The 72,089-nt window shown below is 36.6% G+C and overlaps 2 protein-coding genes across 2 annotated transcripts; one reads left to right on the top strand and one right to left on the bottom strand.

Moving 5' to 3' along the window:
• Positions 1–24,881: 24,881 nt before the first annotated feature.
• On the bottom strand, positions 24,882–49,997 carry LOC130052198 (uncharacterized). Its single transcript, XM_056156517.1, has 10 exons — positions 49,731–49,997; positions 48,545–48,868; positions 47,961–48,092; positions 32,509–32,527; positions 28,879–28,937; positions 27,934–27,961; positions 27,042–27,106; positions 26,862–26,880; positions 26,674–26,750; positions 24,882–25,544 (listed from the first exon to the last, which is right to left on the bottom strand). Exons 2-10 carry the CDS (start codon positions 48,597–48,599, stop codon positions 25,459–25,461), a joined length of 540 nt encoding a protein of 179 aa, XP_056012492.1. The 5' UTR covers positions 48,600–48,868; positions 49,731–49,997; the 3' UTR covers positions 24,882–25,458.
• A 1,239-nt stretch (positions 49,998–51,236) lies between these two features.
• LOC125656697 (uncharacterized) lies at positions 51,237–58,234 on the top strand. Its single transcript, XM_056153345.1, has 6 exons — positions 51,237–51,270; positions 55,452–55,638; positions 55,891–56,182; positions 56,273–56,768; positions 57,319–57,615; positions 58,053–58,234. The coding sequence occupies exons 1-6, from the start codon at positions 51,237–51,239 to the stop codon at positions 58,232–58,234; spliced, it is 1,488 nt and encodes a 495-aa protein (XP_056009320.1).
• The last annotated feature ends 13,855 nt before the right edge of the window (positions 58,235–72,089 follow it).

Below are 72,089 nucleotides of genomic sequence, written 5' to 3'. Positions count from 1 at the left end.
AACAGTAAGAAATTTGATATAAAAAACTGTAAGGGGCGACATCAAAAGATTGATTTCGGATAAAAATCTAAATTCAAATAGTTAGGGGGAGTAGGGGGGGTGTTAAAACTTCTGTAAGTTTCTCTCATCCGACATCGATTACACATTAGTCGAAAAAGGAGAAAGACAAGTGACTGTTAAAACTACATGACGATATTACATTTTAATGAACATTTGATAGTTTTAATCTACACTTTCATTTGTGAATAAACAGAAGATGGGATATACAGAGTTATTTATACTCGTTTGTTCTTACTTGTTAATCGATTATAGTTTAAACACTCATCATATCTAGTTTAGGGGGTCGTTGTGGGGGCGAAGGGGAGGGGGCGTAAAAACTATGTGAATTTAGTTTTTTTGCCAGACATTGAACTTTCGATCTCGCCCTTAGGAAGCAGATAAAACAGCGAATGCAACATGGAAAAAAAATATTTAATAAGAAGTCGTATTAAAAGCAAAACTGATGATATCTAGCGGTGGTCAAAGTAACATATCTTTAGAAATTATTTTTGAAAGTACAGAAGGGTATTTTTGATCAAAAGTTAATCATAGAAATGATTTTAATTACCCCCCCCCCTCATTCAGTACACAAAATCAACTCAAAACTTTCATTCAACATTATAACTCACTAAGAAGACCATTTCTCAAAACCTGCTTTTGGATATCGAGTTAATTATTAAGACCAAACTAACTCAAGATCCAGGGCGATATAAACACCTACTTTTGAGGGATACCAGATAAGCTTTGCCACCCAGCGAGGCCTATGCTAGCCCTGCCTTTCAGGGATACCAAGTTACTTAATAGGGCTCAACTAGCCCAGGTAACCGGGCGATCTAAACACCTACTTTTGAGGGATACCAGATAAGCTTTACCACCCAGCGAGCCTTATGCTAGACCTGCCTTTCAGGTATACCGAGTTAATTATCAAGGATCAACTAGCCCGGGTAACCGGGCGATCTAAACACCTACTCTTGAGGGATACCAGATAAGCTTTACCACCCAGTGAGCCCTATGCTAGACCTGCCTTTCAGGGTTACCAAGTTGATTTATAGGGCTCAACTAGCCCGGATTCCTGGGCGATCTAAACACCTACTTTTCAGGGATACCAGATAAGCTTTACCACCCAGCAAGCCCTATGCTAGACCTGCCTTTCAGGGATACCGAGTTAATTATCAAGACTCACCTAGCCCGGGTAACCGGGCCCTAAAGTCATCTAAACACCTACTTTTGAGGGATACCAGATAAGCTTTACCACCTTTGGAGCCCTATGCTAGACTTGCCTTTCAGGGATACCGAGTTAATTATCAAGGTTCAACTAGCCCGGGTTCCCGGTCTCTAAAATCAACTACTTTTGAGGGATACCAGATAAGCTTTACCACCCAGCGAGCCCTATGCTAGACCTGCCTTTCAGGTATACCGAGTTAATTATCAAGGATCAACTAGCCCGGGTAACCGGGCGATCTAAACACCTACTTTTGAGGGATACCAGATAAGCTTTACCACCCAGCGAGCCCTATGCTAGACTTGCCTTTCAGGGTTACCAAGTTGATTTATAGGGCTCAACTAGCCCAGGTTCCCGGGCGATCTAAACACCTACTTTTGAGGGATACCAGATAAGCTTTACCACCCAGCAAGCCCTATGCTAGACCTGCCTTTCAGGGATACCGAGTTAATTATCAAGGCTCAACTAGCCCGGGTTCCCGGTCTCTAAAATCACCTACTTTTGAGGGATACCAGATAAGCTTTACCACCCAGCGAGCCCTATGCTAGACCTTCCTTTCAGGTATCCCGAGTTAATTATCAAGGATCAACTAGCCCGGGTAACCGGGCGATCTATACACCTACTCTTGAGGGATACCAGATAAGCTTTACCACCCAGCGAGCCCTATGCTAGACCTGCCTTTCAGGGTTACCAAGTTGATTTATAGGGCTCAACTAGCCCGGGTTCCCGGGCGATCTAAACACCTACTTTTCAGGGATACCAGATAAGCTTTGCCACTCAGCGAACCCTATATCTGACCTGCTTTTCAGGGATACCGAGTTAAGTATCAAGGCTCAACTAGCCCAAGCTCCCGGGCGCGTAAGTCACCTACTTTTGAGGGATACCAGATAAGCTTTACCACCCAGCAAGCCCTATGCTAGACCTGCCTTTCAGGGATACCGAGTTAATTATCAAGGCTCAACTAGCCCGGGTTCCCGGTCTCTAAAGTCACCTACTTTTGAGGGATACCAGATAAGCTTTACCACCCAGCGAGCCCTATACTAGACCTGCTTTTCAGGGATACCGAGTTAATTATCAAGGATCAACTAACCCGGGTAACCGGGCGATCTAAACACCTACTTTTGAGGGATACCAGATAAGCTTTACCACCCAGCAAGCCCTATGCTAGACCTGCCTTTCAGGGTTACCAAGTTGATTTATAGGGCTTAACTACCCCGGATTCCCGGGCGATCTAAACATTTACTTTTGAGGGATACCAGATAAGCTTTGCCACTCAGCGAGCCCTATATCTGACCTGCCTTTCAGGGATACCGAGTTAATTATCGAAGCTTAACTAGCCCAAGCTCCCGGGCGCTTAAGTCACCTACTTTTGAGGGATACCAGATAAGCTTTGCCGCCCAACGAGCCTTATATCAGACCTGCCTTTCAGGGATACCGAGTTAATTATCAAGGCTCAACTAGCCCGGGTTCTTGGGCCCTAGAGTCACCTACTTTTGAGGGATACCAAATAAGCTTTACCACCCAGCGAGCCCTATCCCAGACTTGCCTTTCAGGGATACCAAGTTGATTTATAGGGCTCAACTAGCCCGGGTTCCCGGGTGATCTAAACACCTACTTTTGAGGGATACCAGACAAACTTTACCACCCAGAGAGCCCTATGCTAGACCTGCCGTTCAGGGATACCGAGTTAATTATCAAGGATCAACTAGCCCGGGTAACCGGGCAATCTAAACACCTACTCTTGAGGGATACCAGATAAGCTTTACCACCTAGCGAACCCTATGCTAGACCTGCCTTTCAGGTATACCAAGTTAATTATCAAGGATCAACTAGCCCGGGTAACTGGGCGATCTAGACACCTACTTTTAGGGATACCAGAAAAGCTTTACCACCCAGCGAGCCCTATGCTAGACCTGCCTTTCAAGGATACCAAGTTGATTTATAGGGCTCAACTAGCCCGGGTTCCCGGGCGATCTAAACACCTACTTTTGAGGGATACCAGACAAGCTTTGCTACCCAGCGAGCCCTATGCTAGACCTGCCTTTCAGGGATACTGAATTAATTATCAAGGCTCAACTAGCCCGGGTTCCCGGGCCCTAAAATCACCCACTTTTGAGGGATACCAGATAAGCTTTACCACCCAGCGAGCCCTATGCTAGACTTGCCTTTCAGGGATACCGAGTTAATTATCAAGGATCAACTAGCCCGGGTAGCTGGACGATCTAGACACCTACTTTTGAGGGATTCCAGATAAGCTTTACCACCCAGCGAGCCCTATGCTAGACCTGCCTTTCAGGGATACCGAGTTAATTATCAAGGCTCAACTAGCCCGGGTTCCCGGTCCCTAAAGTCACCTACTTTTGAGGGATACCAGATAAGCTTTACCACCCAGTGAGCCCTATGCCAGACCTGCCTTTCAGGGATACCGAGTTAATTATCAAGGCTCAACTAACCCGGTTAACCGGGCGATCTAAACACCTACTTTTGAGGGATACCAGATAAGCTTTACCACCCAGCAAGCCCTATGCTAGACCTGCCTTTCAGGGATACCGAGTTAATTATCAAGGCTCAGCTAGCCCGGGTAACCGGGCCTTAAAGTCAACTTAACACCTACTTTTGAGGGATACCAGATAAGCTTTACCACCCAGGAAGCCCTATGCTAGACCTGCCTTTCAGGAATACCGAGTTAATTATCAAGGCTCAACTAGCCCGGGTAACCAGTCTCTAAAATCACCTACTTTTGAGGGATACCAGATAAGCTTTACAACCCAGCGAGCCCTATGCTAGACCTGCCTTTCAGGGATTCCGAGTTAATTATCAAGGATCAACTAGCCCGGGTAACCGGGCGATCTAAACACCTACTTTTGAGGGATACCAGATAAGCTTTACCACCCAGCGAGCCCTATGCTAGACCTGCCTTTCAGGGTTACCGAGTTGATTTATAGGGCTCAACTAGCGCGGGTTCCCGGGCGATCTAAACACCTACTTTTCAGGGATACCAGATAAGCTTTGCCACTCAGCGAACCCTATATCTGACCTGCCTTTCAGGGATACCGAGTTAATTATCAAGGCTCAACTAGCCCAAGCTCCTGGGCGCTTAAGTAAGCTACTTTTAAGGGATACCAGATAAGCTTTGCCGCCCAACGAGCCTTATATCAGACCTGCCTTACAGGGATACCGAGTTAATTATCAAGGCTCAACTAACACGGGTTTCCGGGCCCTAAAGTCACCTACTTTTGAGGGATACCAGATAAGCTTTACCACCCAGCGAGCCCTATGCCAGACCTGCCTTTCAGGGATACCGAGTTAATTATCAAGGCTCAACTAGCCCGGGTAACCGGGCGATCTAAACACCTACTTTTGAGGGATACCAGATAAGCTTTACCACCCAGCAAGCCCTATGCTAGACCTGCCTTTCAGGGATACCGAGTTAATTATCAAGGCTCAACTAGCCCGGGTTCCTGGGCCCTAAAATCACCTACTTTTGAGGGATACCAGATAAGCTTTACCACCCAGCGAGCCCTATGCTAGACTTGCCTTTCAGGGATACCGAGTTAATTATCAAGGCTCAACTAACCCGGGTAACCGGGCCCTAAAGTCACCTACTTTTGAGGGATACCAGATAAGCTTTACCACCCAGCGAGCCCTATGCCAGACCTGCCTTTCAGGGATATCAAGCTAATTATCAAGGATCAACTAGCCCGGGTAACTGGGCGATCTAAACACCTACTTTTGAGGGATACCAGATAAGCTTTACCACCCAGGAAGTCCTATGCTAGACCTGCCTTTCAGGGATACCGAGTTACTTAATAGGGCTCAACTAGCCCAGGTTCCGGGGCGATCTAAACACCTACTTTTGAAGGATACCAGATAAACTTTACCACCCAGCGAGCCCTATGCTAGACCTGCCTTTCAGGGATACCGAGTTCATTAATAGGGCTCAACTAGCTCGGGTAACCGGGCGATCGAAACACCTACTTTTGAGGGATACCAGATAAGCTTTACCCTAACCCTAACCCTAACCCTAAACTCTAAACCCTAACCCTAACCCTAACTCGTAATTATGTTCTAACCCTAAACCCTAACCCTAACCCTAAACCCAAAACCCTAACCCCTATACCCTTTACCCTAAACCCTAACCCTAACCCTAAACACTAACCCTGACGAGATGAACTTCCAAATGAACTCGTAATTATGTTATAACCCTAACCCTAACCCTAACCCTTAACCCTAACCCTAACGCTAACCCTAAACCCTAACCGTAACCCTAACCCTGATCGCCTCCAAGGTATTCAATTCCAAGACACACCCGTCAACATCAAAGGAATAGTGCAGCCATACATCTCTCTCTGCTTCATCGACAGTTACACTTCGTCCAAATATTATTTCATTCCTCGTAAGAAAAACCTGGGGATTCTCATATAAAGGCCTGTACATCTTGGCTAGATTATTGTTTTCTAATACTGTATCTGCAAAGGACTGCTCATCATCGTCGGTCTCCATCTGCAACAAAAAAGGATAATATAGCTAACAATTAGTTCTATAACTCTAAATACCTAACCCTAGCCCTTAACCCTAACCCTAAACCTAACCCTTAGGTATACCCTAAGTATATCCTTAGGTATACCCTGTGGTATACCCTGGAGTATACCAAACTAGATATACCTTGGGTATACCTTGGGTATACCCTGTGGTATACCAAACTAGGTATACCTTGGGTACACCCTGTGGTATACCCTGGAGTATACCAAACTAGGTATACCTTGCGTATACCCTGGGCATACCCTGTGGTATACCCTGGAGTATACCAAGTTAGGTATACCACAGGGTATACCACCTTAGGTATACCCTGGGGTATACCCTGACCCTTGTTACACCTTGGGTATACCATGGGGTACACCCTGGGTATACCTTAGGTATACTCCATTTCTACTTTTCTTATTATCATGCGAACATATATTTGTCTTCCGAATGCATATATAATATTATACAACAAAAAACGCATTCTTTTCCTTGTCATTGTTCACTATCATATTCCAACCCATAATATTATTGTTCAATGTTATAACGATTAGCTATCGTGTTAAGTATTATTAAATGTCACATATAAATTTACATACTAGTCATATTCACTCACTTTGGCTAAGTACATCCAATTAATGTAGGCCTATATTGTTATCATAAATCATAAACATCTGACAATATATACTTACCATTAAATCGCTCTCCTACAATCCTAATTCATTTTTTAGTTTTTTTGTTCCATATAGCATCTCTATGCAAGACGTCAGAGTCCATCAAACAGTTATCAAGTCAAGAATAAACAAGCTTAGAAAGTCACATGACAAAAAGTGGGCGGAGTCCCGCAATCCCGCACCCGCAACACGTCAAAGTGCCCTGACCCTAACCCTAACCCTAACCCTAAACCCTAGCCCTAACCCTAACCCTAAACCCTAACCCTAACCCTGAACTACTATTCTATACTTGTTTTTAAAAGAGAGGTTAAAAAATAGTACTGAAATGCAAAAACATTCGTTAAATAATGAAAAATGTAATAGAACAAAAAGGTTAAAAAAATTATACTTGTATGCATTATGTAGCAACATATAGCGGTCACCCATCCAACTACTAACCACGCTCGATGTTGCTTAACTTGTTTGATCAAGGGATACATTTAGTATACGATTGTGCGATTGCACAATGTTAGATCGAAGACGCCGAAGGGTAAGGACGTGTATTTTACAGAGAGCTTATTTGTTTATTTTAATATGCTTGTATTAAAACGACAAGAAAAAACGAAAATCATTAAATAGTAGAATATCTTTTGCTTAGTTGTATAGTTAAACACGGTCAAGGCTATCAGTATTTCATTCTTACGGTAGGCATGTTTTAGAGAGGATAAAAGCAAGATGTATCTATGCTTGTTTTAGGATGTCAATATCTTATATTTGGTATCTTTGTTTTAAGATATTATTTCTTATTTCTATTAGGTATTTCGCTTCAACAGCTTTTTGCAAAAATAACAGAAGAGCAGAGAAGCAAAAGAGGTAGGTATCATTAAATAGTACTATTTTGTTACATAAATACTTAGTATCAAACCCTTGATTTGTAAGTGTTATCACATGTAACATATTTCATAAGTAATGCTTACTTTTAATATTTAAAAATTGAGCGAACGATTGAAAATTGCGTATTACAGTTCATTTAGGCTTTGAGTATTCGACCTCTAAATAGGATGAAAGCTGCGATTCATACTTTTATCAAGGGATATAAATATGTTCCCTATAGAAAATTTGTAGGATGATAGTATAGCATTTGTAAATGTGCAGCCCAATAGTCATTTTGTCTCCACTCGCATGCATGCGCTTTCACATGCATTTAGTTTTTGATATAAAATATTCCAAATCAGTTTACACAAGGGATCGCTATGAAACCTTAATAGGATGATAGTATATCATTTGAAGATGTGCAGAATGATAGTAATTTTGTCAGCATGCGCATGCACGTGCATTGCATTTTTGGTACAGTGACTTCGTAATCAATCTAACTTTTTTGTTTTTCGTCGAAATGGCTTGATATTTATATTGTAAGTACATAATGGAACCCTTCATGTAACCACTTCGCCTGCAGTATCAGGACTTAAAAATTTTTCACTCTCACCAAGAGTAGCCAATTCGCCCTGAAAGTAGCAAGACTAGCCCTGAAAGTAACAACCCTAGCCCTAAAAGTAACAAGCCTAACCCTTAAAGTAATACGTTTGTATTGGATGTTCTTCCATCAAAAGCCCTCTAAAGCTTATCCTCAACCCTCAGACGCTGATCCTACACGCTTAAAAACTAATCCTCAACACTCAGAAATTTATCCTCAGCCTTCAAATGCTTATCCTCAACCCTCATACACTTATCCTCAACGCTTAAAAATTAATCCTCAACCCTCATAATTTTATCCTCAACCTTCACTATCTTATCTTTAACTCTCATGCACTTATCCTAATCGTTTAAAAAATAATCCTCAGCCCTCAGAAGTTTTATCCCCAGCCCTAAAAAAATATCTTCAACCCTTAGACAATTATCCGCATCGCTTACAAATTAATCCTCAGCCCTCAGAATTTTATCCTCAGCCCTCAAAAGCTTATCCTCAACTTTTTGACACTTATCCTCGTCGCTTACAAATTAATCCTCAGCCCTCAAAATTTTATCCCCAGCCCTCGAAAGCTTATCCTCAACCCTTAGACACTTATCCTCATCACTTAAAAATTAATCCTCAGCCCTCATAATTTTATCCTCAACACTCACTTCCTTATCCTTAACCCTCATACACTTATTCTCATCCCTTAAAAATTAATACTCAGCCCTCAGAATTTTATCATCAACCCTCACTTGCTTATCATCAACCCTCAGATACTTATCCTCATCACTTAAAAATTAATCCTCAACTCTTTTACATTTATCCTCAGCCTTCAATTGCTTATCCTCAACCCTCAAACACTTATCTTCAGCGCTTGAAAATTAATCCTCAACCCTCAGAAATTTATCATCAACCCTCACTTCCTTATCCTTAACCTTCATACACTTATTCTCATCCCTTAAAAATTAATCCCCAGCCCTCAGAATGTTATCCTCAACCCTCAAAAGCTTATCCTGAACCCTCAGACACTGATCCTAAAAGATTAAAAAGTAATCCTCAACTCTTATACATTTATCCTCAGCCTTCAATTGCTTATCCTCATCCCTCAAAGACTTATCCTCAACGCTTAAAAATTAATCCTCAACCCTCAGAAATTTATCCTCAACACTCACTTGCTTATCTTAAATCCTCATACACTTTCTCATCCTTTAAAAATTAATCCTCAGCCCTCACAATTTTATCCTCAGCCCTCAAAAGCTTATCCTCAAACCTTGGACACTTATCCTAAACGCTTAAAAACTAATCCTCAACCCTCAGAAATTTATCCTCAGCATTGCAATTGCTTATCCTCAACTCTCATACACTTATCCTCAACGTTTACAAATTAATCTTCAACCCTCAGAAATTTATCCTCAACCGTCATTCTCTTATCCTTAACCCTCATGCACTTATCCACATCGCTTAAAAATTAACCCTCAACCATCAGAATTTTATCCTCAGCTCTCAATTGGTTTTCCTTCACACACTTATCCTCAACGCTTAAAAATTAATCCTTACCCTTATCCTTAACCCTCATTGGGGCTGGGGTATATTAGCGCGGAAGCATCACATTTCAATCAGTTAGAGTTTAGCTGTAGAGGAGCTAGGGTAGAAGTAGGTTTCCTTTATAGTGGTCCTGTACACATTTCTTATTAAATATTATAGTTGGTGCTTAATTTTTCTTTCAGATTTGCATCAAATTTGTTTAACTATCTAAAGTAATGGGTAAGTAATTGATTTTCTTGAATGTCATTCGCCTCACCGTATTTATCTAAATTATCAAAGATAACGTTAAACTTCCACTTCTTGTATTGAAAGAGATAAATTCTTTTTAACTCTTTTTCTGAAATGGTTTATGGATGAAAAATTTCTTGGCATTGAAAATACACTACTCATCAAGAAAAAATAGAGTTTTATTGATAACTAGGATAAACAATTCACAGAAAGTAGTTTTAACAAAAATCAAACTCGTTTCATTGATTTCACTGATTGCTTTCTTTAGAGGAAGATAATGAATCAGTTATCGTGCAAGTCTTGGATCGCAGGGTAAATGTTGGAACAACATTTCCCCTATCACCAACGATGTCCTGTAAACCATAGCGCGACCAAAACAAACTTTGTGACAAAATAGGCGATGAAATGGTAAAGGAAGCATGAATGCTCACATCAGCTGCGTACACATTAAAAGCATTTATTTCTATTGGACTTGAATGATCTCTATCACCAAATTTGAATGCAATGATACATATATTAAAATTGTCAATTCTGTGCATCTTTTGAAGACTTTTGTCGAGGGTGTTCAAAATAAATTCTCGGTCATCTGGTAAAACATTCAATTCTCTTATATCGGATATTACGTTTTTCTTCATTGTACTTCTGGACAGACTTTTTTCATCCAAATTCATTATAGTATTTGAAAGTTGCTTTCTGAAATCTTCATAATAAGCATACTGCAACTTCTGAAATTCACGTCTGTTGTACTTAGGATAATGCAAATTTCCTTCTCTTGGTAAGAGAGTCAAGTGAAAATCAAAGACATCCCCTTCTAAACATTTAAAACCTTTTGTCCATTTCAAATACTGCATACCGTCAGAATTGTACAACTGTAACGGTAAATGTTTTCTCAATATTGGGTATACATCAATTAAATTTCTCTCTCCTCTCGGTAATATACTGATATACGAAAACGGAGCAGTAATATCTGGAAAATTGTTGAGAATTCCTACTATACCATCAATGTCCCCAGTGAAACGCAGCCACAGATCTTGGGCGATATTGCCTATTCTATAGTATCTTATACACAGGGTTGAATCGCTTTTCAAGAAAGATTCAGCTTCAAAATTATTACTTTCAAACTCGGCAACAAGGCATTGCGTATTTTCTTCTCCAGTTGTTATCAAAACTTCTGTTTCACACATGTTAACTACAGAAAACTGAAAAAGAATAATTTGTACAAGTAAAAATTATAACCAGATAAGTTCCGGTTTATCAAATTCAAATATTTCAATTAGTAATCACGTGGTCAGTTACATTTCAAAGTCTCACAAGAATTAAGATAAAAACAATACCTGATTATTTTTTGCCTATTCATATATCCGAAGAAACAAAATGGACGAATTCAACGCCAGAGCTTTATATTTATACTAATAGTTAACTCCGCCCACATACAACACGTGATTTTCACTTGACAGTGACGAGATGAACCTCCAAATGAACTCGTAATTATGTTCTAACCCTAAACCCTAACCCTAACCCTAAACCCTAACCCCTATACCCTAAACCCTAACCCTAACCCTAAACCCTAAACCCTAACTCTAACCCTGACGAGATGAACCTCCAAATGAACGCGTAATTATGTTATAACCCTAACCCTAACCCTAACCCTGGCGTATTTTCTTCTCCAGTTGTTATCAAAACTTCTGTTTCACACATGTTAACTACAGAAAACGGAAAAAGAATAATTTGTACAAGTAAAAATAATAACCAGATAAGTTCCGGTTTATCAAATTCAAATATTTCAATTAGTAATCACGTGGTCAGTTACATTTCAAAGTCTCACAGGAATTAAGATAAAACAATACCTGATCATTTTTTGCCTATTCATATATCCGCAGAAACAAAATGGACGATTTCAAGGCCAGGGCTTTATATTTATACTAATGGTTAACTCCGCCCACATACAACACGTGATTTTCACTAGACAGTGACGAGATGAACCTCCAAATGAACTCGTAATTATGTTATAACCCTAACCCTAACCCTAAACCCTAAACACTAACCTTAACCCTTAACCCTAACCCAAACCCTAACCTAAACCCTAACCCTAACCCTAAATCCTAATCCAAACCCAAACCCTAACCCTAACTCTAACTCTAAACACTCTACACCCTAACCATAACCCCTAACCCTAACACCATGACCCAATGATAAGTTGGATTGACGAACTAGATCGTTATCACGACCATAGCATTTGCGGAATGCTGACTGCAATCGAGAGTGTTGAAACCCTTGTACCATCAACTTGTTTGTCAGTAGCTTGTCTCGATTTAAAAACTGACTATACGCAGAACAAGCTCTTGCGTATTGAATCAGTTGAGAGATATAAACACTAAATGTATGTAATAATGGAATCATATTATCTTATACACACATGTGCACACAGATACATATAGGGGTATGATTGATTGATTGAATATTGTTTAACTTATTTCACTTATATGGATACGTCACCACTGCCGGTGAAGGGTTGCAAAGTTTAGGCCTACGCTCGGCGGTTATCACCATAGAGCAAGGAGGTATCTTTATTGTGCCACACCTGCTGTGGCACGGAACCTTGGTTTTTGTGCTCTGATCCGAAGGACCGCCCCATTTAGTCGCCTTTTACGACAAGCATGGGGGTACTGAGGACCAGTTTCTGGGATATTAAATGTGTCTAAAACAGAAGCATGGTTTCGGAGAATTTCATCTTTTGAAAGGGCAGTTCGAGTATAAGTACGATTACCAAAAGGGGAATTAATACCAAGTTTGTTTAAAACACAGTTGTAATAATGGACCTTACAAACAAAGACAATGTTGTGACAAGCTTTCTCAGCTGAACCAAAACATATTCCTCATGTAACCTATCTAATTCTTTTATCACTTCTGGTTGACTAAACACAGAAAGATAGATGGTACGTACCCTCGTCTTAATGTGTCTAATGCGGGATTTTAATATTCCTCTTATACTTTTAATCCATTCTGACAATGTATCAGGATCTTCTTTTTCATATTTATCACTCTTTCACGGGTTCTTAAATATTATTCACTGCGGTATGTAGAAGTGGTTCTGGTTTTTAAAAGTCTTAATGATTGCGTACTTCTACAGCTCCTTCATCGAAAGCGAGAAAGATATATATGATGTATAGGCTATTCAATGGAGCTTTTCTTTTTATCAAACTTTATTATCAGAACTGCCTTATTTCTACAGTTACGTGCACTTGTGCATGATTTGTATAGTCTACGGAAATTCCATTTTTTTTACCAAAATAGGAATGGGCTAATCCGGTATTAACAGACATCTTTTAGGCTTCGAAACATACTGTAACTTCGGATAATAATAAAAAAAAACCAACAGCAACATATATACAGAATATGTCAGTTTTAGTAGCTTTGAAATGTCACAAGACTAATCTATTCTTTCAATCAATTTTTATTTTCCTCATTAGGAGATTTTCAAGCTACATACACTGCGTAATAACTACCATAATGCATAAAATCAATAGAAACAGAGTTAGGCAAGAATATATAAATTACATGTTTGTATATGGATTGAAAAAACTCCCTAATAATAGCTAGACAGCCTTTCAGGGAACACTTTATGTATTTGAATCATACCTCTAGCAATGACTTCACAAACAATGTTTTCCCATAACCAACTAGTTCTAATTGTAACGGGGACCGTTACATATGTTCCCCAAACTTCCTCCACTTACAAACGGATGTCATTGTAAACCTATAGCAAAAACTCATTTTATTTTAGCCTTTTATTACATGTAGTACGTTCAATATGGTCATTTAAGTACCAAGAAATGAAAGAAAGCCTTGCACGTGCATACACGCGCACGCGTGTGTGATTCCGCACTTTTGTTGATGTCATTCAACAGGCATTTGTATCATATACCCACAGTGTGAATTTCATAACGGTTCCATCAAATATAAGGAAGTTATAGCAATTTTAAAATCGTCCAATCAGAAATCAGCACACGTGCATGTACGTGTTGAGCAGTAGTTTTAATCACAGCAATTTGTAAGTCGTACCAAGACACACTTAGAACCTAAAAATTATAAGAATTTGATAAAAAAAACAACAACAGTATCGTCCTTTTAAAAATTAAGTTTTGAAAGGCGATGCACGCGCATGCGCGCGTGTATTGGCATTTTTTTTACCCCAAGATATAGATACATATATTATCTACCTATGTTGTGAATATCAACTCATTCGTTTCATTCATAAGAGAGTTACAGATGTTTTAGTATTATCCAATCAAATTAAAACACACGTGCATGCGCGTGCAGATTGGTACTTTTGACCATGCAGATCAGTTAAGGATCTCAATATCTACCTGTGATAGGAATATCAAACCATTTCAATGAACAACAAAAAAATTAGACCGATTACAAAGTTTATGTACGAAAATTGTTACATGTATGCACATGTATGCACATGCACCTGCGTGCAAACAAAATGAATATCATTTTTTTTTTTACATCTACAAATTATATACTATCATCCTATCAAGGTTTCATATCGATCCCGTGTTAATTTCAATTTCGTAAATTTTGTACCAAAATTGCAATGCACGTGCATGCACATGCAGACAAAATGACTATCTTTCTGCACATCTAAAACGCTATACTATCATCCTGGAAAGTTTCATATTGATCCCTTTTAGACTTTCTGAGAACAAAACCGGACAAAAAAGTACCGGAGAAAAAGAATAATAACGAGCTATAACTGTTTTGGGATGCCAATACAAATGTCTTTGAACACCTCCCCATGTCAGAAATGGTTTTTGATGCCAGATATGGGCTCAGAATCCTTCAGAAACCCTAGGAAGTGAATTAAGTTGAAATCCGACGGACTTGATTTTTATGCCGCCATTTTCCTTAATGGCGGCCATTTTGAAACATTTAGAAATAGTAGGAAGGAAATACTGATGCTAGAAAAGTACTGTGGACCCTCAATTGACCCCAGAACAGAAATGCTGTACAAATTTTAATACTTTCAAATATTTCGGTATATGGCGGCCATTTTCAAAATGGCGGCTCAAAAAAAATGTTGACTGTGGAAATGGATTCGGGGTCACCAAATTACCCTAGACATAGAATTTGGTTGAAATCCGAGAACCTTGATATTTTGACGGTTTTTGTCCGCCATTTTGAAACGACGGCCATTTTGAAAATTTGAAGAGTTGATTGCAACCCCCCCCCCCCCCCTAATGATCCCCTATCATCTCACAAAGTTTGAAGTAGATCTGTCAAAGCACTTTCATCTAATCGAGCGGACAAATTTCTCACTAAAGAAGAGGAAAAATAAGAAGAAAATAATAACGAGCTATAACTGTGTTGGGATGCCAACACAAATGTCTCCGAACACCTCCCCATGCCAGAAATGGTTTTTGATGCCAGATATGCACTCAGGATCCTCAAAAAAATCCTAGAAACTAAATTTTTGTTGAAATACATGTACGACGGACCTGATTTTTGGCCGCCATTTTGTTCAATGGCGGCCATTTTGAAACATTTGAAAATTAATTGGAAGGAAATGCTGATTCTAGAAATGGATTGTGGACCCTCCATTTACCCCAGAACCCAAATGGTGTAGAGATTTGAACACTTTCAAAAATTTCGGTATATGGTGGCCATTTTGAAGATGGCGGCTCAAAAAAAATTTTGATTGTGGAAATGGACTAGGGTTCACCAATTTACCCTAAAAATAGAATTTTGTTGAAATCCGACAACCTTCAGTTTTTGACGTTTCTTTGCCGCCATCTTGAAACGGCGGCCATTTTGAAAATTTGAAAAGTTGAATGCACCCCTCCTAGTGACCCCCTATCAGCTCCCAAAGTTTGAAGTGGATCTGTCGAAGCACTTTCACAAAATCGGTCGGACAAATTTCTCACTAAAGAAGAGGAATAATAAGAATAAGAAGAAAATAATAATTAGAATAACGAGCTATAACTGTGTTGGGATGCCAACACAAATGTCTCCGAACACCTCCCCATGTCAGAAATGGTTCTTGATGCCAGATATGCACTCAGGATCCTCAAAGAACTCTAGAATCTAAATTTGTTTGAAATCCGACGGACTTGATTTTTGGCCGCCATTTTGTTCAATGGCGGCCATTTTGAAAGATTTGAAAATTAATTGGAAGGAAATACTGATGCTAGAAATGAACTGTGGACCCTCAATTAACCCCAGAACCCAAATGTTGTACAGATTTTAACACTTTCAAATATTTCGGTATATGGCGGCCATTTTGAAGATGGCGGCTCAAAAAAAATTTTTGATGGTGGAAATGGACTTGGGGTCACTAAATTACCCTAGAAATAGAATTTGGTTGAAATCCGACAACCTTGAGTTTTTGACGTTTTTTGGCCGCCGTCTTGAAACGGCGGCCATTTTGAAAATTTGAAAAGTTGATCGCACCCCTCCTAGTGGCCCCCTATCAGCTCACAAAGTTTGAAGTGGATCAGTCGAAGCATGTTCATATAATCGTGCGGACAAATTTCTCACTAAAGAAGAGGAAAAATAAGAAGAAGAAAATAATAAGAATAACGAGCTATAACTGTGTTGGGATGCCAACACAAATGTCTCCGAACACCTCCCCATGTCAGAAATGGTTCTTGATGCCAGATATGCACTCAGGATCCTCAAAGAACTCTAGAAACTAAATTTGGTTGAAATCCGACGGACTTGATTTTTGGCCGCCATTTTGTTCAATGGCGGCCATTTTGAAAGATTTGAAAAAAGATTGGAAGGAAATACTGATGCTAGAAATGAATTGTAGACCCTCAATTTACCCCAGAACCCAAATGTTGTACAGATTTTAACACTTTGAAATATTTCGGTATATGGCGGCCATTTTGAAAATGGCGGCTCAAAAAAAAAAATTGATGGTGGAAATGGACTCGGGGTCACTAAATTACCCTAGAAATAGAATTTGGTTGAAATCCGACAACCTTGAGTTTTTGACGTTTTTTGGCCGCCATCTTGAAACGGCGGCCATTTTGAAAATTTGAAAAGTTGATTGCACCCCTCCTAATGACCCTCTATCAGCTCACAAAGTTTGAAGTGGATCAGTCGAAGCATGTTCATAAAATCTGTCGGACAAATTTCTCACTAAAGAAGAGGAAAAATAAGAAAAGAATAAGAATAAGAACTAGATGCGATCTCGTTGCGAGCAACGAGTGGGTCTTCCGTCCAATTTTAGATGCGATGAGATAAGAATTTGACTGAGATTTTCGTTCATAAATAATGATACAAATATATTATCTAGACGTAGAATTTAGTTTCAGTAGTGTTTTACAAATATTGATCATTTAAGTGTTATAAATTAAAGACTCTCGGCCACTAATTAAAGGGGTCAGCCTTTTTTCGAGAAAGAAGTTAATAATGTTATTTACTGCGATACAAATTCGACTGATCAGGCGAGTCATGTCGCCCAGAGGCCTAAATTTGTTACCATTCTAGATATATCTCGCAAACCTTAACAAATTTTGTTCTACATGTCCTAAGGAAATTTTCTTGAGAAAAAAGTTATCTATTGCGACATTTATCATACTGTTAAAGCGCGTCATAAGGCCCGTGGGCTTTTTTCTTGATATCGTTTGTAAGATCTTGCAAAACTGAACAACATTTGTTCTACATGTCTTATCAAAAGATTCTCGAGAAAAAAGTTAGTAATTGTGACACTAATCAAACTGTTCAGGCGAGCCATGAGGCCCGTTCGCCTTTTTCATGATGTTGTTCGAAAGATCTTGCAAAACTGAACAACTTTTGTTCTAGATGTCTTATTAAAAGTTTCTTGACAAAAATGTTATAGATTGCAACAATAACCCAACAGTTCAGGTGAGCCATGAGACCCGCAGGCCTATTTCTTAACATCGTTTGTTAACGCTTGAGAAACTGAACAACTTTTGTTCTACATGTCTTATCAAAAGATTCTCGAGAAAAAAGTTAGTAATTGTGACACTGATCAAACTGTTCAGGCGAGCCATGAGGCCCGTTGGCCTTTTTCATGATGTTGTTCGAAAGATCTTGCAAAACTGAACAACTTTTGTTCAAGATGTCTTATTAAAAGTTTCTTGACAAAAATGTTATAGATTGCAACAATAACCCAACTGTTCAGGTGAGCCATGAGACCCGCAGGCCTATTTATTAACATCGTTAGTTAACCCTTGCGAAACTGAACAACTTTTGTTCTACATGTCTTGTCAAAAGTTTCTCGAGAAAAAAGTTATTAATGTTATTAATTGTGATACAAATTCGACTGTTCAGGCGAGCCATGACGCCCTGAGGCCTAGTTTTTGATATCATTAGATAGATCTTGCAAACCTGAACAACTTTTATTCTACATGTCTTATCAAAAGTTTCGTGAGAAAAAAGTTAATCATTGTAACAGAAATTCAATGGTTCAGGCGAGCCATGAGGCCTATGGGCCCATTTCTTGATATGACACCAAAGATCTCAATAAACTGTACAACTTTTGTTATATATGTCTAAGCAAAATATTTACGAGTAAATAGTTATGATTTAAAACGTGGAGAAAAATGAGACACTTTTTTAAACTCCATTTTCGACCCCTACCGAGCTTCCATACTAGGCGCTTCCGGAAATTTTGAAAACCCAGGTGCACAACTACAACATGTCGTCTAACATCACTGAAAAGTTCAGCACTCTAGCTTTTATCGTTTTTGAGTTTTTGTCTGGACAAAATGGTCATCTGAAAATCGATAAAAGGGGGATAACTTCCAACCGGAAGTGATTTTTCGAAAATTGAAATGACGGTACAAACTTCAAATGGCAACGCATCAATCCTGAAAATTTGTAGCAAATTGATCCAGCCATCTCCGAGAAATCTTCTGCACAAAAATCGGTAAGGAGAAAAAAAAAGAATAATAATAATAACTAGATTCGATCTCGTTGCGAGCAACGAGTGGGTCTTCCGTCCAAATTTAGATGTGATTAGATAAGAATTTGACTGACATTTTCGTTCATAAATAATGATACAAATATATTGTCTAGACGTACAATTTAGCTTTGGTAATGTTTTACAAATATTGATCATTTAAATGTTATAAATTAAAGACTCTCTCTACCTCTCGGCAACTAATTAAAGGGGTCAGCTTTTTTTCGAGAAAAAAGTTAATAATGTTATTTACTGTGATACAGATTCGACTGATCAGGCGAGTCATGTCGCCCGGAGGCCTATCTTTTTTTTTATATCATTCTAGATATATCTCGCAAAACTGAACAAATTTTGTTCTACATGTCCTATGGAAATTTTCTTAAGAAAAAAGTTATTGATTGCGACATTTATCAGACTGTTAAGGCGAGTCATAAGGCCCGTGGGCCTTTTTCTTGATATCGTTTGAAAGATCTTGCAAACCTGAACAACTTTTGGTCTACATGTTTTATCAAAAGTTTCTCCAGAAAAAAGCTATTGCTTGTGACACTAATCAAACTCTTCAGGCGAGCCATGAGGCCCGTTCGCCTTTTTCATGATGTTGTTCGAAAGATCTTGCAAAACTGAACAACTTTTGCTCTAGATGTCTCATTAAAAGTTTCTTGACTAAAATGTTATATATTACAACAATAACCCAACTGTTCAGGTAAGCCATGAGACCCGCAGGCCTTATTCTTAACATCGTTAGTAACGCTTGCGAATCTGAACAATTTTTGTTCTACATATCTTATCAAAAGTTTCTCGAGAAAAAAGTTATTAATGTTATTAATTGTGATACAAATTCGACTGTTCAGGCGAGCCATGACGCCCGTAGGCCTATTTTTTGATACGGCACGAAAGATCTCAATAAACTGTACAACTTTTGTTCTATATGTCTAAAAAAAATATTTACGAGTATAACGTTATGCGACATTTATCACTGTTAAGGCGAGTCATAAGGCCCGTGGGCCTTTTTCTTGATATCGTTTGAAAGATCTTGCAAAACTGAACAACTTTTGTTCTACATGTCTTATCAAAAGATTCTCGAGAAAAAAGTTAGTAATTGTGACACTGATCAAACTGTTCAGGCGAGCCATGAGGCCCGTTGGCCTTTTTCATGATGTTGTTCGAAAGATCTTGCAAAACTGAACAACTTTTGTTCAAGATGTCTTATTAAAAGTTTCTTGACAAAAATGTTATAGATTGCAACAATAACCCAACTGTTCAGGTGAGCCATGAGACCCGCAGGCCTATTTATTAACATCGTTAGTTAACCCTTGCGAAACTGAACAACTTTTGTTCTACATGTCTTGTCAAAAGTTTCTCGAGAAATCTTCTGCACAAAAATCGGTAAGGAGAAAAAAAAAGAATAATAATAATAATAATAAGAAAAGTGAAAAATCAACAATAGAATAATAGAAGGGTCTTCCGCTGAAGACGGAAGACCCTAATAAGAAAAGTGAAAAATCAACAATAGAATAATAGAAGGGTCTTCCTCTGAAGACGGAAGACCCTAATAACGAGCTATAACTGTGTTGGGATGCCAACACAAATGTCTCCGAACACCTCCCCATGTCAGAAATGGTTCTTGATGCCAGATATGCACTCAGGATCCTCAAAGAACTCTAGAAACTGAATTTGGTTGAAATCCGACGGATTTGATTTTTGGCCGCCATTTTGTTCAATGGCGGCCATTTTGAAAGATTTGAAAATTGATTGGAAAGAAAAACAGATCCTAGAAATGAATTGTGGACCCTCAATTTACCCCAGAACCCAAATGTTGTACAGATTTTAACACTTTGAAATATTTCGGTATATGGCGGCCATTTTGAAAATGGCGGCTCAAAAAAACTTTTTGATGGTGGAAATGGACTCGGGGTCACTAAATTACCCTAGAAATAGAATTTGGTTGAAATCCGACAACCTTGAGTTTTTGACGTTTTTTGGCCGCCATCTTGAAACGGCGGCCATTTTGAAAATTTGAAAAGTTGATTGCACCCCTCCTAATGACCCTCTATCAGCTCACAAAGTTTGAAATCGATCAGTTGAAGCATGTTCATAAAATCGAGCGGACAAATTTCTCACTAAAGAAGAGGAAAAATAAGAAGAAAACTAGAAACTAGAAATGATCTCGTTGCGAGCAACGAATAGGTCTTCCGTCCAATTTCTGACGAGATAGGATCTTGACTGGGAGAATTCAATTATTGAGGAACGACTATACATGAATGGAATAAACACCATTTTTTTAAAAAAAACAGTTATAAACATATACATGTAAAACGTGATGTATGAATTACAAACAATTTCGGTTTTGTTTTATTCACTTTCGAGTATCTTGGGAGTCCATAAAACGATTGAAAATTCCACACTTACCGTGTAGGAACCCACACTAAATATTTCGGTGAAAAATGCAGTTTTGGGACAACTTCCGGTTTCGAACAACCAACTTCCGGTGGAAATGGTATGACATTACACTCTATTAAATAATGTTATGAGTATTAGAATTTTTAAAAAAAAAATGAAAAATTACATATTTTTAAGGTACTTCCGGTGGATGACGGAAGTGAAGGCAGGAACATTGAAACACGTATTTCACATCTACATGTCACCATCTAACTTTCCTGAAAGTTTCAAGACTCAATCTTTGATTATTCATTAGAAAACGCCTGGAGAGAGAAAAAACAACGGAAATCGTAGATATTAACGAACGGAAGTGACTTTTGAAAAAAAAAACCCAAATAATTCACTAAACTCTGAAGATGGATAATGTCAATTGTATATGTGAAAATCATAACAAACACTTCATTTATAAGCGAGAGATATGATAGCAAAGAAAGAACACTTTTTCGAAGTTTTTCTCTAAAAACCGGAAGTTGTTGTTTAAACTTCCGGTAACTGTAACATTTTCTGAAACTCCAAAAGACACTTCATCATTTCAAGCACACATTTTGTTTGAAAGGTGTAAATTTATTTGACGTTTCTTTCGTTCACTTTCGGTGGCGGCCGGAAGTGACGGATGACAATTATAAATCTTTTTAGAAAGCTACAAGTCACCATCAATCATATCCTGAAAGTTGAAAGACTCTATTATTAACCGTTTATGAAAAAACCGCCAACCAAAATGTCATTTGAAAAATGGAAATTCGGCCTTAACTCGCGACCGGAAGTGAATTTTGAAATAGTATTAAAAGGGTATCCCAGAGATGGATAATGTCAATAATATCTGTAAACATCGTATTAAAAAGTTGATAGATAAGCGAGATATATGAGAACAAAGAAAGACCATTTTTTCGAAGGGTTCCTCTAAAAACCGGAAGTTGTAGGTTAAACTTCCGGTAAGTCTAACATTTTCTGAAACTCCGAAAGAGACCCAATGAACCTATGCAAGTTTTGTTTCAAAAGCATAACTCTGAAATTTGACGTTTCTTTTGTTCACTTTCGGTGACGGTCGGAAGTGACGGATAGCTATGATAAACCTTTATTACAGAGCTACAGGTCACTATCTATCATTCCTGAAAGTATAAAGACTCAATCGTTAATCGTTTAGGAGAAAACGCCCGAACGAACTGTTATTTGAAAAACGAAAATTCGGCCGTAACTTGCGACCGGAAGAGAATTTTGAAATAGTATTAAAGATTCTACAGAGATGGCTAATGTCAATAATATCTTGAAACATCGTATTAAAATGTCGATAACTAAGCGAGATATACGAGGACAAAAAAAGATCAATTTTTTGAAGTTTTTCTCTAAAAACCGGAAGTTGCTGATTAAACTTCCGGTAAGTCTAACATTTTCTGAAACGCCGAAAGAGACCTAATTAATCTATGCAAGTTTTGTTTCAAAAGCATTAGTTTGAAATTTGACGTTTCTTTTGTTCACTTCCGGTGACGGCCGGAAGTGACGGATGGCAATGATAATACCCTAATGCACAGCTACAAGTCATAATCTATCATACCTGAAAGTTTGAAGACTCAATCGTTAACCGTTTTTCAGTAAACGCCCGGACAAAATATTATTTGAAAAACAGAAATTCGGCCGTAACTTTTGACCGGAAGTGAATTTTGAAATAGTGTTACAGGGTTCTCTTAAGATGGATAATGTCATAAAGATCTGTAAATATCATATGAAAAGTTTGATAAATAAACGAGATATACGAGGACAAAGAAAGACCATTTTTTCGAAGTTTTTCTCTAAAAACCGGAAGTTGCTGTTTAAACTTCCGGTAAGTCTAACATTTTCTGAAACGCCGAATGATATCTAATTAATCTATGCAAGTTTTGTTTCAAAAGCATTAGTTTGAAATTTAACGTTTCTTTTCTTCATTTCCGGTGACGGCCGGAAGTGACGGATGGCAATGATAATACCCTATTGCACAGCTACAAGTCACCATCTATCATCCCTGAAAGTTTGAATTTTTAACCGTTTATGAGAAAACGCCCGGTCAAAATGTCATTTGAAAAACGGAAATTCGGCCGTAACTTGCGACCGGAAGCGATTTTGGCAAAACTAAAAAAAAACTGTTTTAGAAAATTTTATTTTACATCTTTCCTGAAAGTTTCATGAAAATCTATCTGGCCATTTTAGAGAAATCGCGTGCACAAAATCGGTAAGAAAAAGAACAATAATAATAACTAGTAATCCTAATTGTTCGCGAACAATTAGAGGGCTTTCCACCTACAATGATTTAAAAAAAGATATTTAAGAATATTTAAGATGATGTACGAAACTCAAAACGACCTTGAAAATTTAAATAATAATTTTCACGATGACTTTGACCTCATTTTGAAGGTCAAAGGTCATCGCTCTTAATGCAAATGATCCCATGTCTCTATCTATATTAATGTAAAAGCTATCAGCTTAAAAACGTTAATCAAGACATTCAGGGGCAATAATTTGTTTAGGGGTTTTCGGTTACTTTCGGTTAGTTTCTCAATGCTAAAAATCCTTTGAAAGACCTTTAAAATGGAAAAAAAATTGATGATGACCTTGACCTTTGACCTTGACCTCATTTTGAAGGTCAAAGGTCATCGATCTTAAAGCAAGTGACCCCATGTCTCTATCTATGTTAATATAAAAGTTATAGGCTTAGATAATGATATTGGAGACTTTCAGGGGCAATAACTATGCTTAAGGGTTTTCGTATCCCTTTGATTATTTTTTCTTTGCAAGAGGGTTTTACTGTGAATTCATTAGCGAAGGTTTCATGTCTCTATGACTTTCCGTTAAGTAGGAGTAGCGATAACAAGGTTTTCGACGCGAGTCTCCGAAATTCACAGAAGAGTCAAAGTTCAAAGTTGTAATGCATACTATCAAAACCAATCAAGAAGTCAATACTTACCCATATAATATTTCAACGCTATCTTAAGCAGGAAAGAGAGTATAAAAAGTGCTATTTTTTCCTCTTTTCTGATGACCTTGACCTTTGACCTTGACCTAATTTTCAAGGTCAAAGGTCACCGATCCTATTCCAGTTGGTCCCATGTCTCTACGACAAACCGTTCTCGAGCTCGACATGTTTTACGAATAAATCGCAAAACATAAAGAGGCATTAACTCCCTTTAAGGGACACCGAATCCCTTCATTTTAAATTCTTCGCTTCTACTAATTACCCTCTATGTTTTAGAAAAGGTTTCATCCTCCTATCATTTACGGTTACAAAGTAGAAGCGCTAACAATGATTTCTGCGAAAGGTCCAATAACTCCGTAAGGGGTCAAAGTTCAATTACGCAGGGTGAACTGTATTCGTTTCTCAAGAAGTACTATATGATGAACTATAAAGTTTTTCAATAAGTCTTAAGACGAAAATTTTTTTTGACGGCAGGAAAATAATAAACAGAACAATAACAATAGGACTTTCCACAGAAAGGTGGAAAGCCCTAATAATAGAGGAAAAGAAACATAAGAATCACTATAATAAGAATAATAAGAAACGGAGCAAAAACAATATGTCTCCGACACTTTGTGTTTGGAGACATAATAAGAAGAAACGGAGCAAAAACAATATGTCTCCGACACTATGTGTTCGGAGACATAATAAGAATAATAAGAAACGAAGCAAAAACAATATGTATCCGACACTTTGTGTTCGGAGACATAATGATAATAAGAAACAGCAAATACAATATGTCTCCGACACTTTGTGTTCGGAGACATAATAAGAAACCGAGTAAAACCAATATGTTCAAAAACTTGGTTTGGGGAACATAATAATAACAAACAGAATAAAAACAATATGTTCCCAAACTTTGTTTAGGGAACATAAATATATTTCTTACTGCCATTTGTAATAACAATTGTTTGGTTCTACTGTTCCTAATTACGTTAAGTATAATACGTCATCATTCAAGTGAAATAGCTTCATATATGAATGGACATTATGACATTAAAGCACGATTTTGATTAAATTGCTGGTAGATGGGCAATCCAATAAAGTACATTGAAATCGCTCATTACAACCAATTTGTCAAGTGGTGGATCCAGTGCCCCATTTTTAGATATGCAGTTATCGATAATACACAATAACATCGCAAATACATATATGATCCATTATTATAAAATCATATTCAAAACACTATTACATATATATGTCTTGTTTGTTTCAGGGTGTTTCGCCCCCTGTTCCCTACCAAGACTTCGCCATATAATCAATGGGGCTTCAAGGCAGTCATCAGACATCTAACTTAGAAAAAAAATCTGTTTTACCCCGATTTTGCCCCAGGATAAAATTAAAAATTCTGAAATATTATAACACATCTATAAATTTTGTGACTAGTCTTTCTTTGGTAAATATCATTTCAAACTGCCACTAAGACCTCTTTCGAGACTTCTAATTCTGAAATGATGTGTTGAGGTATACATCTGATGGTGATGAAGTCTTCGGTTTGTGAGAATTCTTATATTTGTCTTCATCATCTGTTGACACAAAATATTCATATTTGTTATGAACATGCATATGAAAGGAATCTTAGAAAATCAAATATAATATCGGAATGTAAGGAAGTTGATCATGGGCTGTAATTATCACCCGAGACAGATGTCATGACAATGCAACATTAATAGCTCATCAGACACACTTGTTATAAAATAACAGAATCCAGTCTATGTTACAAGATGGTTGAATATTGTCATTTGGACAAACGGTAGTTTATACTTGGTTGTCATTTGCAGATTGTAATCCATACTTGAGTTTCTACGATAAGTCAAACTATGGGCTGTATTCGCCCATTTATTATCTGCCTGTCAACAAATGGAGTATATATTTGCTTCTTTATTTGGGAAGTATGTCCGATTATTAAAGACAATAAATATCATACCAAGCCCCTATCTTTCCTCCTCATGCATATATCAACTTCAAACTTATTATACCATGACATATCTTGTAAACGAAATGTGGATTCTAGAAACTTCTAGAGAATCAAAACGAATAACTGTTCAACACTTTACACAACCACTCCTCACGATAAAGTAACGACAATACTTTTGACATCACAAAAGGTTGCTTTCTTCAAGAAAAATGAAAAATGAAAATAGTCATATCATGTGATCAGTCATTCAAAAATTACTTTGTTAAACACGCACAAGTACTCTAAAGTTGATAACAAAAAGATGCTGGAGTTAATTATTAATATTATCTTCAAAGTCTTTGGAATCCCCATTGGCATGTATTGTGCTCCTTTGTTAGCTGACCTGGTTTTTTTTTTTTTACATTCTTACAAGGCCGAATTTATCCATAAACGTCGACATGAGAAGTCGTGGCCTTCCATTCGATATTAAGATATATTGATAATGTTTTATCTATTAACAATCACTTCAATTCATATGTCGATTCGAAATATCCAAGTCATTTGGGATTAAAAGACACTACAAAGTCTTCCGCATTTGTTTAGATATTTTTCTTGAAGACAACGGCACACTAAAAACTCAACTTTATTACAAACGGTATCAGTTCAACTTCTACATTGTCATTTTCCCATATTTACCCTTTACCCGATTAAGATATAGGGATCACAGCGGGTGTTAACTTAAATAAATACGCATTTACCTTCTTCTTTAGAAACAGTTGAAAGTTTCTCATATTTATTTTCAACACTGGATTCGTGTGTGCTCTCATAAGTTTGCCTACAATAATATATTATTGTAGATGATAACAAATATCACATAGAAAGCAACGTCTAACATTGTTAACGAGAGAGAGAGAGAGAGAGAGAGAGAGAGAGAGAGAGAGATTACCTCTCGCTTTCTCGTGGATCTGTGTAAAGGAATGAGTAATTTTCAACATTCGATTTATTATTGATAAAAACATACATATTTCAACCAAATGTGCTAACAGTCAACGATAGGTAGATTATAGATAGAAGTCATCACTGTAATTCAATGAATACCAGTTCAACACATAAAACTGTACATAACCTTTAGTGGAGAGACCATCATATGGATTTCCATTATCTGTCTCTGTTAATTCTTCATACACACCCCTGTATGACAAAAAATAATGATATTCTGTTGTAGAAATTTATATATTTTGTAATGAATTTTCTAATTAGTTCATTCAGAAGAATGTTCAGACTATCAGAAGCATACTAGATATCTTTACATTATCAACCAATTTGAAGAAATTAAAAAAAATGTAAAAATGATTTGTCTTACTTCAATATTTCATTTGTATCGCAGTTCGTTTGCAAGAAAGCCACGTTAGTGAATGCATCAAATTTGTGTTCAACGTTTTACTGAATTTTGGAAGCAAAGAGGAAATACGACTGTGTGTAATGAGGCTAGTCTAGTTCCATTCTTTGTTGTAAATAACCTAATTTTGGTTAAATTTCTTTTTTAAGTTCTTAAACTACACCTTGACTATTCCATTCGAACACAATCAACAAACAATTTAAAATTGTGAACTCACAGATAACACGTCAATACGAAATTGAAATTGTAATCACAGTTGAATATTGATTTATAGTACAATCCAAATTGTATAAGGATTCTTTTAAGTTAGTTTACTTTTTTATTATTCAACGCTTCTTTTAGAAACTCAACCCTTTTTCATCATTTCGTAATCATCTTTCCTACTAATATTCCCTTGAAAAGGGCACCATCCTTGTTTCAAACAAACCTCGAACCTTCTTAACCCAACTGCCCAGTGCATGTGGTGCTAAGAGGTCGAAAATGTACATGTAACAAGTTTACAGATGACAGACTGACGACGGATGTGCGTTAATCAAAGAATCTCTTTTAGGTGTTCATGAATGTGAACATGTGGAAAAAAGTCGCTATAAACTACAAATATAATAAAATAAATTACTACCTTTCTCCGCGTAGATGTACAGCGTGTTCTGCAAATGTAGACAAAACCTGCATTTAACAGCTACAAACTTTTAAAGCGACATTTTGGGAAACATTGAACTATTCAGTTGAAAACAGACAAAGGCAATATACATGTACGCTTTGAGATACTCTTGCTGTGTCCTACAATTCGACATTTAGATCTATCGACGACGTTTTGTCTATGGTAAACGTAAATATGAAAAAGCAAATGCCTGCTGATTAATACAATTTTCGTCTTGTTTCTTTTGTGTTTTGTATTTATTTTGATTTATTGGTTTTTCTTAATCTTTTCCTATATTTTCTTCTAATGTTCATTTAACTTGGTTTTAAATTTGGTATTTCTACAAACTTGAATAAATGCCATTCAGGAAAATCTTGAATACACTGTATACTAGTATTCGCCCAAACGATTCTTTCGTGAATTTCCTTTTGAACCTTTAACTATCCAGATGTATTGTATTTGCAATTCCATAGCCCATGAAGACATAATACGGGGTACATTATATGTATGAGTGAAATTTAAGTATTTTTCAGTATTGAAGAACTTTATCGGAGATACATGTACAACTTTACACAAACTATAATCAGAAACTTTAACTTCTATTTGGTAAAATCGATAACAGTTTAATAGATCTGATGTACATGTAGTGCTAAGTTTTGTTACAAAATAAGCCCCATACAAACCTTTCCAATTTCTAATTACTGACCAAGATTCTTTTTTTATTTTCGGAAAAAGTAACTCATACGCACATGAAATATATAAAACTACAAAAAACTTAAAACACATCTTTGAAAATTTAATAAAATTTATGAAAGTTATAGTTTTCTTCCCTTATATTTCATTATCTTCTATCGTTATTCCTGCACATTATAATTCTGGAAGTGGAAGATAGAAATAATGTGTATCAATCGTGCTTGCACTAACCTGCCATTGGGATACTGGATTCGTCTTTTGTTAAATCAGTTCTTTTTACACTTTTGTCTCTGTAAGATAAAACCTCACATCTTAATGGTTAAGCAAACATATTAAGTCTACCGATCCGTTGGTAACATAATTAAACTACAATAACATTGAATTAATTATTTTTAAACGAATTCTACTTCATTTTGTTTTCAAATGAAAATCTATTATCGTATGAGGCTGTGTATGAGAAAAAAAGTGGTTTGTTCCTTATGATGAAAATGTGATAACCAACAATGACCAATCTCATAAATCCTAAATATAGGGTTCATGGCGGGTGTGACCGGTCAACAGGGGATGCTTACTCCTCCTAGGCACCTGATCCCACCTGTGGTGTGTCCAGGGGTCCATGTTTCCCCAACTATCTATTTTGTATTGCTTATAGGAGTTATGAGATTGATCACTATTCGTTATCTTCACCTTTCATATATAAGGAATGCAAAATTAACAGTTGAGCAAACACGAATCGCAGGATATACCAGAGATGGTATCAGATGCCTATGAGGAGTAAGCATCCCATGTTGACCAGTCAATACAAATACAATTCTGATAAAGGCATGGATATTCTAATTATTGATTGATTACGGTTTTTCGCCGTTTTTGTGATATTTCAGCCATCTTATGGCAGGCATGGTTATGATTTAAAGAACATTGGAATTTTATATGATGCAGAGCTGTATTTCTGTAACAAAAACATGAGACAAAGGACGTATTGTGTGGCATTTCACGGCCGTGGTGTGACTTAACTAATACAATATAAATTTGTGATGAGGTTAGCTTGAACAATCAGGTTCAGTTTTACAAGTATATGATATATATATATATATATATATATATATATATATATATTAAATATAATAATAAATATATATAAATATATAATAATAAATATAAATATAATAAATATAATATAATTAGCCACAGAAAATTTCAATTTATATGGATACCTACTTAGTATAGTATATATATATATATATATATATATATATATATATATATATATATATATACTTTCACAGTGGTTGTCAGAATAAAAACATCACAAAATTAAATTACATGTAAAATTCCAAGCACATAAGCATAGTATTACGAAGTTTGGTTAAGCCAAATATTATCATGATATTCCATTTCTTATTACAATGCGCATCTCGTGCATCAACATTGATACCGTATATATTTAACATACATAACTTCTACGTTACTTAGTGTCTTCATTTGGAATATTTATGAATGATGATTGTTTTGCTGTGTATGATATATTACTTTCAAACATAAAGAGCCTGACATCTGATTAGTTTAGACTAGAAATATTCCGTATTGGATCATGACAAAAGTCAAATTAAAGATCTAGAACAGTAAATATTGTTGTATGTAGATTAGGGTTAGGGTTAGATGTGCATTATGTCTCTAATGACTGTCATGAAATATCAGGTTGGAAAAGCCTAAAGACACCAGTTGACCTTTAAGTTTTACATGTATTTCTTCATACAGTCAGGAACAAGTCTAATACAGTTGGAGTGGTTTCACAAGAGATAACAAGAGTACCGCAAACGGTACAATATACACCAGTCGGACAATGAAATTCAACCTGGAAGCATAATGTGCACTCTGAATTAATAAAACACACATTCTGAATAGAAAAGTCTTAAAGTGGGTCATGGTGCACCATTCCATCTGACATGTGACTTGATTGTGTATTTCTCTGTGAGTGAAGTTGTAACAAAATGTCGATGCAATATCTATCTATGATGATAAAAAGTCCAGGAAACCATTTGATCTACTTTTAGCTCTAAAGTAGGTCATGGTGCAACACTTAAATTGAAATATTTGAAATGCAATCTGATTATTAATTTCTCTGAAAGAGAGGTTGTGACTATATTTCATATTCATACCTGTGACCATACCAAAATACATCTGGAAAACTGTTTGAACTACTGCTACCCCTAAAGTACGGTAGGCTATAGTGCGCCAATTCAGCTGAAATGTTAACTGCACATGTCTTCCTCTGTGAGGAAGTCTTTGACTAAATATCAGGGCAATATCTGTATCCCTGATGAAAAAAGCCCATGAAATTATCTTACATATTTTTAGTCTTAAAGTAGGTCAAGGATGGATCAATCCAGCTGAAATGGAAACTGAACTTGTATCCCTCTGAGAGGAAGGCTTTGATTATTTATCAGGGCAAAATCTGTATCCGTAATGGAACCCCTCCCCCAGAAAACTGTTTGACTTATTTTTTAAAAAGTAGATAAAGGATGGACCTGTCCAGCTCAAATGCAAACTGAACTTGTATTCCTCCAAGAGGAAGTCTATGATTAAACATCATGGCAATATTTGTATCCGTAATGAAAAAACACGGAAAATTGTTTGACCTATTTTTAGCTGAAAAGTAGGTCATGGATAGACCAATCCAGCTCAAATGCAAACTGAACGTGTATTCCTCCAAGAGAAAACATTTAACTAGATTTCAGGGCAATATCTGTATCCATAATGAAAAAAGTCCGGAAAACTGTTTGACCTATTTTTAGTTCTAATGTAGGTCACGGACGGACGGACCAATCAATCTGAAATGCACACTGAACTTGTATTCGTCGGAAAGGAAGCCTATGTCATGGCAATATCTCCAACAAAAAACAGTCCAGAAAACTGTTTGATCTACTTATAGCCCTAAATTGGGTCAAGGATGGACCAATCCAGCTGAAATGCGAACTCACTCTTACAATTCTTGAGGGAGATAGTCTGACCAAATTTTAAAGTCCGGAAAACATGACCCCGAATGGACGGACAACCAGCCGGATGGACTCACGGACAGCGTCATAACATAAAATAGCGGGCGTATAAAACTTACATAGTACATGTATGTCATAAAGTTAAATCCCACTTCTTCCATCTCCTCTGAGTTAATGTTCACTCACCAGAGGAAATGCAGTATGAAAGTTGAAGATAACTAACAGTGATCAATTTCACAACTTCTATAAGCAATACAAAATAGAGAGTTGGGCAAACACGGACCCCTGGACGTACCAGAGGTGGGATCAGGTGTCTAGGAAGAGTAAGCATCCCCTTGACAACCGGCATATAGAGTATATAATTATAGGTATCATGCATATAAGATTTAATGGCTGAACTTGATAAGATTAAATGTGTAAGTATATGTTAGGTATAAAATTGATTTAGGCTGACTCTAGAGTAAAACTCCCTCATTTAATAATGTTGACTAGGTATCGATGTTTTTGAACATACACATGGTTTGATTACGATTTGAACGAAATTAAAACAATCAAAGGAATTTTAATAACTTCCACCATTGTCCATTTAGCTCTGCCCTGAGCCTTAAACTTCTACGAGAATGTCACAATTCAAATAGCAAATGACAATTATCATTGAATGTTCAGTAGTTAATTACATGTATATCATAGCTTTTCGAACATATATGTGCTATTCATCAGTCTCATATCATATTTGCGTTCCACTTCTCTTAAGCCTGCATGTAATATTTGGTTAAAACTGAGTACCAGCTAAAACTTTTTTCTATTTAAGCTCGACGTACAACTGATGTACAATGATTGTAATAGGGGGCTGAGTGGAACTTACGTGTTCTTTCTCTCCAACTCTACAAGAAAAACAAAATTAGAATTACATACACATATTTAGAGAAAACGAAGTATATCGATCAATCGGAAAAGCGTAACCTGTTTATAGCCGACTGTTGACTTGGGTATTGCGAATTAAGTTAAAATCTTATATGTAACATTAGTTACATCATTCAGCTACCTATAGATAGTTACTTGATATAATCACGATTTTATTTCACATACTTCGTTTATCTCCAGATTCGATCAAATTGTCTAAATTTTACCAGCCTTCACGTTGACATTTTCTCTCACTTTTAAACACAGGAATTCTTTGGAACACCTTTTCTGAAAATAGTTAGTTCTCACACTTCCAAAACATTTTCCGGACCACCAATTCGGTGTTTCACTGAAGAGACATTATTTGTCGAAATGCGCATCTGGTGCATCAAAATTGGTACGTATAAGTTTCTCATCACGACCCCAGGGTCGAGACATCTGCTGGTAAACTGTTAGTCCCCGAGGGTCTCTACAGCCAAGTAGCTAAATACTTAGTTACTAGCTTGAAAATACGGATGTATATTTAATTGCTGGGATAACATTTAGAAATTCATTTCAAAATTAAGGATTATCTCCCTCACGTATAGCTCTTATCCTTGGACGAATTTGCCTCCAGTTTTTAACACTCTAGTTTTCATTATAGCTCTTACAAGTTTATTGTTATTTCAAATTTCCAAAATGTTGGTTTGAGCATCACGGAAGAGACATTATTATTTATTTTTTTTTGAAATGCGCATCTGGTGTATCAAAATTGGTACCGTATAAGTTTTACATTATACTTAATGAATAAACATCGGACACAAACACATGGAAGACCCCTACCCCGGGACCTTAACATTCGATGGAAAGGTATAAGGGGCCAATACCCCCTACTGTGAAGAAATTATGATGGTACTTTCTTTAGTTACGGAGATCCGCCCCTCCAATTTTTATTCATAATGCAATACACTTAGTAAAAAACCTCGGATTCGGAAACATAAAAGATTCCTACCCCAGGGCCTGCAATTTCAAGGGCAAGTTATTAATGGCCAATGTCTCTGACTGTGATGTTCTCTCTCTGGTTTCGCAGATCTGTCACTCCAATATTATTCAGAATGCATTACACTTAGTGAATAAACATCGCGTTCATCTTTCATTCATTATGCACTGCACTTAGTGAATAAGCATGAAAGGTGAATATAACAAAGAGCGATCAATCCCGCCCACGTGCCACTGCAGCTTCTTCCATCGTGAAGACATAGTGATGGTACTCTTTCTAGTTACGGAGATCAGTCCCTCTGATTTTTATTCACAATGCATTATATATGATGAATAAACATCTGGTTCGGAAACATTGAATACCCCACCCCTACCACAGGACCTGAAATTTTGTGGGTATGGTATTAGTGGTCAATTCCATCAGTTATGAATAAATATAGATAATAATATCTTTAGTTACAGTTCTTCCAATTTTTATTCATAATATTTTACAATGAGTGAGTAAACATCGGGATCGCAAACATCGAAGACCCCTACCTCGGGTCTTGAAATTTCGAGGGTAATGTATTAATGGTAAACGCCTTACAGTGTGAAAACATGATGATAGTACTCTGTTTAGTTATGGAAATACCACCCTCTGATTTTTTATTCAATATGCATTAAACTTTTTGAATAAACATCGGGTTCAGAAAAATCGAAAAAACCCTACCACGGGGCTTGAAATTAAAAGGGTGCAGTATTTGTAATCAACTCCTCCCACTGTGAAGAGAAGATATATTGATGGTACTCTCTCTAATTATGGAATAGGACCCTCTAATTTTTATTCATAATGCAATACACTTAGTTAAAAAAAACATCGGGTTTGGAAACATTGCAAATCCCTACTGCGGGGCAAGAAATTATGAAAGTAAATTTTAGTGGTTAATTCCCATGATTAGAATGAAATTGTGATGGTACTTTCCCCTGTACCGAGATCCACCCCTCCAGATTTAGAAACCCTTCACCGTTCCTTTTGACGTTTCCATATGAGTGAATACTTCTCGTTAAAAAGATACAATCAATCAATCAGTTTTTATTCATAATGCATTACACTTCAGGTTAGGAAACATCAAAGACCCCTACTCCACGTCCGGATATTTTGAGGGTAAGGCATCTGAAGTCCACTTCTTCCACTGTCAAGTGATGGTACTTCCTTTAGTTACGGAGATCCGCCCCTTCAATTTATATTCATAATATATTACACTTAATGAATAAACATCGGGTACGAAAACATTAAAGACCCCCTACCCCGCGACCTGAAATTTCGATGGTAAGGTATCTGAAGTCAACACCTCCCACTGTGAAGAAATGGTGATGGTACTTTCTTTTAGTTATGGATATACGCCACTCCAACTTTTATTCATAATGCATTACATTTAGTGAATAAACATCGGGTTCGGAAACATCGAAAACCCTTATTCCAGGGACTGACATTTTGGGGACAAAGTATTTGTGGTCAACTTCTTCCACTGTGAAGAAATATTTATGGTGCTTTTTCTAGTTATGGGGAAATGATCCTCTATTTTTTATTCAGCAAGCTTTACACTTCCTGAATAAACATCGGGGTTGGAAAAATCGAAGACCCCTACCCCAAGGTCTGAAGATTTGAAGGTATGTATATTAGTGATAAACATTTCCCATTGTGATAACAACGTAATGATACTCTATCTAGTTACAGAGATCAGTCCCTCCAATCCTTATTCATAGTGGATTACACTTAGTGAATAAACATCGGGTTCGGATTCATCGAAGACCCTTACCCAAGGTCCTGATATTTTGAGAGTAAGATATTGAGCGCCCATTCCTCTCACTGAGAATATTGGTGATTGTGCTTTTTCTAATTACGGAGAACAACCTTCCAATTGCTTATTACAATGCATTACACTTATTGAAGAAACATCGGGTTCGAAAACATTAAAGACCCCCATCTCAGAGCCTAACATTTTGAGGGCAAGATATTAGTGAGAAATTTCTCCCACTGTAAAGAAATTGTAATGGTACTCTCTCTAGTTAGGGAAATACAACCCTCTAATATGTAGTCATTATGCATTGCACTTAGTGAATAAACATTGGGTTAGGAAATACTAAAGAAGTCTACCTGGGGCTTGAAGTTGTAAGAATAAGGTATTTGTAGCCAATTCCTTCCACGGTGAAGAAATATTAATGGCAACCTATTTAGTTATGCATACCCGTCCCTCCGATTTTTATTCATAATGCATTACTCTTAGTGAATAAACATCAGGTTCGGAAACAGCGAAGGTCCCTACCCCGGGACCTGAAATTTTGAGAGTAAGGTATTAGTGATCAACTCCAATTATCATAAAAGAAAGTGATGGTTATTTTTCTAGATATAGAGATACGGCCTCCCCGTTTTTATTCCTTGTACACTTAGTGAATAAACACCTTGTTCGGAAACATCAAATACCCCTACCCTTGGGCCTGAAAGTTTTAGGGTAAGCTATTAGTAGTCAACTCCTCTTACTATGAAGAGATGGTGATAGTACTCATTTTAGTTACAGAGATCTGCCCCTCCAATTTTTATTAATAATGCATTACACATAGTGAATAAACATCGAGATCGGAATCATCGAAGGCCCCTATCCCAGGCCCTGAAATTCTGAGGGTAAGGTATTAGCTGCCCAATCATCCCACTGTGAAGAAATGGTGATGGTACACTTTCTAGTCACGGAGATCGGTCCCTCCTATTTTTATTCATAATGCATTACACTGGAATATACATCAGGTTCGGAATCATTAAAGGCCCCTACCCAGGGGCTTAAGACTATCAGCTGTCAGTCCGAGGGTGGGATCACTTTTCAGACCTCTCTAATAATTGAACAATGAGTCGTGAAAGAAATGAAAGCTGATAGACGAGTAGAGAAGAACAAATTCAAACATAAAAACCCTTGATAAAGGTCACCTAGGGCTTAAGGTGGCTCATTACACCCAGAAATAGTTTCTCAAATCAGTACGAATATATTTAATTATAAAAGATATGATGATATACAATAAGTATATATGCCAAAAACCGTAAAAATATACATGATTGTCAAAAACAAATTCATTACATATGAATAAAAGACTGTTGGATTTGAACTCAAGATCTCCGTTTCACCAGTCCAATGCTTTAACCACTGAGCTATGATGATAGACAAACATATCGATCGATACAAATAATATCACAAAACATTTAAATCTCCATCTTGTCATACATAGAATAAGCTTTAGTGTAGTGAACTACCTTTAATTATATATTTAATTAATAATTTATTTTACTTTTTCTCTCAATTTACATTAATGATGATGCTACGATTGTAAACCAAAGGGGGTTGCTCGAAGATATGCGAAGTGTACGATGTCACATCTAGTCTATTCTAAAGCAGTCCAAAAACATACGCGGGTGATTCGTTAGGAGTAAAACGGCAGTTATATATCAGGCTGCATCCAATATTCTCACAAGTGAGTGGCAGACAAAGAGCAATACAGACAACCAGACACAACCACACGCATGCACATGGTGAGACAGTACATGTATAGTACTGTACATAGTGTCAGACGAGAGAGGAGAATGAAAGAATGTTAGTGATGTAGTACCAGAGGCTGCTGATATAGTATTGAATGAATTTGTAAGTTTTTCAATATGCAAGGCATTTTTTATGAAAAGTAAAATCTACAAACTAAGTAGATTTGTACCCAAATTGATCTTCGATCTTCTCGCCTAGTCGGTCACCATGGCGAATTTTGCTCCTAACGTTCAATGTACTATTATCGAAACATCATTTCAATTGAAAAGTGTATTCTATATCATTTTTATTAAAAAATCGCTGACGTAAACAGCGAATTTAAATCATTAAAAATAATCCACAGGGAAAAGGGGCTTTCTACCATTAAGAGAATTATGGTGCGTTGTTCGTGTACATATTACTTGAAACAAAAGATAAGGTTATTTTGTGACAATATACATGTATAAATATATTCATATTGCGGTAGTGCATAAATTATTTGTTTCTTATGAGTTCTGGAAAATTGGGGTAGAATTTACTTTGCCGGTCCCCGGAAGCTTACGCAATGCCATGTCATGCGACTCACATCCTGGTTGCTAAGCAAAAGTAAACATTTCGACGCCATTTCTATTTTCGGCAACTTGCAATAAAACAGGTCTAGATAATGATATTAAATAGCTTACCCTATAAATGAAAACCATCCAGACTGTTATTTAGGGTGTTAGTTACATCTGCTAAAAGTAGGGTTTTCTTGCTTTTTGGGGGTTTGGGAGTTGCATTTGAAAGTTGTATTTTTGTGTCCTTTACAACGTCTGATATGGCAGAAAGTGATAAATGGATCGATGGATTCTTTTAAGTGTCCTCCAAGGTGACTCGATCGTGTTTGTGTGGGCACCGGAATTCAGATCCACAAAATTAACACTGTGGTTCACAGTTAAATGATGAAATCATTCTTCACTGAGGGAACTATATGCTCTCCAACAATCGCTTATGCTAGTTGTGTCCGGCCTTATGTGCTTCTTGATTATTGTCACCAGAGTATCTGCAGTTTTGTCTGCCATTTTGACGGGAAATTTTTTTTCCGAATCCTTCTCAATTCCTCTAAACACCCGCACCCCGTCCACACGTCTTCCTTTGTGATATCTCCTTTCCCCAAATTTGGATTCATGAATTTCAACAATTTTCCAGAACCCCCGATGATGTTACTGTCGTAATTTTCCAAATATATGTCACACAGTTCTCGTCCAAAATTATACCGATCTGTTATAGTTTTTTGATAAATTTCCAGTTCATGAATTACAAAATCCTGAGCAAATTCATAAACCCAATAATATGTGATAAAATTATTTTTTCCAATGTTAAATTGTGATTTTAAAAACCAAGATGATTTTCTAATCGATACTTTCCTGTTGCATTTTTTGTTGCTACATCTCCAAACCTGACTATCGCTGCTGTAAGACGAGTCCTTTCGCTGTCCAAATACTCCAAAACCACACGATTTACAAATACAGTCACGAAGATTCAGAATAAGACCTACTTGTATCAGCCAAATAATTATGCTCTCCAAAGAATCACATATTTTCACAAGATCCTTAAGTTTCATTCGCATATTTGTTTCCATTGAACACACGTTGAACTGACAAAGTCTTAAGTATTCGCTTTGAGCAGAATCGAAGCATGCGAAATTAACAACGGATGCCATTTTGAAGAATCATGTAAATATCATTGTTTATTGATCGTATTTAAAATTCCTGTTAAAACTATCGTTTAAAACGAAGTTTTTAACATGAGAAATTGTCAAGGAATTCAAATTTTAGGTCAACGCGATCGGCGTACTATATTTTAGCGCTTTTTAGGGACCGGCAAAGTAAATTCGTTCCGAAAATTGAATTGAATCATTTTATCACAAATGTGTTTTACATAGTCCTTCAAAGTGTAATCATATAAGAATTTTAATAATGTCAAAATTTGTTGCTACGTTATTGAAAATGCACATTCAAAAAAATATTCTTATTATAATTTCATAAACTGTAATTTATACTGTATTGCAGGAAATTAACTCGCAGAGTTGATTTTCGCTATATTCGTTAAATCAAAGTTTTCGCGAATTTAACATTCAGTGACTTAACCTTTCATATTAATACGCATATTAAGATTTGTTTTTCCGCAAATTAAACCGACCGCGATTTGTTGCTAAATGAAAAAAATTGCGTTTTTTTTTTCCTGACCGCGATATTAACCTGCTATACAGTATTCAATCAAATTCATATACAGGTAACTCTCGAATTATCGCCACTCAATTCATCGCCATTTTCGTTATAACGCTGCATTTTTCTAGGAACATTTTTCCTGTTACTTAAAACTCTCGTTAAAACGCCAAATTCGCTATCGCCATTTGCCACAGTGTTTTCATTACAAAAGTCTATTTCAACATGTTAATTATCTCGATAAACCGCCATAGGTGCACATGGTCAGTGAAGCAGTAAATTGGTCATTATCGATCTCCGGCGTACACCTGGACAGAAGGATCCCAGTAATTGCTGTACATATTGAATAAACAAGAAAATTACTCGAGATGAACTGTAGTCAAGTTGTTTATACATCATAGAAACACATTTCAATTTAGCTATGGCTTCGCCACGAAAGAGGGTCCTGTTAAATTTCGATGAGAAAAAATCATTACGTACCAAGGACATCATCCAAAATGTACCCATCAGGATATTGCAAATCATTTTTTTTTGTTTTATGGGAAAAGTCTATAAAAAGAAGGACAGTGGGCGACATCTTAGCAGCAAAGGATGCAATTCTTGCAGACCCTGACCCAATCTCTGAAGGCTCGCCTGCCAGGAAACGGCACCGCAGTGCACTTAATACTGACTTAGAAAAGGCGTTGTTTATGTGGTTTACGCAAGTCAGGACAAAAGATAACTCTTACATATAAAAGAACGGTAACTCTATTTCTTCAAGATGGCAGTAATTCAATTCATCGCCAAATTCGTTATAATGCCATGATTTCATAAGAACAAAAGGTGGCGGTTTATCGAGAGTTGACTGTATAACATTTTGCACGACAAATTCATGCAGAGTAAAACTTTGTTGGGTAAGGCATTAAAATATATTCCCTGGCTAGACAAAAACTGGAGTTAATGGAAGTTGGCGTATTATCAAATAATGCAAGGATGTGAATCAAGTCGGGTGAGGAGGAAAGCTTTACGTGAACCTGATTTGCCACTCTCGCAGTTACTTGATGGTGCAAAAGCTATGAACGTATCACAGCTCCAGCATCAGGAATGGAGGACCAGAAAAGCCAAACATTTCTCAACAAAACAGGTATTAAAAAACTTAATACATATCAAGATCCGAAACAAAAAGCAGAAATGGATTCAAGGTGTCGGAATTGTGGTAATGACTAGCCTCACCAAGATAAACCCTGTTCAGCAAAAGGTATAAAATGATGTAAGTGTAAGAAAAGGGGACATGTTGCAAGAGTGTGTCGCTTAGAATAAAACCATAGACAACCGCCGAAGTTCAGTAAAAAGAAACTTAATCAACTGACGGAAACATGATACTGGAAGCAGTGATGACGAATACACATTTGGACTTTCGGTCAATACAGCCTCGAAATTGCCGACGGCTAAGGTCAAAATGAATGGAGATATGTGAATATGCTAGTTGACTGTGTAATTAATGAGCCTACGTTTGCAAAAAATTGTGAGAAGAAACGCGTCAGACTCTCCAATTCAGATGGTATCATTCACACATATGAAGGAAAGTGTGTGTTAGCCATAAAAGGAAACTTCAAAGCTGAAACATTCTTTGTTGTCGAAGGAACCAGCAGATGCTTACCAAGTTATTTTGCAGCTAAGGAACTCGATCTGATAACGTTGAACGTCAACCTTTTCAATAATGGGAACAAAAACCAAACACAAATCCTTCATGAATAAGCTGATCGGTTCCATGGAATAAGAAAACTAAAAGGCTATCAAGTCAAACTACACATTGATAAAAGTGTTAAACCTGTGGCGCAACCGCACATGAGTATTACATTCCACAAGCGAAAGAAATTGGAACAGGAATCAAAAACACTGGAGGAGTTGGATATCATTGAAAACGTCGATGATCCCACTCCGATACTGGTCACACCTAGGCCAAAACATCCCGACCAAGTTCGTGTGTGTATAAAAATGATAAGAGCAAACCAAGCACTTCAAAGTGAACGGCATGTGATGCCAACATTTGACGACTTGATAAACAATCTAAATGCAGCTAAATTCTTCTTCAAGTTAATGCATAACAAAGGATCTCATCAATTCGAGTTGTACTCAGAATCGCGGTACATCACAACGTTTTCATCTCATGTTGGTCTGTTCCAATATAGAATACTTTCATTCGTTATAAACTCTGCGGCAGGTATTCCAATACGTAATTCAACAAGTCATTGAAAGAATGACTGGTACAAGGAACATTAGCGATAATATCATTGTTTTTGGGGGAAAACATCAGCAGGAATATGACACGGCACTGAAATCAATACTTAACAGGCTTTGTGTGAGAAATCTAGTAATCAACAAATAAAGTGTAAATTTCAAAAAACAAGACGAGTTCTTCGGATTTATATTCTCCAGTGAGGGGATCTCAGCAGATCAAAAGAAAATTGAAACAATTCATGGTACTGCAAATCCGAACATGCGTCTGAAATGTATAGTTTCCTCGGAATGGCTAAATACTGCGCAAGATTCATAACAAACTTTGCCACCAAATTACAGCCGTTGTGTGAACTAAGCAAAAAATCACAACTGGACTTGAAAGGCAAAACATGAAAACGCAATGCAAAATATCAAGACATCGTTAACGAGTGATGCATTTATCTCCTACTTTGATCCATCAAAACGTACTGAGGTCATCGTTGATACAAGTCCTATAGGCTTAGGGGCTTTACTCATTCAAAAAGAAGAAACTAAAGACCAGGGTTAGGGTTTCATATGGAAGCAAAAACTTTGACACCTGTAGAACAGATATTCACAAATTGAAAGAGAAGCGCTGGCTATCATCTGGAGTTGTGAACATTTTCATCTTTTCTTTACCTTCTGGGACACCATCGCGATCTCATCACTGATCACGAGCCTCTAGAATTTATATTTTTAAACCCAGCATCTAAACCACCTGGAATTATAGAAATATTGACTTTACGATTGCAACAATGACTTCCGAATCAAATGAAATGACAGAAGTGGTGTAAATCAAATGTGGATTCTAAAACCGTTTAAAGAACTTTTAGTTAACTTGAAATCGCAAACTTTTCTCAAATCAACAACATCAAAAGGTATGGCCTTTCAACACTTTACACGACCATAAAATTAAATTAAAAGACTAGACTTTTTGACATCATAGATAGTTGCTTCTTCAACAAAAATGGTAAACGGAAACATTCATATCTAGAGATCAGTCATCCAAAAAATTACTTTGTTAAACACCACTCTGAATCAACGCACAAGTACTCTGACAATACTCCAAATCTAGAGAAATTGAACTCAATGTTGGTGACACTGTTCTTGTGAAAGAAACAAGGGTTGACAAATTTTCTACAATTTTTGTGGAGAGACCATTTGAGGTGACCAAAACCGAAAGATCCATGGTTACCGCTGAAACGATAATAAAGTTATCACGCGTAATGTATCTCATTTCAAAAGAATTGATCCTGAAATCGAGTTGAACGACCCGAACTCTAATGAGACTATCGATGAAAGTGTGGAAAAACTGAAACGCGAGATACGGGAACCCAATGCATTAATAGAAGAAATATAAACAGTGTGTGATATATATTTGTCGTATATGTTGGTTAATCATATAATCTAATACGTGTAAGCCCTGTGAATTAATTGTTAATCAACCTTTTATTTTCTTATAATGTAATTTTAAAGATAGCGTAGTGATTTATCTAATATAAACTATTGATATTCACGAAGAATTCATTCAATAGGAGTTTAGTATTTTTCTTTTCCTTTCAAACAAAAGGAGGGATGTAATGTTCAGGTTTTAAGTGAAATATTGTTTATATGATTGAACAGTAGTGAACTCAGATTGACTCTCTTATCAGATTTACTGGTCACAATGTTTATACTTTCTCACGGATTTTTATTCACATCTGATAAGCTGTTTGTTGTTCTTATGATCACTGTGCTGTAGTTTGTAAGGTCAGTTAATACATAGCATTAGAACCAGCAACATTCGTTCTCTTTATATCTTTCGAAACTAAGAAATATTACAGGAAGGGGAACCTTAAGGCTATCATTTTTGCCCCCAGTTTGGGGCTGTAGGGGTACCACCTGGGGCCTCACAAGAGTGAGGCCACTTTTCAGACCTGTCTTATAATTGAATATTTGGTGATGAAAGAAAACAAAGCTGATAGACAGTAGAGGACAACAAAGTCAAACATATAGGCCTTTAAGGGCAATTGAGCTCGACTGAAAGTTCATGATTTTAAATCATATAGGGTCATAATGAATGCTAATAACTTAATCTTTGCGGAGTTCGGAAAGAGTATGCAGGCAAGGAAAAGGTCCCCTATAGCTAGGACTATCATTTCTCGCCCTCAGTTTTGGACTGTAGGGGTACCACCTGGGGCCTCCCAAAGGTAAGACAGCATCTCAGACCTCTCATGTTTGAATATTGGGTGAGCTAAGAAAGAAAACAATTTTGATATAAGGATAGGGAGTGACGATGCCAAATATATAGAACCCTTAAAAGGGGTCACATAGGGATTGAAGGGTAATTGAGCTCATCTGAAAATTCATGATTTTCCATCATGTAGGGTCATATATAAGGAAAACTAATAACAACTTAATCTTTGAAGTGTCCACAAAAAGAGTATGGGGTGAGAAGGGGAACCATAGGACTTATTCTCCGACCTCATTTGGGGCTGCTGGTGTCCCACCTGGGGCCTTCCGAGTCTCAGTCGATTTTTCAGACCTCTTTAATGATTGAACATGGGGTACATGCACTTTATCGGCGCCCAACTCCAAGCCAGGGACTTAACTTCATGGACGATTGCAAAGTATTTGTTTCCTTGCAGTGCGCTGGTCTTTCGCCATTTTGTCGGAGTCTTTCAATTTAGGTAATGTTTTCAATTTGAATTAAATTGAAGTTTAGTAATTATTTTTAGATAGATAAAATTTATTATTTAGACATTTTGTAATCACAACTTAGTAACTTTGTATATTTAGTATAAATGTGATGGATCTGTCTATAGATGAGGTGTTCTCTGTGTTGGGTCTCTACCTCTCCCCGGATACCACAGCGGTGGCGTGGCATAACCCTGCGTTACCATACTTATACATGAGTGGGTTGAGAGGCAATGTATGCTTTAGTTAAGACAACCCACGGAGTGGAAGTGCCCACGTCGGTATGATAGGCCCTAAGTTAGAGTTATTTTCTCAGGGAACATCCATTGGTGGTTATTATTTCACTCCATCCTTGCCTTCTTTTTTGAGGGAGGAGGTGGAAGGTTCAGGAGTGCCAATAGTAGGGGTGATGTTTACTGGTCGCCAGTTCAGTTCTCAGGAGATTGACAGTTTAAATTTTAAATGAGAATCCATGTTGTAGGTGAAACAACAGGTGAGACTCATCGGATAACTTGATTAGTTTTGCTTCCCCTAAGAAAAGTTATAGCCATGATACTCAAAGATTTAGGGACTTAGGTTGGCTGACGACTACTCATCTCCAATGGTCAGTTCTGCCCGATATCTCAGTGACGACTACGACTATACAGTCGGGGGTTACATACACAGTTCTGGAAATATCCCAGAATATCACACCCAATAATTGCATCCCTTCATTCCATTGTCGAGGAGATCAGCCCATCCCCCTCACCAATAGCTGATGACTGGAACCCAGGTCAGTTCTGTTGCAGTTTTATCAGGGGTTCATGTCAGCGCCAGTATATCCCTACACCAGAGTCGTATCCCCTAGTTGCCATATTGTTGCAGCCGGGCTTACCCTTGGAACTCACCAGGTCCCGTAGTCCTCTATTCTCCGGGTCTACTCACAAGGGTCTCTGGTCCTTTACCATGCAATACAGCATCGCAAAACCTACGTTCCCCATTTCCTTAACCCTAGATCTGGAAGAGTATCCCTAATCCTTGGTATACTCCATGGTTGGTGGCTGTGTGAGGACACATATGCTCCACACCGTTGTCATGACCGTTCCCTATCAGCAGCAGGGGCTTTCTGCTCATTTTTGGGCACAGCCTGGTACCACTGTTTGTAGGCGAGAGGAGGGGGCAAAGGAGCCAACATTCGGCCCCAGTTACATTCAGGTGAACGAGATTCACATACGCCATTCTCTGGGCGTTCTACCAAGGGGCTAGCCCCAGTGCCCCAAACTCCCTTCCAGGTCTCCCAGTACTCTTGTGCAGGGGAACACGCCATGGACACGGGTAGGAACGCGTTTAGATACACAGATCTGCGGTATGGTGGAAAGTCTACTTGGAACTCCTTCTTCACAAGATTGTTTGGCTAGCTTGCGGTCAACAATGAACAGAGATGGAGCATCACACAAATTCTACTTCTCCTTAAATGACACTTTGAGCGACTATTACACGTTGTTGGAAAAGGACAATAACCTCTCACTGGTTTAGATCAAGAAACGTTTCGAGATGCGCTTCAGATCGTCAGATGAATTTCCAGTCAGTATCTCAGTGTGAGTGAATCGCTGCACCAGTGGACAGACCGGGTCCTCACCTTAGCGATACATGTTTCCCCATCTACACCTGATGTACTTGCACATTTCACCAGATTGATCACTGCAAATGCCCACAAAATTGGTATCGAACACTGGCAAGGCAAAGAACGCTCATTGTACGAGTCATCGGGAAAAAGGGACTGCCTTGCACTCAATTGTGTGCGTCGTTTAAAGAAGGGCAGGTTCCGAGTCCTGTTCCTGGAGGCACTAGAGGAGGAGGAATCTGGGTACTATATCATCGGGTGGGAAGATGACAAGCTGGGGGCTTTCTCCATGGATAAGTCATATGTCCCAGACAGGTTCAAATCCCCCTAGCATATTGCAGTGCCAGAGCTGAAAGGGTTTGGTTCAAGGGAGATGGAGAATTAACCAGATCAGGAGGACTTACCTGTTCAGGAGGAGGACGTGGATATGAGAGGCCTGAGAAATGTCCAAAGGCTGTGATGCATACAGTTTCTCAATCAGAGGAGAAAAGTGGGTTGGAGGTGGGTTTTTGCTAAACAGCGGAGGAGACGGATGGCATATCCCGTCTCCATACTCCTGGGTCTACAGCAACTTGTTTGCACCCACTGGCAATTACGCCCGACCACATAATTCAAGGCAGAAATGCATTGGTGGACACAGTTAACGATATCAGTGTTCTGTTAACCATGGTCTATGAGGAACTTGACCCCAAGTCGCCCATAACGCAACATGTCACCCTTGTGCAGGCTAATGAGAACACAATGATAAAATGGTTTATCACTGGTCCCGTAGGTATACGCCTAGGAAATGTGGAATACATTGTTTATTTCTATCTAGTTCCCTTATAGGATCAGTTTATGTGGGAATGGAGTACATCAGCACAATACTTGCCTGGATTTTGAACATGGTACTCTTGGGAAAGGAGACAGTCCCCCTGACGTTCGGGCTTTCTAGGGAGAAACAGGATGCCCAAGTCTCTGTGGCCAAGACAATCCAGGTTTCAGTTGCTAAGTTGTCATTTACCTTCGTTATGACCCCACATTACATAGAATATGGAAATTTCGTTTAACTGTCCATAAAGGCCTATGCGACCCCCTTTGGGGTCCCTGTAAGTTTGTGTTCGTTGTTCTCTATCCGTATATCACTTTCATTTTGTTCGATTACCCCATATTCAATTATTAGAGAGATCTGAAAAGTGGACCCACTTTCGAGAAGCCCCATTTGTTACCTCTACAATCCCAAAATATGGGCGAAAATGATAGCCCTAAGGGTCCCTTCCTTGCCTACTCACAACTATTGTGAACTCTTCAAACATTAACTTGATATTTACCTCAGGTTTTGGGATGACATTGGAATTCACTCACGATTCACGTGCATCATGATAACTTAAATTTTTGTTTTGCATGTATACACGTAATATGTCCCTAAATTTGGACTGTCAAACGTTTTTTTTTTTCTTTCTTCGATTGAAATTGAAGTTGCGAAAGTTCCTCGGCGTTTGCGCACAATCGCACCAGAAGTTATTATTGTGTAGATAATTGATCAACACTTTTTTATTCAAGAATTTTAATATATACCATATTTATTTTGTTATTAAACCACATCCAACTGATTCAAATTAGAAGTGGTTTACAAACATCTATATCTCAACGCGGAAAAATTTCCAGATCAAAAACCTAGAAATCGGCAGTATTTCATCATTTCCATTTCATGTAAAATATAGTCAGTATTGTTCATACGTTACCCTAGACAAGTATTCGAATTTTTTAATTTATGACCGAACTTTAGAGACATAGAATTAATTTGAGTGTTTTCACTTTTGACTGGTGTGCAGTTTTTAAAATTGACAATACTCCTAGACTGTTCGTTTAAACTTTAAATTTCTAAATGGTGAATTTTTTGCGTATTCTGAATGCAAAAAGGTAATTATCCATTTTGAATTGAACAACATAATATTTTTTAATTTACCTTTACTCAATTCAATAACTTCTTTGTGTTGCTTATGTTGGTTTGATAGCAGCAGACAAAACTAGTTGATGCCGATGCGTTAGAAATTAAGTACAAGAGCTATGTGGGAAACATTCTATAGATCATTTCAGCGCAAATTTGCTGAATTTTCTATGATCAATATTTAGCTGAACACTTGACTTCCCTCCATTTTACTACAAAGATCAAATAGTTATACATTACTTATTATACAGGTAAATGTATAAAGCCTTCGGAGACAGATAACCAGGACTAGGATAACGATGATGAAGGTCACAATCCCAACAGCACTTCCAACAGCTACTCCAGTCTGATTTCCTACACTCTCCTGTATTCCTAGATATTCCAACGACAAAAATGATTGCTATGATAGAACGAATCATCAAATACATATATCCAACTATCTTAATTTTCAAAGCATTTAAATTGTATATGCATGTGTGATGAAAATAAAGATTGTTTCCATTACACACTCACACTCAACTATCACCCACCATAAATAAAAACATCTGCCCGAAGTGAAGAAATATTTAATGCAATTTGGCATAGAAAATTTCACTTTATTCTATTGGGATACCCACTTGTATTAAATATCTCTTCACTTAGGGCAGTTTTGATGGTGTTTGTTTTAAGAGTTCATTACTATATCCGTGCTTTATATATATGACATTTGGCTTTTTCTCTTTTCATTTCGTTCGTATAGGATGTACCTTATAGCTGCTAAGTATTGTAAAATATATGTTTAATGATTGCATACATAACTTATAATACTGTTATTATTGACTTACGTGCTGTATCCATATGATAGATCCTAAGGAAGGTACCAATATCATTCTGAACCATTATGATGTAATCTCCAAAATCTTTCGCATTGATCCTACTTTTGTAGAGGGTAATGTTTTGTTCAATTTCCCCTTTAGTGTTTGTTATTCTGTAACCATCTGTATTATTCGGAATGACTTTAATTGTATAATTTTTTCCTGTAAAAATCCACTGCGTCAGAGTCGCTGGTGGGTATAATAAAATTCTCACCACTATTTGGAGAGAATCGAAATGTTCTATGACTACTTTGCCAGGAGATTGGGAATCGATGTTATATAGTCGGGGTTTACCTGTTCAACAAATAAACATACTACAGGAAATTTCTTAACTAGTATACTGATATTTGCATTGATTTTATTGCAGTAGCTATGATTGATTGATTGCTTGATTGAATATTGTTTAACGACATCCATATCGAGATGTCACCATTCAATATAAAGAATTACGAAGTGATACTTTATCTAAAATGTGAAATGTATGTACATATTTAGTTGTGTACTACTTGTACTCAATCGACACATTTGACCTATGTTATTTTAGAGTTCGATGTTTATTTCTTGCTATTTATTACTTGCACTCAGTTGACACCTATGAACTAGATTGTTCTAGAGTTCGATGTTTACTTCTTTAGGAGAAAGATGCCATAACGGTTGCAACATTGTCTTTCAAAATTGTACTAGAAAATGCATTCTTATCATAAATACACTGTGATGTTTTATGAAAAAAGAGCTCTGGTTAGACAAACACTATAGACATTTGCATTCTATTATACTGGGAATTGGAATTAACTGTTTTGTATGTGTAGATTCAGTTCGGCACGGATTTTGATATTTATTGTTCAACTACCGTAAGTTAGTATTTTGCAATTGTTACAATTTTCTTTCAATTATTAATTGTAAATAAATTCTATTAATTGTTTAATTGCCTTTGTTAGTAAATTCTGCTGTTTTCAGGGTAATTCTGTCTCATAACAATGTGCAAACTGATGCTTTATCAAATACATGGACATTCGCTTTAAGTACTGTATTTACGCCAGTTATGGTTGATAAAAGCTTAGATGAATGTAAATTAATCTTACAAGAAATAACTCATATAACTCGCTTGAACAGATAGACAGTGTGAAATATTGGCCCAAATGAATATAAAACTTACACCTAACCGTCACATCGGTGGTTTTGATAGCAGCTGGGCCCTTTCCATTTTCAGCTGTAATTTTGTAAACCCCGTGATCAAAGCAATTTGCTGACAATATTTCCAGTGAACTACTGCTTACATAAGAGTCTTTCTTTACAACAGTGTTATTTGGAACAAACAGCCACGTGATGTTAGATAACGGATTTCCATCCACATCACAATTTATCTGAAGTCGTCCATGTTCACTTGTGACATATCGTTCACTTAAGTTTGATGTTATGACATTGTCGTCTGAAAGAAAGTTTACATTTTCTTAATAAAAGGAAAGGTATTACAATTCATAACAAGAGGTCCACAGGCATTGTTGGTCATTTAAACGTATCATTAGTCCCATGGGACAAAAATCTAGAAAATATTTCATATTCTGGAAATATCTAAGCTAAATTCAACGATTCAGCAACAGTAAAAAAAATAGACGTGCAGTTAAAACTGCAATGCCCTCAAAAAGCATATACTGATGAAAAGCTTTACATAATATAATATATCACCATCATCATTAAACTATATCATTAAATTTATTCAGATTTTATTCAGAAACTTCTACAAGCAAGAGCTTGTTCTGTGTACGGTCAGTTTTTAAATAGAGGTAAGCTACTGAGAATCAAGTTGATGGTACAGGGGGTTTCAACAGTCTCCACTGAAATCAGCATTTCGCAAATTCTATGGTCGTTATAACGATCTAGTTCGTCAGTACAACCTATCATTGAGTCAAATGCTGTCTGACGTGTTTCATACCGATTGTTAGGCCGTTCTTGGCACACTGATTTTGACTATGGATAACTCTGTTTACCTGATCAGGATATAGGGCTCTCGACAGGTGTGACCGGTCGACAGGGGATGTTTAGTCCTTCTAGGCACCTGATTCCACCTCTGGTGTGTCCAGGGGTCCTTGTTTGTCCAACTATCTATATTGTATTGCTTATAGGAGTTATGAGATTGATCACTGTTCGTTATCTTCACCTTTCATATACATGCATAAGAATTATGGACTAGATATTGGACATGTTGAGAGTTGCATTTATAAGGAACAATGATCCGTCTCTGCAAGACTACTACTAATTGATTTCAGCACAGCGTTTGATCATATTCACCATGGAAAATTGCTGGAAAATTACAAAATAGTAATGCTGATCCCGTAATGGTTCAATGGTTTCAACGTTTCCTCACAAATCGTGTGCAGCGAGTAAAGATTGGAAATGAAAAATTGGATTGGGCAACTGTCAACGGAGGAGTACCAAAGGGAACCATCAGCGGGCCACAGCTATTTATACATATGGTGGTGCATCTCCAAACGGATGTACCAAATGTTAAATTTGTGGACGGTACCACCTTTATTCAAATATTACGAAAAAGTGATATTCATCAAATCAATCATGGAATGGTCTGCTATATACCAATTGGGCATAAATCCTTCCAGAACCAAAGAAAATCTTTTGGCAAAGACCTTGAAGTGGAAAACTTTCTATGAATGGAACAGAAATAGAACGAGTGTCTGACAGTAAATTGCTTGGTGTCATTATTATTGAAGATCTCAAATGGGATAAACATGTGAATTATGTAACTGAAAAGGCATCGAAACGCTTATTTTACCTATGTCAACTCAAATATCCAGGATTATCTGAGAGTGACTTTATAAAGGTTTACAAATCACTCCTAAGACCAATTTGTGAATATGTGTGCCCTGTGTGGCCAACGGTACTTATGATTTTCCATTGTAACCAAATAGAATCAATCCAAAAGAGGGCTTTAAAAATTGTACGACCACGTGACTCCTATAAAAATACAATGAAAAATACCAATCTTAAAAATCTTTCTATCAGAAGGAAAAATATATGTCTAAAACTTTTCATTCAAATGGAAAATCCATCACATCGCCTCCACAATCTTCTCCCGAAACCACATGAAAACAAATACCATCTACGGATCTCATCAAAATATGCCCTACCGATGTAGGTCAAATCGCTATTTTAAAAAACAGATTTGTGCCATGGTGTCATGGTGTATTAGACAGTCAACCTACCTTTTTGAAACTTTTTAAATCAAAATATTTACATGTATATATCAATCACAATTTTATGACCCATATCATATCAAATTTTTAGAGCTTTTTAAAACAAATCTTAACCAAATTATTAATGATACATTTCTTTTGAAAACAACACTGCCCGTATAAATCTATGTTTTATGCATGTTTCCATGTATTTGTCTGTTTTAACTTTGATTAGTGTATTCTGAGTATACCATGTACATGTACTTTCAACTATTTGCTTGCCAATGAAATAAATCAATCAAATCAAAATTCATTTTTTAGATAATGTTTATTCCCATGAAAAAATCTCGACCCGGTAAATAACAATCTAAGTCAAATCAGATCCCAAAATACACTCACAATCGCTACAAAAAGATCTGACATAACCCTATAGGGGGTCATGTTAGCATGACCTTTCGCTTGAAATATTCATGAGAGCTATCAACCAGTCAGATTGCGCCATACAGACAATGATGGGCTATTTAGGTGGTTCCCGGCAATTCGTAAACAAGTTGCAGTAATCTCTATCCCACGAAGTTTATTTCCCACTATAAAATTGTATTTTTTCTTATAAGGAATTTTAAACTTTTGCAGTAATGCCTAATCTATTCCGTCCATACAAACAACAAAACATAGGATGTAAAATACCCCCAGATTAAGGTAATGATTGCATGGGTCATTGAAGATTAATGAATCTATCAATGTTTTTGATTTTTACATATTTTGTAGTTGACAGTATCTGTAACTCATTATGAAAGTATCATATATCGTTTCCATGGAAATTGTGACGCTACGGTTGCCATAGTAACCCCTCTTGTCGACATACCGTAATAAATGGTACGGGTATTTAAGATGGTGTTTAAAAATGATACAAAAGGGGTAAGTGATACAAATTTTATATCAAATTGAAGTTAAAGCCTTAAATAATATATAATTTGTATTAATATGTCCATTTATTTTCAAATGAAGTAGAAGCAGGCCTGCTGATGAGCAATTTCACAATTTTTAGAAGGCAATCATTCACCAAAGCAGACATATTTGCACCCCCTGAGAAATAAATGACCAATGGATTTTTTTTTATTTTTAAATATGTTTTAACATATGTTTGTAGGATTTTTTCCTGAAAGTATCAATATTGGTTTTCAGGTTTACTATGGCGCTATGATAACTAAAGTTACCCCCTTACATAAATGCTGCAGGTGATAATTACAATAGATATGCATCTTACATGCATTTATTTTAACTCACATTAACACTATAAAAATGTTTTGATGTTTATTATTAAACTTATTCCAAATAGAATGATAGTACTGTTGCTTTGGAGATGTTTTGATTACATTTTGTTTGAAATTACTTGTATATTTATGCTCTGGAAGTGTATGTTAAAAACGCGGGAAATATAACCCATCTGATGTAAACTGTGGATTGTGACGTCGATACCTGCAACGTCTTTAATTTTTTCTCTTTTCAAACTAAACGATTATCAAACAACAACAACACTTTCTTATTTTTTATATTATAAGAAATAATTGAACTAATTGAGAAAAAGATATTAACAGCAAGTGCTGCTTTTCAGAATACACACTTTTTGATTTCTCTTAACATCCACGTTACATAGTAGCATTTTAGATTTATGTGCACTTATGAAATCCATAGCATTATATATCATGATTTTAATAGGCTTAGTGGTTTGTGAATTAAATTTACGTGCTGTAAGACTGACAATTAACAAGGAGGGGTATATGTGTCATGGATACGTCGAGCCTAATAACTATTATTTAATTAATTGTTGTTATAAAATTTAGAAATTTATTTCAAAATTAAGGATTATCTCCCTCACGCATAGCTCTTATCCTTAAACGAATTTGACTCCACTTTTTTGGCACACTGTTTTTGCCTATAATAGCTCTAAAACTTCATTGTTATTTTGGATTTCAAACATTTCAGTTGAGCATCACTGAAGAGACATAATTTGTCGACATGCGCATCTGGTGCATCAAAATTGGTACCTATAAGTTTTACATGCAAGATCATTTTGGCTTCAGAGTTATATATGAGTTACATCAAAGATAATCACATGTATCAATATAAAATATATTCACTTGTCCGCGTGTTCAACTTATCCCTCATTGCACCCGCACACTCCAGTAACTGTTGAAAATACAGACAGCATTAAGAGTCGGATTATCTTCCATATATTTCATCAAAAAGTCCTTTTCAGAGTTGGACCATCTTAATCCTAGATTCTAAATAATACATTCAGGGCTTACTTGAGTTTGGTGTATTCATTCAACTTTGAGTTTTATAATTTCTTTTGTAAACAAAGATTGAGGTATCCGATTGTTTACAAAGTTTTTCAATTGTATGGTTATTAATATGAGTTTGTGATATATACCACATTTCAAGTATTCTGTAGATGAAAGGTGAAGATATCGAACAGTGATCAATCTCATAACTGTTACAAGCAATACAAAATAGATAGTTGGGCAAACACGTACCCCTGGACACACCAGAGGTGGGATCAGGTGCCTAGGAGGAGTATGCATCCCCTGTCGACCGGTCACACCCGCCGTGAACCCTCTATCCTGTTCAGGTAAACAAAGTTATCTGCAGTCAAAATCAGTGTGCCAAGAAAGGCTTATCAATCGGTATGAAACACGTCAGACAGCATTTGACCCAATGCGATGTTGTATAAAATGTGTCATTATTACGGAATTAAGATTTCTCTACTAAGACCCGGGTCTTGTTTATATTACACAGAGTTATGGCTAAAATATTGTTCTTATCCTTGCATTAAGGAAGTCCAAATTTTGGTTGTCAACATTAAATGAGTTATATCTTTAATGTTTATAATCAAAAATGAAAACTATTTTCCCCCAAAAAATATGATTCAGTCCTATTCGATACCAATCTGACTAAAATTAGATCTTTGATCTGCTCCATTATTGTTATAATTACTGTTTCTTCCGCGTTTTTTATTCACTGAAATAATGTGAATATAAACTTCTCTGAAGTATTTCAAACCCTTTGACAGACTTTTCTGTGAAAATTCACGAGTAAATGAGACGATTGAAAAGGTATCCTGTATAAGATCTAAATCGTCCGCCATGTTGTTTCCATAAGTTGACAGAGTCTGGAAACATGTGACTTTCGTTGTTTTTTTTTACTTTTGTCACACACTCTAATGAGTAAAAAAAGAAATCATTTTGCGCATTTATTGATTTTAAACAAGCATTTGACACTGTGTGGAGAAGTGGTCTGTGGAACAAGTTGACTACAAACGGTATTAAAGCCAGATGATATAAACAATTTTTTCTACCTTTAGCACTGAAGAGTTCCCATGGTAAAAAAATATTTTGATTTGTTTTGCTTTTCTCATTTATAGTTGTTTGGAACACTTATGTGTTTTAAGAGCAGGAAAGGGGGTCAGCAAACAATTGTAAACAATTATGGCGCCAGAATCACTCAGCAGGAAAAAATCAGGAATATTTATTAGTGAAAAATGTCATCAAAGGTTACAGAATGCTAAGAAAGGTTATACATTATCCCTTGGACGTTGAATGTTGATGCCAATAACAACGTGGTGATCGAGAAGTTGGATGAATCGAGAGAGAAATGTTCGTCTGGTGATAATTCACAATAATGCCTAGAAAATGAAGACACATATCCATCTGATGCATCAGAGAGTGAGGAATCAGAAGAAGAGCATGAGGAGGTTGTTTGTTGGAGAAGTGGGAGACGAGTTGTGGAACTTGGAATTCTAGTGGACAATTTGGAAAAAGGTTTTGCTGCGTGTGGTAGACCACTAGATTTAAGACATTGTGAGGACGAAAAACGGTATGGATTTGGATCATTGCTATATATGAGATGTCAGCAGGAATCATGCGGTCATCTTTCTCCTGTTTCTACTGGGAAACGTCGTAATGCAGAAACTAACGTAAAATGCAACAATCCTGCATTGAAAAAAAAATTCAAAGTTGCAGCAGGTACACAATATAAGTTATAAATAAATGTAAATCATCATTTAGTTCTAATCTGAATTATGAAACTTGTTTAGTTATGATAATATATTGTCCATATGTCTTCCAGCAACTCTACATGGGGGAATAGCAAGGTGAAGAAGTTTAATGACGTCATGTCGGTTTTAAACATTCCAACGTTACATCATGCCACAGTTAAGAAGTCTGAAATAATTGTTGGAAGAGCTGTTGAGGATGTGGCCACTAAAGCATGTAAAAATGCAGCAGCAGAAGAAATAATGCTTGCAAAACAGGGAAATGCGTGCAATATGCTACAAGAAATAAGCATTGCAGAATTTGCAACATGGCAGAGAAACATGAGAAACCTCAAAAGGAATATGATTGCTGAAAAAATTGGGAAGGTATAAAATTTTACATTTTATAAAAAGAGTCTTAACTCCATTATAAAATTGTCCATATTATTGAGCTGTTGCTGTCAAACTTGTTTTTAGGCAGTTTCAAAGCAATGGAGCCAGAAATGTGTTTCAATGTTATTGGAACTGAGTGAATCTGGACTAATTGTTGATACGCTGACAATGGATGATGATACTACAACAATAGCAAAACTTCGTAGTGAAGTAGATGGCTCGATAAAGAAGATAAGTGACAAAAATCACACAGTGAAACATTTTACTAACAAGTTGTACAAACTTAGAACAGAAAAGGGTTACAAACAACTAAATCCGCGGACTATAGCTCACCTTGCAAAGTGCTTTACATACGCCATTAGTCAGAACAGAGGCGACAGAGAAGCCACTAAGAAAGCGATAGAATCCATAGGACCTCATGTGTTTGGCACCCACGATTTGTGTGACAGTAATTGGTGTGGTTACTTAAAAGATTCCTTCTCGTATAAACCAAACCATTTACCATACAGAAAATACTTCAGTGGAGAGGAATTAAAGAATGCTTTCTTTGAAATATTACAGGGTTTTGCTTCACAATCCAGTAAACTGTGTAAGTTAGGAAGCAATGAATGAAAGTCTGAATAACATTGTTGCCAGCAAAGCACCCAAATGTACTTTTTCCTGTGGATCAGAAAGTAATGATTTCAGAGTTGCAGCAGCCATAGCCCAGAAGAATTTAGGAAATCAGTATATTGCACTGGTATTATAGCTTTATGATTAGATTTCCATATTTTATGTGTATGTATCTGTACGTACATGTTATAAGTTCCCTACCGTCTGTCAGCTTGTCAGTCATTCTGTCGTCTGTCCACACTATTCTCAGCAATAGATTGAGATATTTGATTGAAATTTGATACATGGCTTTGCGATGGATAGCTACAGATCAAGTTTGAGTTTGTTTATGAGGAGTTTGTTATTGTCTAACCCTAACCCAAACCTTACTTTCGACTGAATTTTGTCCGGTTGAGCAATTACACCGGTAGGGAACTTTATGTTGGCTGCAATACAGACAAAATGCTTGTTTTATATGAATACCGGTACTCATGTTTTGATTGCTTTACAGGTACACGAAAACCTTTCACTCTCCCCAGGATCATTTACCACAAAGAGGGCAACATATATCGACAATGAGAAGGACAAGAAAAGGAAACTGGAGGAGTCAGTGGATTACAAAAGGAAAAGAATCCGAAAGAAAGAAGAAAAGACGATTCATCAGTCAGCATGTTCCACAAGAGACGGCCCAACTTACGAGACCGCAGTTTCCCTCAACAATGAAGTGGCTCAGACAAATGAAATACCTCCTCCTCAATGTCCTCCAAAAGCCGTTCCACTACCGTCAGTTATTCCAGTGACTTGTGTATTCTTTGATTTGGAAACAACAGGATTAGGTAATAAAAATAAATTTCAGTATTACATTTTCAACAATGAAATACAATGTACTATAATTTATCACTGAATAAAATTGATATTTTCACAGTGTGAGAAAAGAACAACTGATAAGTGATTTTGACGTCATGTCACAATGCAATGTTCATTCGAATTTCAATATCGAAGGAAAAAAAATACCTGGGGGAAGTGTAGTAAATAAAAAAAATTCAACGTTTTATTTTTGTTGAATATGGAATCCATTTCACTTGTGAGACATGATTTTTCATATTTCATTCGTGCATATTATGCACTCATGAAAATATCAAAAATCATGCCTCACTGGTGAAATCAATTTCATCAGCAAAACGTTGAATATCCTCTAATTATTTATGGTCTGGCACAATGAATGTGATTGATCAAATATCATTTATGAGTTTTTTTCTGCTTTTACATTCAGAAAGGGACAGTGAAATAATTCAGATTGCCGCAGCCTGTGGGGAAGAGCAATTCCATACATACATTATACCAAGAGGGAGGATTAGTACTTCTGCAACCTGTGTAACAGGACTAGCCATTAAAGATGGTATTCTCTACCGTAACGGCACTGTAGTGGATACTGTAGATTGTCAGACTGGTTAACAATATTTTTCATCTTAGTTATAAAACTTCCATAATCCTGTTTTAGTGGCACATTCCTGTAAAGCCTTTGATTCTGTGATTTTACTCAATAACATTTTACATCATGATATGAAAAACTATGTTACTTTTTATGGATTTTGTGACACTCTTCAATTTTTTAAAGAATGGTTCTCAATTGGAAATTTTATAAACAGTGGGACTTGGTAAAAGATATTTTGAAAGAAGAATATGATGCTATGTCTGATGTAGATATACTTCAAAAACGTGTACTCCAAGTCAATAATTTTCAATGCTTTGTACACATTTTCAATTGATTATTGTTTTGATGGCATTCATTTTAATTCCAGAAGGAAAAAGAAGTTGACATCTTTACAGAATTTATGTGATTTTGGAATTTTGACTGCACACATGAGAAAAAAAGTTGCAGATTCTGGTCTTGGGTTCAAACATATCTTATTGGCACATCAAAGAGATCCTGTATTAGGCATTTCTTTATTATTTTCAGAGATGAATAGCAAAGGAAAACCAAGAGTGACAAAAAACAGTAAAATCATAAATGCCACTGTAAATTATTTCTTTCAGAAGTTGTAAAATTTTACTCTTATATTATGGGAGAAAACTCTTGTTGGTTTTAAGAAAATCAGTCAATGTGATTTTTACAATTTTGCTTCTACTCAGAAAATTCACCCCGTGTGGTATATGTTTTTTAAGTTTATATTACACTTTAAACATTAAGTCAACATATTATGAAGTTTATTTTAATTTGTAAACCTTTACTGAGGGTGCAATCTCCATATATGTAATTCTATTGAAGTAGCAACTAATAATTTCCAAGTGTAAAATTTGTAATGAATTAATGTTATGTTGTAAATCTAATATCAGTACACTTTGTTCTGCTTGACAATCATGTTTTGAGGGATAAAAAATGTAAACAAATGAAGAATAAACTAATTTACCATGATAACTATTGTTTTGTACTTTTTGGAAATATGGAAAATATTTCACTCGCCAAGTCAAAGGGGAAAAGAATTCAAGGAAGTATCCACTTTTATAAAAATAAAATAAAAAAGTTTGTTTGTATCATTTGCCCTAAAGGGAAAGTGTTTCACTTATATCAGAAATATGTATGTGAAAATTGAATCAATGATTAAGATAAATGGCATGTCAACTGATTTTTTCACATGTAATGTTGGGTTAAGACAGGGTAAGACGGCGAAAATTTATCCCCTTTGTGTTTGCTCTGTATATTAACGATCTTGAATATTTTTTACAAGAGAAAGGCATTATTGACCTACAAAGAGTTACTAATTCAATTGAAGACCAACTTATGTTGTACTTGAAAGTTTTAATTCTGCTATATGCAGATGATACAGTTATGATGGCTGAATCTGCTGATGATTTACAATGTGCGTTGAATGAATTTTTTTTATACTGTACTCAGTGGAAATTGAATGTTAATGTCAATAAAACAAAAATTTTGATATTCTCAAAGAGTCCATTGATGAAAAGGCAATTTTACTATAATGGGGGTGTTATAGAGAATGTAACAGAATTCAAATATCTCGGTATCACATTTTCTAGATCAGGGTTTGTTTTGTTTTTGTTTTGGTTTTTTTTTTTTTTTTTTGGAGAGCTAAGAAACATTTATGTGAATAAGCCGAGAAAGCTATGTATGGAATTATAAGGAAAATTAGATTGTTTGATTTACCAATTAGTTGTCAATTTGACCTGTTTGACAAAGTAGTTCTACCAGTTTTAATTTATAGATGTGAAATATGGGGGTATGAAAATTTAGAAGTTGTAGAGCGCATTCACTTAAAATTTCTGAAACACATTTTTCAGCTGAAAAGCTCTACGCCCTCATTTATGGTATGTGGTAAAACAGGTCGTTTTCCCAATTTATATTAATGTGTATAGTAGAATGATTTCATACTCGGCTATATTATTCCAAGGTTGTGACTTTAAAATTGTTAATGTACTTTATAAATGTTTGCATACACAATATCTTAACGGTACTGTTAAAAACCCTGGTTTGAATGTATTCATCGAATTTTAAACGAGTGTGGACTTTCAAATATTGGCATTAACAAGAGAACATAAATGGATAATGGATAACAAATACTGTCAAATAAAGACTTAAGGATTAATTTATTCAAACATGGTCGAGCGATATATTCAATTCATCTAAAGGTAACAGAACTTTTAAGATAGACTTCGGACCAGAAAAATATTTAGAACTATTTTTCTTAAATTTCGCACCACAAATAAACGCCTTCCAGTAGAGACTGGCAGATGGATTGATATTCCATATAAAGTCTCAATATACCTGACGAATTGCCAATACGAAGCTAAAGTGACCAGGGTTAAGATGTAAATATGTTAAAAGAGTATTTTATAGAATTTAAATACTTTCATTGTTATTGATATCTGTATTAATATAGGGAGGTGACCATTCTACATTTATCCAGTGCCTTTTTATGGGTTTCAAAACTGTGACTGTGAGATGTATGAGAGTTTGACTTCTAGGCGGGCAATTCTACTTTCACTTTAAACGTTAAGTTGAAAAGAGCATGCTGCATCTTTCATATAAAATATCTCGAAAAGGAATCAAGGACCCTATTGCAAATTTGGCCTTGTTGGAAAGGTTAGGATTTTTGCTGAAGTTGATATCTGTCATACTGGGGGGGGGGATTTTGAATTAGGAGGGGTTGAAAATGGGTATATTTTCCTCATTTTTGTTGATTTTTTACTTTCAGGATGGCAGGTGCCTGAGTGTATCTCGACCAATTTCCAGGCTAGCAGCAGATGTCATGATGGACCTTTAAAATCTTCCACATGTGTACTTTCAAGAAACATATACATTATTTTTGAAAATTGGTTGCCATGGTAATAAAATCTGAAAATTAAAACATGGTCTTCTGAAGGCGAATTTTCCTCCATTTCCTACAGTGCTTTGTCAAATATTAGAAAAGAATGCCTATACAGTAGGTACTACACAAGACCTAATGTTTTTAAATTTCATGAAATTATATCAACCAGTAAGGTTAAAACACTTAATGACCCAACTTTAAGTTAACGCCCCCAAATTTTACCTGTGTCGTGATCAATGATAAGCCGCCGGTCAATCAAACTTTTAACAATAGAGCTTAGATTGATTGACGTTTGCAGAGACCGTGGTCTACAGCTACATGTTTTGATAACAATCATGGCTAATGATCACCGGCAGTCTTTAGATCTCGAGGAAAGCCCCGGTATACCTGAGTTTTGATAGCATTGACTCGCACCTAGGAAATTGATCACTGCCGTCTTCCACATCGAACGAGAATGACCTCCAAAATTTCAGCAAGTCTCTCTGAGGAAAAATTACCGGCAATCCGTGCATTATTTGCGTATAACGGATACCGGCAATCCGTGCATTATTTGCGTATAACGGATACCGGCAATCCGTGCATTATTTGCGTATAACGGATACCGGCAATCCGTGCATTATTTGCGTATAACGGATACCGGCAATCCGTGCATTATTTGCGTATAACGGATACCGGCAATCCGTGCATTATTTGCGTATAACGGATACCGGCAATCCGTGCATTATTTGCGTATAACGGATACCGGCAATCCGTGCATTATTTGCGTATAACGGATGGGACTGGGATACGGACTGGGAAGTAGAAAGGGGAGAAGAAACTCCAGACACGCCTCCAGACACGCCTCCGTCGATCGGTGATTATTCCCCCCGTCCCTGAACATACGGCCGAATGCCCGGGATGTTTTTGTCAACCCTGCGTGGTAGATGACAGGCACAGACAATTGTGGTGGCCACAAAATCCTAAGCCGGCTTCGTCCAAAAACGGACAAAACCGAAAACTCCTATACAAGAAGTTTTGGACTATGCTGTGCCATCGTGGAGTATGGCAGGACAGCCGCTACGTAGAGCGAAAATCATGTGCCATCAGTTTGGATGTCCGACGACGACGATTTATTTGGCAGTCAAATGGAATGAAGAGGGAAATAATGCCAAACTTCGTCGTCCGCCAAGTCCGAGAATGGTTACCAAATCCCGCAAACCTTCCATACATGGGACATATGTGGCAGTGATTACATATTCAAAAAAAAATAATATAAAAAATAATTTCAATAAAATTTTAACCCCCCCCCCCCCCCCCACACACACACACACACAATAAGGCTCTACAAAGGGGAGGCCTCCACGTGGCTAGAGCTGGAAACATTGAATTATTGAGTAGTAGAAATTTAAATTAATAAAGATGATAAATTACTCAATATTTTAATGGCTAACGTCCCCTACACAATGCAATTTGTCATGGTATTTTCTCTCTACATGTATTATAGATTACACAATCAGAAATCAAACAATAGTAAAAAACAAATCATAAATAAGTTACTGAGATATTTCTATTTATAATTTATTACGGCTTTATATTTATAAAGGGAGAGAGAGAGAGAGTTATTGATATATTTCTATTTATGATTTATCACGGCTTTATATTTATAAAGAGAGAGAGAGAGAGAGAGAGAGAGTTATTAAGATATTTGTATTTATAATCTATCACGGTTTTATATTTATAAAGAGAGAGAGGGAGTTATTGAGATATTTATAATCTATCACGGTTTTATATTTATAAAGAGAGAGAGAGAGAGAGAGAGAGAGAGAGAGAGAGAGAGATGTGTAAAACTGTAGCAATAATAAAGGTAGATGAAGAATATGGTATGGCAATAGTGTTGCATACGAATGACAATAATTACTCATTTAGTCAATGATTGAGAGTAAGGTATGTGTCAGCTTCTGTTTGGGATACCATCGTTACACAAACACCACGTCCACAGAAACCCTAAAGAGAGAGAAAAAGAGAGGAGGGGGGTGTAGACTTCGTGTCAGCTTCTGTTTGGGATACCACCATTACACAAACAATACAGCCACAGAAACCCTACAGACGGCCCATATTGAGGGGTATCTTGATAATTCTTCATTTGGTTGTACATGTACACAGATCTACTTGGATTTATTCATTCTCTCGAAACATGGATATTTTACCTACTACACCCACGACACCGCGAACTCCCAGGACACCAGGGAGTGCCCGGAAACGTACTAGTTCGTTCAAGTTGGAACTACCCGGTGATGAGTCGGTAAATGCCAGGATTCGTGAGAAGATTTCCCATATCAAGGAACGATTCCGTGCAAGACAGCAGCGACTGGACAACATGGAAGTGATTGAGCGTGCCTTAGACCTACTGATAGGAAAAGACGATTCAGATTCTACAAGTCTGGACGAGTCCCAGAATGACGACCAGCTCCAGTATTTCCTGTGTTCTGACGGTGAGATCGCCAACCTTTTGAAATCTATCCAACATCACGCCTCTCATTGTCTGAATCCGCTGTTGTTCCGCCAAGATCAGATGTTGATGTGCGGCTCAGTAGCTTCTTTACACCTAGCGTGCACATCTGGACATTTTTGTGCTTGGAACAGTTCAGTGTACATTCCGAACGGGACATTCCTTGCAAATGCACGATGGATTCACGCCTGCCTCAGCACCGGTTTGTTATCCACGCAGATTTCCAGACTACAAGACAGCCTGGGATTCATCGAGTTTCGATCAGAAGTTCAGCGTGAGTTGACAGCCAAGTTCACTGCTGCTGTGTCAACAACGAAGGATTTCGTCTGTAACCAGACTGTGCAAGAAGAAATAGGAATGTCAGAAGAAAATGATGGGGCCATCGACATCCTCACAGATGCGAGGCATGGTTCCAGGCGGAATGCCAAAGACACAAACGCTGTGTGCATTGGGAATGCTACCCACAAGGTACTTCGTGAGGAGCACGTTACGAAAGAGGACGACATGTGTACTCCGCGACATGAACTATTGGGCACCAGGAGGCTCTACGACTATTTTGACAGTCACATTCACTCTATCGGCGGCCCAGTAGTTGTCCACATACATGCCCACGACAGGAACGCCAGCATCAATAAGTTCATTAGAGATGAACGTCCCGACAGCATCAATCAGAATGATACTTGGCATGCTGCAAAGTCCGTGGAGAAAGAGATCGGCAAGATTTCCAAGGGGTCCAGAAAAAAACACGGAGTGACATGGCATGAGCAACTATCTGATAAGGTCCATTCCATCAGAACTCACGCGCAGTATGCCATCCGTAACTGCGACCAGGACGCTGATATTCTCCAAGGGAAAATAGACAATGTGGTCTCACACTACAAGAATATACATGACCAGTGTTCAGCTGAGAGCAGATGCCGAGTAGACAGTAACTACGAGCCCAGCAAAGTAATCCTGACAGCTCCAGTAGCAGAGAAATTCCTTGTGAATGCTTTACACCAGAACGTAGTTTACAAGTTTCCGCATGATTACATTCATGCCATGGACACATTCTATGTGGAATCATTCAATAACACTTTGAATATGTTTCATGACAAGCGCATCTTCTTCGGAGACGACTCCTACAGAATGAGGACAGCGCTAGCAATATGTCACTGGAATGAGAATGTGGACAGGCCTTCAACCGGAGTTTACCAGTACCCGGACGGTAAAAGGAAACGGATTCTCAGCAAGAGGACATTCAATTACCGTGATGAGATCTGGCTCCAGTTTCTGGGTAACTTGAATCAATGATCACTTGTCGAAAAATTGGTGATGATTTATCATAAACTTTGTAAATACATGTATGACTTTGTTGGATAAAAACAACATATGGTTCTACACAGAGGAGCATCCACGTGGCTAGAGCTGGAAACATCAGGGAATTACGAATATTAAATATAAAATTTAAAAAAAATTCGTAATTCTCTGATGGCTAACGTCCTCAAAAATATTCATCATACATATTTTATACATCGTTGTTTATTTTAAAAAATGCCATTGTAGTCGATAATATTATAAGGAATTCGCCGGGTAATATTATATTTAGGAAATTATTTATAAATTTATTTATTTATTCACCAACCAAGGGCCCTCAGGGGACATAATATACAAATTAACAATTAAACATTATAACTAGATGATACAATTAGAAATTTTAAAAAACACAGGTATGTAGGTAGAAATTTAAATTTTTTGTTTGCACAAATCAAGACACTAAGCATAATTTTTGATAACCTGAGAAGTTTCCTGTGTATATCATTAAAATATACACAACAGCCGATCTCGTGGCCAGGTAAATTCCAGGTAAATAACATTGACCATGGATAAGCTCCGCCACATTCAGTGATCCGTGGAGCAACCGTATGGTGTTTTTTTGGGGGGGTCTTTAAATAACTTTGTATGTTTATCTAAAACAATCTTTGAGTCAGTCTGTTCTCCTTAATATATTTTGTAAATACTTTTTCAATGCATGTATATTGTATGCAAGGTGAAGATAACGAACAGTGATCAATCTCATAACTCCTACAAGCAATACAAAATAGATAGTTGGGCAAACACGGACCCCTGGACACACCAGAGGTGGGATCAGATGCCTAGGAGGAGTAAGCATCCCCTGTTGACCGGTCACACCCGCCGTGAGCCCCATATCCTGATCAGGTAAACGGAGTTATCCGCAGTCAAAATCAGTGTGCCAAGAACGGCTTAACAATCGGTATGAAACACGTCAGACAGCATTTGACCCAATCCGAGGTTGTATTGACGAACTAGATCGTTATAACGACCACAGAATTTGCGAAATGCTGACTTCAATTGAGACTGTTGAAATCCCTGTACCATCAACTTGTTTGTCAGTAGCTTACCTCGATTTAAAAACTGACTATACCCAGAACAAGCTCTTGTATCTCGAATCAGTTGAGATATATAAACACCATATGCAGGTGATAATGGAATATTGCTACATAAATGTGGGAAGTTGACGATGGAGAAGCTGAAATCATCCCGTTTGTCATACAGTTGAGTTGTCAGTTTGCGTATAATGTGGTTTGAGTGAATAGATGAACTTGAACTCGTTGCCATCGGTGGGCGGGGCGGGGAGCGGATCAAAGATCTTATTTTAATCAGATTACATTAATGTTACTTGTACAGTATATGACTTTTAAAAAACTGGTGTAATAAGTAAATAAATTTCAATAAGGTGGTTGGTGTGGAAATTGACATAAATACTCAGATTGGATCTCAAGAAATTTTTCAACAAGAGTTTTGGGAAAATGAGTGATATATTTTTAATGTTGGGAATTAAGACCTCTTACCAGACACATGTATGTGATAGATATCAAACCATGGCATGAGGAATAAATCAAACATTCTTTCACTTTATTACTAGTCTTTAATTGTCACAGTCATAAAATTATTCTTATTCTATATTTATCAACAATTTTTATTAAATATACATGTATGACATCAAACTCTTATGAATATATATATGATGTTAGAAAAAAAGAATGTAAGTACCTGTTTCTTATCACTTTGTTTTGGTGTGGCCCTTGTTGGGGTCCCCCTTGGTGTCTTCTGTATTGCTTTCTTTGGGGTTGTCGCTCTCTATACATATAAGACAATAGAATTAATAGGATGTCTCAGTGAAAAACATGCAAAATGGTCCAGTAGCAAAATTCTCTGTTTGGATTCAAACTTTGTCAGTAGTATCTAGTATGAATCAATTGAAACTCTGAAAATTTCTATCCCGATTATTCTACTGGTACAAGGTGTAGACCTATTTCTAAAAATAGACCTTCTGTAACGCGATTTTAAGTCAAATTTTACTGGTTTTTGTCCAGCTTTGGCGATCAATCAAATGAAATCTCAAATAAATGTTGATATATTTTATTTTGCAAGTTAATAAATCAGATATGCACTTCTTGCAATTACAGTCAACATGGCTGACATCCATCCTGTTTAAGTGCAAAAAGGTCAAACAATTGTTACATTGTGAAAAATACGCAAATATTCTAAGCTTTTAAAATACTATTACAGCCATAGTGATCAATTCAATTTAAATAGTTCTTTTGCTTATTGTTAACCAATCTATTGTATACAAAATATAAAATACCTGCTGACAGCAAATGCATTTTATAGTAATTTTTACTGTAGGAATATATGGTATATTTTCATGACAAAATGTCAAAGTTTTTAGAGCATGTGCAGTGTTATACACATAGTAAATTAAAAACTTGAAAACCCGCAAGTCTTCTTATTTACAATGTTTACATAGATAACCTAAACCAGGAAGTATATTTTGATAAGATATACTCTTGTTGTTTATAAGATACACGAGGTATCGGGGAGCGTTTACATTCCGATGAGAAAGGGGGAATACTGGCCTGGCACTGTTTCTGTATAATATTCTCATCTGTTTTGCATTAACAAAAGGTGAGTATCTTAATTGTATTAATATTGTAACTTATATTTGGCTGTTGAATTTTTGAACGTAGTTCGCAGTTCGCTATTCGCAATGCAATACGGAATTGCATTCCATAATGTACTTCGCAAATCAAATCTTAATAACTTACTTTGTTGAAGTGGTCTTTGGTGATCAGGTCTTCCAACAGTCTGTTGGAATTCCCATGGGCACGAATTGTGCTCCTTTGTTAGCTGACCTGTTTCTATATTTATATGAAGCAGAATTTATTCAAAAACTTATACGCAAGAAGAATCTCTTGTTGTGGCCTTCAATTCGACACTTAGATATATCGACGATGTTTTGTCTATTAACAATGATGCCTTTTATTCATATGTGGATTCGATATATCCCTGTGAGCTCGAAATGAAAGACACCACAAAGTCGTCCACTTCTGCTTCATACTTAGATATTCTATTGAAATTAGACATTAACGGAAAACTGACAACTCAACTGTTTGACAAACGGGATGATTTCAGCTTCTCCACCGTCAACTTCCTATATTTATGTAGCAATATTCCATTATCACCTGCAAATGGTGTTTATATATCTCAACTGCTTCGATACGCAAGAGCTTGTTCTGCGTATATTCAGTTTTTTAATCGAGGCAAGCTACTGACAAACAAGTTGATGGTACAGGGGTTTAAACAGTGCAAAAAGGGAAACTGGAAACACACATTTCATTTTGCCCTTACTGTGATGGCACTAGTTTGACAAGGTTTTGGATATGATAAATCATTAATTAACTTTTAAAACATTGTTTTCCATGTTTCAGGTAATACAGGATTTTCCAAGAGAAAAGGAACACAGAACAGGTACTGTTTTGTTCAATCAACACCATGAATTGACTGATCAATAGATGATAAGAAGATACTTATAGACAATAACAGTTCTGCATGTCGTTCTACAGGAATCACAGATAAAAGTACTCAACAACAATATTATCCTTGTGAAAAGGCGAAGGCAACGAACAATGACCAATCTCAAAACTTTCATAAGACTCATCATGCAAGAATGTTTAAAAATGTCTGGCAATTTGAAATCACTCTTACAATTCAAGTTAAAGATCAAGTATGGACACAGCAGCTAATATGTATGTCTCAAAATATGACAATATTTTTCATCATCTGCTGATTTAAACAGTGATTTTAGGAATTGATGACAATTGACTCCACCAAGAACTAGCAGAAAAAGAACTGAATGGACATTGAAATGCAGAAAAAGGCCACAAAGTTCTCCATTAAGTGGTTATATTGCCTCATATTTGTCCCAAACATTTAGGAGTATCAAAACCCAAAACCAAAACCAAAAAACAATTGCTGTCTGAAAGATGTTTGTTTCTGATTCACATGTAAAACCCATTTATCAGTTTCCGTGATTCTATGTTTTTTACACATCTACCCTAGACATTATCAGTACGGGAATGTCTGATGTTGATTCAATTTCCTGGGCTGCCTATTCTTTGTTTTTGTTTGGAGTTGGTCCATTTTATTAACTTATTCAAACTTGTTGTTTACATTATCTTTCTCTCAAACTTTGTTCATTTCTTACTTCCTTTACATAGCTTATTTTCATTTATTTATTATTTATTTATTTTTTTGTATTTGTTACTTATTATTATCTTTTATAAATTATGCATGGTTAAAATAGAATCTCTCTGGGTACGAGTTAGCTTTACTATTTGTCAACGTAATTGGGTAATGTGTGTTTCCAGTTTCCCTTTTTGCACTGTTTAAACCCCTTTACCATCAACTTGTTTGTCAGTAGCTTGCCTCGATTAAAAAACTGAATATACGCAGAACAAGCTCTTGCGTATCGAAGCAGTTGAGATATATAAACACCATTTGCAGGTGATAATGGAATATTGCTACATAAATATAGGAAGTTGACGGTGGAGAAGCTGAAATCATCCCGTTTGTCAAACAGTTGAGTTGTCAGTTTTCCGTTAATGTCTGATTTCAATAGAATATCTAAGTATGAAGCAGAAGTGGACGACTTTGTGGTGTCTTTCATTTCGAGCTCACAGGGATATATCGAATCCACATATGAATAAAAGGCATCATTGTTAATAGACAAAACATCGTCGATATATCTAAGTGTCGAATTGAAGGCCACAACAAGAGATTCTTCTTGCGTATAAGTTTTTGAATAAATTCTGCTTCATATAAATATAGAAACAGGTCAGCTAACAAAGGAGCACAATTCGTGCCCATGGGAATTCCAACAGACTGTTGGAAGACCTGATCACCAAAGACCACTTCAACAAAGTAAGTTATTAAGATTTGATTTGCGAAGTACGTTATGGAATGCAATTCAGTATTGAATTGCGAATAGCGAACTGCGAACTACGTTCAAAAATTCAACAGCCAAATATAAGTTACAATATTAATACAATTAAGATACTCACCTTTTGTTAATGCAAAACAGATGAGAATATTATACAGAAACAGTGCCAGGCCAGTATCCCCCCTTTCTCATCGGAATGTAAACGCTCCACGATACCTCGTGTATCTTATAAACAACAAGAGTATATCTTTTCAAAATATACTTCCTGGTTTAGGTTATCTATGTAAACATTGTAAATAAGAAGACTTGCGGGTTTTCTAATAGGGGATTTCATGGGGGAAAATAGATTAGTGCTTCTGATATGATTCTTGTTTAATTTATTAATATATACGGTTTTAAATTTGCTTCTGGCTTTTTTCATAGTTTATAATTTAACTCAATGTATCTAGGCTACAGTGTTGATTTCAGGATTTTAATTTTGATTCTATGCAAATGTTATTCTATCATTAATCTCAAATGGGCTTTTCTTTTTTACATTTATTGTGTTTATATACGAGGCACATAGAGTCAGGGGACAACATAGATTTTCCGTTATTTTTAGATGTAAAGTTAGTTATTTCCACATTCAAAGTAAGATTGGGTATCCTCATTTTTTCAAAATAGTTGTTATGAATGGAATATTGATCTGATGAATCCATGCCATATATTGAAAAACAAACACTACGCCAAACGCTTTTGAAGTTTGAACCAAAAATTCTTTTTCGGGTTATTTGAACCCATGAAATGAATTCAGATGCAGCATTATAAAATCACTTATCCAAATCTTTGGCGATGATATTCATCGTTAAGTATTGTCATTCAGCAAATCGTGAACCATACATAAATTCTGCTTACAACTGAAATACTAATTTTACCATATTATAACTAAAAAACGAATAATAAACGTTGCCCCTAATTCTAAGTGCATGGTATATTATTTATTAAGGTCTTCCGTTTCCACCTGAAGACATTTTTGTTATTGCACGTTTCTTTTCTCTATTAGTATTATTTTCTTACAAATTTTGTGAACACGATTGCTCGGACACGCAACAGCCGATTTTCGTCACATTTTCAGGGATGATAGCTATTCACTTGAACTCGATAGGATTTCTTTTCATTTTGATTACGTCAATGATTACGTAATTTATTGATGTTTTCCTGATTTTGAGAGGATCACTTTGTTCCCAAATGTTCTAGGAAACTATTCAATTAAGATATCGAGCTGAAATTTTCAGCTAATGTAGAGTTGAGTACATTGATATGCCGACTTGCATTCACATCTTTAAGTTAAAAAAAACGTCAGAGCTCACTAGGACTCGAAACAACAGGCCCATGGGCTACATCGCTTACCTAAGTCCCCTCGGCTTATATTTAAAATAAATTCCTATATATTCACATGTAATAATTTGATCCCTATTGTGGCCCCAACCTACTCCTGGGGCTATGCTTTTTACAAAATTGAATCTGCACTATGTCAGGAAGCTGACATGTAAATGTAAACTTTTCTGGACCAGTGATTTTTCAGAAGAAGATTTTTAATGATTTTCGCTATATATTTGGATGGAAAAGTTTGATCCCCCACTGTGACCCAATCTTACAGCCGGGACCCATGATTTTTACAGACTTGAATTTGCATTGTCAAGAAGCTTTCATGCAAATGTAAACTTCTTTGGTCCATTAGTTTGTAAGGAGAATATTTTTAGAGATTTTTTTTCTATTTATTAGTTATGTAAAACTTTGATCTCCTATTGTGGACCCATCCTAATCCCAGGGTCATGAATTTTACAAACGTGATTCTGCACTATGTCAGGAAGCTTTCATGTAAATATAAACTTTTCTGGGCTCAGTAGTTCTTAAGAATATTTTTCAAGAGTTTCTATATATATCTGTATGAAATGTGAAGATAACGAACAGTGATAAATCTCATAACTCCTATAAGCAATACAAAATAGATAGTTGGGTAAACACGGACCCCTGGACACACCAGAGGTGGGATCAGATGCCTAGGAGGAGTAAGCATCCCCGGTTGACCGGTCACACCCGCTGTGAGCCCTATATCTTGATCAGGTAAACGGAGTTATCCGCAGTCAAAATCAGTATGCCAAGAACAGCTTAACAATCGGTATGAAACACGTCAGACAGAATTTGACCCAATCCGAGGTTGTATTGACGAAC

Source organism: Ostrea edulis, chromosome 2, assembly GCF_947568905.1.
Source record: "Ostrea edulis chromosome 2, xbOstEdul1.1, whole genome shotgun sequence".
Lineage (NCBI taxonomy): Eukaryota > Metazoa > Mollusca > Bivalvia > Ostreida > Ostreidae > Ostrea > Ostrea edulis.
The sequence above is the reverse complement of the archived record's forward strand: the minus strand, read 5'-3'. Positions and strand labels throughout refer to the sequence as shown.

What these genes read in the sequence shown, in the direction of transcription:
- LOC130052198 (XM_056156517.1), bottom strand. Translation starts at nt 48,599, where the DNA reads ATGGTTCAGAATGATATTGGTACCTTCCTTAGGATCTATCATATGGAT. An exon ending in ATCCAGTATCCCAATGGCAG is followed by an intron (nt 27,962 to 28,878) that starts GTTAGTGCAAGC and finishes CTACATTTGCAG; the next exon opens with AACACGCTGTACATCTACGC. An exon ending in GTACATCTACGCGGAGAAAG is followed by an intron (nt 27,107 to 27,933) that starts GTAGTAATTTAT and finishes TTTGTCATACAG; the next exon opens with GGGTGTGTATGAAGAATTAA.
- LOC125656697 (XM_056153345.1), top strand. Translation starts at nt 51,237, where the DNA reads ATGAATGGAACAGAAATAGAACGAGTGTCTGACA. An exon ending in AATAGAACGAGTGTCTGACA is followed by an intron (nt 51,271 to 55,451) that starts GTAAATTGCTTG and finishes AATAATGCCTAG; the next exon opens with AAAATGAAGACACATATCCA. An exon ending in CATTGTGAGGACGAAAAACG is followed by an intron (nt 55,639 to 55,890) that starts GTATGGATTTGG and finishes TATGTCTTCCAG; the next exon opens with CAACTCTACATGGGGGAATA.